Source organism: Pinus tabuliformis, chromosome 7 (assembly GCF_031772625.1).
Source record: "Pinus tabuliformis cultivar Carrire ecotype Pingquan chromosome 7, CPIR1, whole genome shotgun sequence".
NCBI lineage: Eukaryota > Viridiplantae > Streptophyta > Pinopsida > Pinales > Pinaceae > Pinus > Pinus tabuliformis.
The window spans coordinates 681,243,161-681,315,249 of NC_142293.1; positions in this window are offsets into that span (position 1 = coordinate 681,243,161).

Here is a 72,089-nt window from a genome sequence, read left to right on the forward strand (position 1 = left end):
AATAGTGATGAGGATCATTTATGATTAATTAATGGCTATGGAAATTGGTAAAGTCAATGGAAAATGATTTGGAAAGGCATGATGAATTTATTGGCATTTTATCTATGAAAATAATGGAAAATTGGAAAAAAGGGAGGTTAAAGGTCACATGTTGCATGTGAGGAGGAAAATAATGGAAAATTGAAGAAACTAGAGGCCTCATTAATAAAAAGGCTTACGAGGACCAGTTTGTAGATTTTTGTCAGTTCAGTTTTGAAGCTCTCATTTTTCTACTCTCTCTCTCATACTATTGGACACTGAGTTTTCTTGGAGCACTCTTAGAGGAGTGTGACATACTTGGAGTTTTCAAGCAAGAAGGAAAAGGAAAGTAGGAAAGCACAAGAGGACAGTAGGATAAAAAACTACAACGGGTTTTTCTTGTAGGTACCGAGTTGCATGCATGATTTCCTTACTAGTTTTGGTATGCATGGAACATGCATGTGTTTTCTTGGTTATGATCTGTCATTGGCATGGAGGATTGTCTGGATTGACGGTGGATTTGTCTAGCCTTGCCATTTTTGGAATAACCATGGTGTTGTGGGTATCTTTCCTTTTAGTTTTTGGTTGGTTCTCATGTTCTTTTGGCTATGGGTTGAGTTATTAGTTCTTGGAAGCCTTGGTTGGACAAACTCTATGGAAGCCTATTAGGTCCCTATAATACTAGTGATTACTCCGTTACTATTGTAGTTGTATCCCTTATTAATATTGTTGTGCCCCTATTATCCCCATATTGTTATTAATGTTCCCCATAGAATCCCTCTATTGTTATTTTTGTGCCTTTATATTATTATTGTTAGGTCGGATGGGTTATATTGTGACTCCTTAGACTCCTATATATAGAAAGGAGGTTTTGTCATTTGAATCATCAAAGAATCATTCATTTGTGTAATGTAAAAGAGGTTTCCCCCTCGAAGAGGCTGAATTCTAAGGCGTTGATCTATCTTTTCTATCTTTTTGTGAGTTGGTTTCATAACATTTGGTATCAAAGCTTTGGATTCTAGGGTTTTGCTACTCCAAATAAGTCATTGTGGCATTTTTGCTATAACTTTTTTTCTGTGAAGTTTTAGAAGCTAAAAAAAAACATTTGAGATGAGATCACACTAAAGTTCAGGTCTGAATTTTAGAGATTTTCGCACTATATTTGCGGAGATATGATCTGAGGAAGTTGGTCTTTTTGAAGACTCTTGAATTACATTCCAAATAGGTGACCTAGGGAAAATCATCATAACTTTCTCTCTGAGCATCGGATTGAAATTTTGTAAGAAGGTATAGAAAGAGAATGGATTGTAGTTTCTTGTATATATTTTTTAGAGCCAAAGGTCGAAACAGGGACACGTGGCACATCATACAAGTTCGCTCTACTGAACTAGTCTATAATCAGGTCACTGTGGGAGATTTGGCATAACTCTTCCTTGGAGAATCCAATTGGGATCAGACTAGTGGCATTGGAAAGAGGACACAAAGGGATACTACAGGTTACAATTTCAGAACTAGATGATCCGAAATTACAGAGATACATTAGAGGCAATATCGAGCTCCTACAAAGTGAAAAAAGGTGTGTAGAATTTTTTTAAATTTTTGCTTAAGCTTGGTTTGAAAAATCATTTTGAAGGAATTCAAAGGGCATAGTATAGAATTATTATTGGTAACTGATGCCCCAAGGAAAGAAAATGCAAACACCTAGTAAGCAACCTGAGAGCTCTAGCATGACTCATGAAGAAGAGGAAGAAATGCTACATGATATATCAAAATTACAAGACCAAGTACAACAAATTTCACTTTCACAAAAGCTAACAGAAGCTAAGATAGATGGCGTGGAATCTAAGATAAAGGGCGTGGAAGCTAAGATGAATGGCATGGAAGCTAAGATTGACGATTTGAAGATAGATTTGAAGACAGATTTGACAAATTTTCTACAAGAAATACTTACTAATGGTGAAAGGGTAGTAAAGGAAACTCATGATGCGAACAAAAGAAATTTTAATCATGATTTCATAGACTCTGATGTTGGATCGAAGACCCACCATATTCCAAAAATCGATATGAGGAAGTTTGATGGCAAGGATCCCACAACATGGATATTACAGATGGAGCAATTTTTCGATCTCAATAATGTGCAAAACACACAAAAGGTACTTATTGCAACTTTATATTTGGAACCAAATCAGTTTGTATGGTATCAATGGCTTTGCTCTCGTAAACAAATTATCACTTGGGCAATTTTTATGGAAGAATTGATAGCACATTATGAGGATACAAAAAAAGCAACACTTTTTTTAGCCAATTGATAAGTCTCAAACAAAAGGGTTCAATAATGGAGCACATTGAGGAGTTCCAAAAATTGAACATAAGGGTAAAAATATTCCAGATGAGCATAGGATTGATGTGTTAATAGGTACTTTAAAGGATAATATCGAACATGATGTTCGCCTTTTGGAACCTGATTCATTAGAGAAGGCATTCAAGTTAGCAAGAAAAATGGAAAGCAAAATTATGGCAACCAGGAAGCATACTACTCACAACTATAAAGATGGAAGTATTGTTGCCCCTAGTTTTCCACAACCTATAAGGTTGACACCACAACAATTGGAAGAAAAAAGAGCAAAATGGCTTTGTTACAGTTGTGATAGCAAATACACTAAAGGTCATAAGTGTGCTGAGAAGAAATTATTCTACACAGATTGTGAAGAGGAAGAAGAAAAGGAGCAAGAAATGTCAAAAGAAGAGGATATACTCCAGGAGCAAATCCTAGATAAAGAAGAAATGAATCCGACCATATCTTGTAATGCATTGGCTGGAATTACCACTCCTCAAACCATCAAGATAGAACGACAAATCAAGAAGAAAAAGGTAATAGTGTTGATTGATTCAGGTAGTACCCACAATTTTATTCATTGTAAAGTAGCAAAAGAATTGAATTGCTTTCTATATCCAACACCAGAGTGTCAAGTGATGTTTGCAAATGGAGGAACAATTAATTGCTTTGGAAAGTGCCATAATATCAAGCTATCCATGGGATAATATGTATTGACTAGCCCAATGCTTTCCATTCCAATGGGAGGCACTGATGTTGTACTAGGAGTCTAATGGCTACAATCCTTGGGTACAATAACTTTTAATTTTCAATAAATTTTCATGAAATTTTATGTGGAAGGAAAGGAAGTTGAATTAAGGGGTATTGCAGGGAAACCGGGAAAGATAATCAGCTCTAATTGCATGACAAAGCTTCTAAAAGAGGAACAAAGAGGTGTAATTGTGCAATTATGTTCGCTAGATGTTTCCACATCGAAATCATATATTTCTCCAGATCTCCAAAAAGTCTTGGACAATCATTCTAAGGTATTTGAGACTCCCAAAGGTCTCCCACCTATTCGTGATCATGATCATGCTATTCATCTGATTCCAAGAAGTGTTCCTTCAAACATCAGGCTGTACAGATATCCCTATGCCCAAAAGAGTGAAATTCAACGTATGGTTGCAGAAATGCTAGAGGCTGGTATAATTCAACCTAGTAAAAGTTCTTTATCTGCTCTAGTAGTATTGGTGCACAAGAAGGATGGATCATGGCGCATGTGTCTAGATTATAGGGAGCTCAACAAGCTCACTATTAAAGATAAGTTTCCCGTTCCTGTCATTGATGAATTAATGGATGAATTGCATGGATCAATTTACTTCACCAAGTTGGATCTTTGTTCAGGATATCATCAAATTAGAATGAATACTGAAGACATTCCAAAAACAACATTTAGAACTCATGAGGGTCATTATGAATTTATGGTCATGCCTTTTGGCCTTACCAATGCACCCTCTACATTTCAAGGTTTGATGAATTCCATTTTCAAACCCTTCCTTAGAAAATTTGTGTTAGTATTTTTTGATGATATACTAATCTATAGCAAGTCTTGGAAGGATCATGTTGAAAATGTTGACAGGATGCTACAACTATTGGAGGAGAAACAATCATATGCAAAAAGATCCAAATGTTTCTTTGGAGTACAAGAGGTGGAATATCTGGGTCATATTGTATCTCATGAAGGAGTTAAGGTAGACCCTAGAAAAATTAAAGCCATTAAGGAATGGAAAATCCCCACATCCATAAAGCATCTGTGAGGATTTCTCGGGTTGATAGGGTATTATTGCAAGTTTGTTAAGAATTATGGGAGAATACCAGCATCTCTAACAACATTATTGAAGAAAGATGCATTTTCATGGACTCCAGAAGCAACAAAGGCCTTTGAACATCTTAAAGAGGCAATGTGCCAAGCACCGGTCTTAGCTACACCGGACTTCACAAAAACCTTTATTGTGGAATGTGATGCTTTAGGAAATGGAATTGGTGCTGTTTTAATGGAAGATGAAAGACCCAATGCTTTTGAAAGTCGTCCAATCAAGGGAAAGTTTTTACACAAAGCTATTTATGAGAAGGAAATGTTGGCAATACTACATGCACTTAAGCAATGGCGACCCTACCTAATGGGAATACACTTCAAGGTAAAAATGGATCATGATAGCCTTAAATACTTTTTAGAACAAAGATTATCCTTTGAAGAGCAACAAAAGTGGGTCACAAATATGTTGGGTTATGACTTTGAAATCATCTACAAAAAGGGAAGCAAAATGTGGTGGCAGATGCACACTCAAGAAAGGATGAGGATGTGGAAGCATTGTTGTGTGCCATTTCTATTATCCAACCAGATTGGATAAACGAAGCAAAGGAGGAATGGAAGAATGATGAAGAAGTGTGGGCACTATTCGAAAGTTACAACAAGATTCCAGTACATTTAATACATTTAGCTGGAAAAATGATTTGTTATGGTACAAAGATCGCTTATACCTCTGTAAGAATTCCCAACTCAAGCAAAAGATTAAGAGAATTGCACACTTCTCCCTTAGGAGGGCACTCAGGATTTTTAAAAACTTACCACAGGATTAAGAAGGATTTTTTTTGGGATGGCCTTAAATCAAATATTCAAAAGTTTGTGGCGGATTTTTTGCTTTTCCAACAAAATAAAGTTGAAACAATTAAGACCCCGGGTCTATTGCAACCTTTATCCATTCCAAACCAACGTTGGGCGGAGGTTTCAATGGATTTTATCACAGGTTTACCCAAGTCTGAGGGAAAGAGTGTCATGATGGTGGTAATTGACAGACTTACCAAGTATGCACACTTTTGTGCATTATCACATCCATTTAAAGCCAGTACAGTTTCTACTGCATTTATGGAAACAATTCAAAAGCTACATGGAAACCCAAAGATTATTGTAAGTGACAGGGATCCCATTTTCACTGGAAATTTTTGGACATAATTATTTTCTTGTCTCGGTACTTAGTTAGCTCATAGCTCATCTTATGATCCTCAATCTGATGGGCAAACTTAGATAGTAAACAAACGTTTGGAAGGATATCTTTGTTGCTTTGTATCTGATAAACAAACACAATGGGTCAAATGGTTGCCTCTGGCTGAATGGTGGTATAACACTTCCATACAACAACAAAAATGACCCCATTTATGGCACTTTATGGATATCAGCCACCATCCATCACATCTTATTTAAGAGAAAATTCTAAGGTTCAAGCAGTGGAACATCACATCGAGCATCAACAACAAGTCCTCCAACTCTTAAAGGATAACCTCGTGTTGGCGCAGAATAGAATGAAACAACAGGTAGATCAACATCGCAGCGAAAGAAGTTTTGATGTAGGTGATTGTGTATTCCTACGACTACAACCATATAAACAAATGTCCCTCAAGCAAGCTAAGAAGGATAATAAACTATCACCAAAGTATTATGGTCCGTACAAGGTGTCGCTAAAGATTGGTACTATGGAATACAAATTGGAGCTTCCTGTAGCTTCTTGAGTGCACCCAGTTTTCCATGTTTCATGTTTAAAGAAGGTTATAGGCAACAAGCTCCCAGTTCAAACAATATTGCCAAAACTTGACGAGGAAAGAAAATTTATATTGGAACCGGAAGCAGTCACAAAAACAAGAACTCGAAAGCTACGAAATTGATCAATTTCGGAGTATCTCATTAAGTGGAAGAACTTATATGTTGAAGATTCCACATGTGAGGATGAGAATTTTATGCAGAAGCATCCAAAACTACTCAAGCGTTGAGGACAACACTGTTTTGAAGGAGAGGGGCATGTTAGGTCCCTATAATACTAGTGATTACCCCATTACTATTGTAGTTGTATCTCTTATTAATAATGTTGTGCCCCTATTGTCCCCATATTGTTATTACTGTGCCCCATAGAATCCCTCGATTGTTATTTTTGTGCCTTTATATTATTATTGTTAGGTCGGTTGGGTTATATTGTGACTCCTTAGACTCCTATATATAGAAAGGAGGTTCTGTCATTTGAATCATCAAAGAATCATTCATTTGTGTAATGTAAAAGAGGTTGCCCCCTCGAAGAGGCTGAATTCTAAGGAGTTGATCTATCTTTTCTATCTTTTTGTGAGCTAGTTTCATAACAAAGCCCTATAACAACTTGGGTTGAGTTATTAGTCCTAAAAGCCTTGGTTGGAAAAACACTTTGGAAGCCATTGTTGGGTTGAGTTACTAGTCCTGGAAGCCCTGGTTAGACAAACACTTTGGAAGCTCGACAACAACTATGGGTTGAGTTACTAGTCTTGGAAGCCCTGGTTGGAACAAACACTTTGGAGCCCTAGACAACTTGGGTAAAGAAAAATATGGTGATGCTTAGTGATGTCCGGCTGTGAGGTGGAATCACTGGTTGAGGGTTAAGGTGGTTTTTCCTCTGGAAGCCCTGGTTTGGTTTTGTTGGATTTGTTCCATGAGATCCCACATTCATGCTTGGAATATGGCATGGGGATGACTAGCTAAAAGAGAGATTTGGTTCAGCCTAGTCTATGGTTGGGTGGTTCGTGGAAGTCAGACCAGGTTGCATTTCACATATGTTAATAAGATCTTATTTCCTCTTGTATTTGATGGGTAAATATACTTTTCTATATGTGGTTTTTATGACTAATATATTCTTGCTATTTCCTTTGGTTATATGTTTGTTATGGGCATGTTTTATGACAGATTTGATGTATGGCTCTCATCATGTTTCGATTATTAAATGAATGTACAATGAATATATGACCTAATAGATGATAATTCAACTATGGTGATGAGGAATCAATGCTCCTTAGTGATTCCAAAGATAAGTATGAGACCCCTATGCTCAGATAAGTTGATACGACCTATAGATTGCATATTTGTGACATGTTTGATGAAATGCCTATCATGGCTAGTAGGGGTACAATCAAGTCATTGATCAATTATTTAATTTATCAATTATTTGCATTAATATTGTTGTTGTGACATTATTTTTCATTTATGGAAGTTTCATGAATTTATGGGCAGTGGTGTGAGTGCTGCCCTGAAAAGGTCCCCAGTTGTTGGCATGCCCTTGTTGTGGGAGCGACTGGAGGGTCCCAGTTGCATGCATGCCCATGTCATGGGAGTGAATAAGGCTCTAGGTTAGTAAAATGTCAAGTTATGTCAGGGGTTGGTCACCTAGAAGGGCGGGTTGGCTCTAAAGGTTATATAACATTTGTAGAAGGTCAGACTGGTTTTCTTTTGTCTGTTCCACTTCCTTAACTATACATGGGGATTTGAATCAAATTATAGTAGCCTCGCATCATATGTTTACCCCAATGGGCTGGTTAAATTGGGTAAATGTGGGAGGAGGGCGGTTATAGACGGTTTTTATGAAATAGTGCTACCCCCCCCCACACTGACGTCACAAGGGGGGGGGGGGAGGGGGGTTGCACTGTTGCTCAATGACTGTCAATTTATCGAATTAGATCTCTATTGTCCAAGCATTTAATCAAACCTATGCCATGCGTGAGATTGTAATCTATGCTATGGGTATAGGTCTAACACAAGGTGGCCGACGTGTATATGACATACTCCCTCTGGTATCCACCCGAAGTAATGAATCTATTACCAAACCATGAAAATGGAACACGGTCAACATTACCAATCTCCAATATACTCATTTCATCATAACCTAAATGTTTAGAAATGACCAATGTAACCCACCTTCCAACACATTCCAATTACCATAGAAATTATATATATAAACATAACGAGTAAGTTAGTTTTTGGCATTGTGGAACATATAATAACAACATTCCACTATGTTTAGGAAGGCTAGAAAGGCTAGTTGTATATGTTTATTCTACATCCAATTGAACCATGTGATTGCAGAAAAGGATTTGAGCCAATAAACCTAAGGAGGGTCTTTGAAACACAAAACTGTTGCATAATGGAGTAGTAATTTGGGTTATTACATGCATTAGTTTGCCATTGAGAGGGTTTTCAAGATTATGAACAAACAACCCATTGTGTGATTCCAGACTTCTTCAACAACCAATACTTATTAGTTGCACAATTATTTACATTCAACCCCTCAAGAGCACAATTTAGTAGTAATATGTCTATTCTCCACAGTTGTGACTAGAATGGAAGGATGATAACTGTGAATATTAAGGAATATGAGGTCTGAAATTACACTTTTTGTCAAGGATATGATTTATATAATGTGAAACAATGTGAACTCACCCATGTGGATATGCTATCAAATATAGCACATCTAATTATAGTCACCATTGTAATGTGGGTTTAATATGGGATGAAGCCTCCTCTTAGAGCTAAGCTTATTAATGTGATTTAACATGTCACAGAGACCAATAACTGTCTATAGGTAGAATGAAAATTGTACATTCTAGATCCACCTTCCTAGAATATGAAATCTGCCAAGATTAACAAGCCCATATTTTGTTTTCACCACAATGCCAGGAACATGTAGTGGAGTACTTAATAATGAGAAAAAAATTCTCATAGGGTATATAGCACAAATTTAAATGTCATAAGAAGTTCAAGATGATGGAAAGATAAAATCATACGAAATAATCTCATCAAAAACACAAAGAAGCAAGGCTTATTTATGCCTGAGCTTTGAGAAAATAGAAATGCAGACGTTAGAACTTGGGCTTACTTCACTTGAATACTTGGGAAGGAAACCATATGAAGTAAACAACAAATACTAAGGGATTTTTCATGTTGGTTATTGCTAGACAATAACAAATACAACCACACACCACATAAAATATGATTTAGGCTGAACACCAAATATGTATCTAGCTTCTCAGATATAACTCATCACCTCATTTCATTACCTTAAGAACATTGCCAATAACATATCAGTCAGCCATGTAAACAATAAAATTATAGGTCATACTTCATACATCAATAACATCATTTCAGATAAAAAAAATGTAAACATATACTCATATTTATTGAAGAACATAAAAAATACTTATCTCAAAAGCTATTGGGAAACTAAGTTTGGGACGACAAATCTCCACCCAACCATAGACAAGCATAAACCAATTATTACTTGTAGCTATCACCCTGAGCTAGATTCTAGATACCGAGGGGTATTTTCTTAGAGATTAAATTCAACTACTAGTCAAACCAAGGATTCTAATGGTCCCCCCCACCTCCACCCACCTATTTTGCAGCCAATAAAATGCACGGGGAGTCTAGAGACATATTTTTCGCATGCTTCATATTTAAACATTGTGGAATGACCCAAATTGGGGACTCCAAAACCCACAATAAAACCAAATTACAAAAAATAAGTCTCTAGAAATCCTCCAGGATTTTGTAGGAACAATTCCTCCACCCCAACCCTCAAGGAACTTAGAGAAAAACCATATCTTTCCTTTGGCTATTAGGGAATTGAGAGGTAATTAGTTCCTCACATGGAAGTTATTTCCTCTTCACTTTTTTCCAAATGAGAGGTCATCTATCTGCGCCTCCGCCTTCTTTCTTTCTTTCTCTCTGTGTTGCTACCCGTGTTCCTCCCTTTTTCAAAATCTTCCTTTTTTTCTTGCATTTTTCTCTGTTTTTTTTTCCCTCTTTAGATACTCCTTCATTTTCCTTCCATGTTTTTATATGTTCTCTCCCTTTTTCCACTATTTGACTCATCTCCTCTTTTCCCGACTATTCATGTGATCTCCTCCATCCCTATTGCCTAGATCCTAGTTGTTCAAATACCCTTGTGTAGCCTTCAAAAAGTTACCTTTGTCTTCCACAAAATTTTCAACCTTTCCAAGGGTGCCACTTGTCTATATTTCCCCCATATTTATTTTTTGTTGGTTAGCTTTTTGTATTGGGGTGTCTGCACACTCGACGAGCTAGAATTTTTCCCATTCTTTCCTTTTAATTTTTGTCCTTTCTACATTGTAACTTTTCTAAAGTAGCATGGATTCTCGTCCTTCTTTTTAGCTCACTTAATTAAACTAACCAGTCCATTTAAGGCACACCATACAACTTAAATGTCTTTTCAAAAAGAATTCAAATTTTCCTGCAGCAAGGGAAACTTGAACCATCCTAAGAAAGTAACCTCCTCAACCTCTAGAATCTATGTCCCTTGACTCAACCCAATTTTTTCAAACAATTACATGAAATATTTACAATGCATTCACAATTGGAAATATTACCAAGGTTGTCACAAACCCCTCCCCCTAGGGGGGAAGATCATCCTATATGTTGAATGGAACATATACAATTTGAAAAATATTCTTGAAAGACCAATCACAACTGAGATGGATCTTTATATATAGCTCATTTTCAACTTTTACATCACATATTATATGTTCAATGGCTTTCCCAACAACTTGGTAAATCTAATTTATAAATTTAGCCATCTACCAATGGCCTGTCATAATCTTTTAGTGCTTGACATGTTGAATCCAACTTGGATTTGTCCCTTTTTCCTTGTGTTTCCTGCATCCAATGTATGGCGTTGTAATTTTGGCGCTCCTTATTCCTTCAGCAAACAATTCCTGACTCATTATTTCCCATGCACACCTCCAATATGCTTCTAATTTCCAGCTAGCTATGCTAATGACATGTTATCACTCAGAATTTTCCCTTGGTTGTGAAAGGAAACTCACTGAGGTAACCTTCAAACCGCTTTGGACTTGAAAGCTAGCCCTTCAATCTGGAGAGGGATTTCTCAACACTACTACTCAAGGTCACTTTAGCAACAGGTCATTAAGCTCATTGGAAAAATTTAATTGGTATGAAATTTGTTTAGAATGTACAAAAAAATACCATTGGGCATGGACTTTTTGATAGAAAAATATCTAATAGTCACAAGGTACATAAACAACTCTAACAAAGGAAAGATAGGTTATGCTTTCTTATACAATTTATCATCAAGGAATGGAGGAAGACTATAAAAAATGAACCTCAAAATAGAGCATTGAGATTTATGCAATGAAATTTAAGTTGAAAATACAAATAAGCATTGAAAACCCTTCATCTGAGCATTCACTAAGAATTTTAATTCATTCTCCTTTATCCAAATGTTAAAGATCAATCTTCAAAAGGCATAGCTAAATGAGATATTAAACATAGTAGGAAGAACAGACCATAAATCAATAACACATGAATCTCTGAAAAACTTCACATGTAATACTGCATATATCCAATATATTAATATCAAAGTCTACACAAAGACTCTCTTTTTCCAAAAATTCCCAACCCTTAGTTCTCTTTCATGATCTACTTTATAGAATACTTACAAACTATTCAAGATCCAAAAATAATGGATCTCAAACCTCTTCATATATATTTAGCTTACTAAATAAATAAATAATTAAAGAGGAGATAATATCTGATCCCCAAGTGTAATTGATGAGGTGGCTCTCCAAATGAAAGTTGATTAGGCATTTTTCTAAAAGTAGAAAAAATTAATTCTGGTAATTCTTGAAAAATAGTCTTCAAATATCCATTTGAATCTGTCAAACCATGATAGATGTGCAAAAAATGAAAGAGGTTTTTGTTAACGGGTCCATTCCCAATAAAAACCTCTTTTGGTTTCTAAAAATTGTTTCTACCTATTCATAAATTGCACCCAAAGTTACTATCTTTTACAGGGAAAAACAGAGTAAAACAGAGTGCTACCATTTGATTTGTCAGCGTCACCTATCATATGATAATATGCTATGCTACCAACTGATTTATCAGTGCTATCTATCAAATTATGATAGGATAGGTGGCAATATGATTTTCTAGTGCTCTCATTTTAAAATTATCGAACTAGTACTGACAAATTAATTGTCAATGCACTTGAAATTTTTATGAAAAATGTAAAACAACTGTATCAAGTCATTACCTATGAACCATCCATCCTAAAACTAAATATTGATAACAAATGGCTCCAACGGGGATGTTGTCACCTTGAGAGGTAGAAAATAACCCCCGTAGACCAAGTGCCTGATCCATTGGGCGACTCCCAACTTGAAGACTGCAACTTGCTTTGTGACCTGACTTGCAATCGACTTATTCTTCAACCAAATCCACTGAAAAACATATTGTTGTAACCTAAAAACTGAACTAAACCAAATATTGAGAATCAAATTGGAAATTCACATAATTGCTTAAAATCCATTGCTACTGCAATTAAATCCACACTCCACAAAATAAATAAATTCTCAGACAAACTAAGCTTATTTATGTACACTCTTCCTATTCTAATATGCTAAAAAATTGTTGAAATTAGGTAATACAAAAGTACCAGTAAAGCCAATCACGTAGCTGCTTGAGCATATTTCAATAAAGTGAAAAGTGACAAATGTAAAATTTGTGGCAACTCATTTTGAAACTTCAATTCAAAACTTGTAATGGTGAAAAAAATAAAACCCACCTCCTCTGATGATTCAGTAGATTGACAAAAGGATCTTTGAAAACATGGAAAATCACCTTGTCTTGATGATCCAAAGGAAAATAACAAACTTCATTTATAACTGGTCCTTGTTCTATTTTGTTATGCTTAAGATCAACCTCAAAGAAAATGGAAACAACTGGTTTGTCTATAAAAATATCGAAACATTCATTAGCATCTTCAAATATGACATCCATATTATGTGCATTGACACTATCCTCTTGTTCATCAAACGATTTTGATTTGGTCTCATTAAACTTTGGTAACTGTGTTTGAAGACTATCATTTTGATTTTCAAAAGAATGAAGGGAAATAATTCCTAACACCTGATCTTATTGCAAATGTGAAAAAATACCAACATGAACTAGTTCATTGCCTAGAATTTCCATGCAAACAATTTTAGGGGTCTGATTTTCATATACTTCTTCATGAGACAAGATTTCAATGACTAAATGAGATGAAGAAGCCTTTGATTGGCTATCCTTGTATTTTGATCAGAAAAAAGATAACAAAATGGTTGCAGATATTTACCTATCTAAAGAGAAGGAACATCAAGTTGTCGATTCCCTTCATGATTGTTTACAAGACTATGGTTTTGATCTTTTTCACTTTCATGTAAGAGAGAAAATATTGCTTGCTGAAAATGATCATGTGTATCAAGGAAAATAGTCTCTAATTTTTGTTCACGATATTGAAAATAATTTTCTTTTAAAGCCTCTAGTATCTCTTCATCCATGAACTCTTCGTCACCGTAAACACTTTCAACATGTTCAATGAATTTTCAAAATATGCACAACATTCTTTTACCAGTAGCAAGGAAGGATAATGTTTCTTATATTTATGATAAAATGTTGTGTGAAAATATCTAAGAAAATACAAGCTACCAGGTGCCAACCTTTCATACCATGACCTTGCATTTTCCTCCAAAGAGACCATGAACATTTTCATCAAGGAATCCTCATAAAATTTAACCCTAAGTCTACATACATGCATGTGAAATTTAAACAAATGAAGTGCAACATCATCCCCATTCCGATCTCTAAATTTTTGGCAAATATGATTGCCAATATATGCACAAAACGCAATTTGGAAAAAATACTATATGTGCATGGTTCATCGGAGGATGCCTTGTTATCTTGATTAATTAGGTAATTGGATCTGCAATTATGCTCTGGTTTCATAGGACAGTGGAATCACCATTCATGTTTTGAGCTCTGGATCATTTGAAAATGGAGTCACCAGGTGAATGGTACACAACCACTTTGTGTTTGACCTTTTTTCACCATCAGAAGTCAAATCTGATCATTGTCATTCTTCTAGGATATTTTCTTAAATATTTTTCATCCCTGGAAATGATGCTAAGACGTTATCACTCAGAATTTTTCCTTGGTTGTGAAAGGAAACTCACTGAGGCAACCTTCAAACCACTTTGGGATTGAGAGCTGGCCCTTCAATCTCACGGGGGCTTCACTGGGGGAGCAATACTATACCACGTGGGTTCATATTGGGGGATATTTATTGAGGAAAAAATGATATAATATATTGGGGGATATATAGGGGGTAGAGGGTTTTAATATTGACAGGTATAAAAAATGGAGGCCAAAGTTAATGAAAAAATATAAAGGGGTATAAAAAATGTTAATGAAAAAATGGATACCTATAATATCGAGTGAAAGTAGGGGTATTTAAATTGGGAAGGTGTATTGGGTTCGTATTGGCAGGGAGTTAAATAATGTGATTTTTAGAGGTATTTTCCAATATGTAGTCAAATTAAGGGTATTGTTTAATATGCCACGAACGCACGTGATATGTCAGAGGTTCATTGACTGAAGCCCCTGTGTTCAATTTGGAGAGGGATTTATCCTTAACTCTACCACTCAAGGTCAATTTAGGAGCAGGTCATTAAGCTCATTGGCTAGATTTAAGTGGTATGAAATTGGTTTGGAATGTACAAAAAAGGACCATTGGGCATGGACTCTTTGACATAAAATATCTACTACTCACAAGGTACATAAACAACTCTAACAAAGGCAAGATATGTAGGTTATGAATTATTAGATAATTTATCATCAAGGCATGTAGGAAGACTATAGAAAATGAACCTCAACACAGAGCATTGAGATTTCTGCAATGAAATTTAAGTTGAAAATACAAATAAGCATTGAATAAATTGAATCTGAGCATTCACTAAGAATTCTAATTCATTCTTCTTTATCCAAATGTTGAAGATCAATGTTCAAAAGGCATAGCTAAATGAGAAATTAAACAAAATAGGAAGAACAAACTAAAAATCAATCACTCATGAATCTCTAAAAAATTGCAAATTTAATACTACATATAGCCAATATATTAATATCAAAGTCTACACAAAGTCTCTTTTTCCAAAAATTCCCAACCTTTAGTCCTCTTTCATGATCTACTTTATAGAATACTTACAAACGTTTTAAGGTCCAAAAATAATGGATCTTAAACCTCTTCATCTATATTTGGCTTACCAAATAAAAACAATTCAAGGAGGAGATAATATATGATCCCCAAGTCAAATTAATGAGGTGGCTCTACAACAGAAAGTTGATTAGGCATTTTCTAAAAATGGAAAAAATTAATTCTGGAAAATTACTGAAAAATAGGCTTCAAATATCCATTTGAATTTCTCAAACTGTGATAGTTGTGTAAAAAATTAAAGATATTTTTGTTAATGGGTAGGTTTGCAATAAAAACTTCTTTTGGTTTTCAAAAATTTGTTTCTAGCTGTTCAAAAACCGCACCCAAAGTTACTATCTTTTACAGAAAAAAATAGAGTAAAACAGAGTGCAACCATTTAATTTGTTAGCGCCACCTGTCAGATCATAATAGGTTATGCTACCAACTGATTTGTTAGCGTCATATGTCAAATGATGATAGGCTAGGTGGCAATCTGATTTTCCAGTGCTCTCGCTTTAAATTTTCTGAACTAGCGTTGACAAATTAATTGTTAATGCGCTTAAATTTTTTATGAAAAACTTAAAACAATTGTTTGAAGTCATTGCCTCTAAAACATCCATCCTGAAACTAATTTGTGATAACATGTCCAAGAAAAATGATTTATTAGCCTTCTCTTGTAACAACCCTGGTTAAAAATTCATGTAAAAATATATATAAGACCACGGTCATGGGAAACATATTCCAAGCTAAATGGTGTGCCAAACATCCTAGTGGGTGTTCATCTGGTTTATTATGGATTAGGAAATTGGAAAAGGGAATGGAAAAGTCTTTGAAAGGGCATGAGGCATTTACTGGCATTTTACTTATGAAAATAATGGAAATTAGGAGAAAAGGAAGATCACAGGTTGCATGTGAGGAGGGAAATGAAGGAAAATAATGGAGAATGAAGAAAATAGAGGCCTCATTAACAAAAAGGCTTCTGAGGATCAGTGGGCAGTCTTGGTTAGTTTTAAGCTTGGTCAGTTTAGTGTTGGAGCTCTCTCATTATTCTCTCTCTCTCTCATACTCTTGGATACTTAGAGTTTTTTGGAGCACTCTTGGAGGGTGTGGAATACTTGGATTTTTGGAGCAAGGAAGAAAAGGAAGAGTAGGAAAGCATAAGAGGACATTGGGATCGATAGCTATAACAAGATTTTCTTGCAGGTACCAAGTTGCATGTATGTTTTCCTCACTAATTTTAGCATGCATGGCATATGCATGTAGATTTTTGGTCATGATCTGTCACTGGCATGAAGGATTGCATGGGTTGACAGTGGATTCCCTAGCCTTGCCATTTCCTAGATAGCCATGGATATTGTGGGTTTATTTCCTTGTTTTTTTTTGGCTGGTTCTCATGTTTCCTTAGCTTGGGTTGAGTTATTAGTTCTTAGAAGCCCTGGTTGGAAAAACACTCTGGAAGCTCTGTAACAACTTGGGTTGAGTTACTAGTCCTGGAAGCATTGGCTGGACAAACACTTTGGAAGCCCTTGGTGGGTTGAGTTACTGGTCCTAGAACCATTGGTTGGACAAATTCTCTGGAAGCCCTTGGTGGGTTGAGTTACTAGTCCTGGAAGCCTTGGTTGGAACAAATGCCATGGAATCCTGACGATAGATGTGGGTTGAGTTACTAGTCCTAGAAGCCTTGGTTGGAACAAATGATCTGGAAGCCATGGAAGGCTTAGATAGAGACCAATCTGATGTTGGTTTTGTGATGTCTAATCGTGAGGTGGAATCATTGTTTGATGGGTTGAGGTGGATGGGCTCTGGAAGCCGTGGATAGTTTTGGATTAATGTGTTCTATGAGATCCTACATTCATGCTTGGAATATGGCATGAGAGTCAATGGTTGAAGAGAGATTTGGCTCATCAATTCTACGGTCGAGTGGAACATGGAAGTCCCATCCCGGGTTTGGATTTTGCATCATTAAGATGAGGCTATTTCTCCTTGCAATTCTATGAGTATTATACTCGTTATATGTGCTTTACATGGCTGTGATTTCATTGGTATTTTTGATGCTATTATGATGGTTATATATATGATTTATAGCAATAGATATGTATGGCTCTCATCATGTTTGTACTTGTAAATGAATGAACAATATATCTATGACCTAATGGATGAAATAACAATTGATGTGTTGAGGCATCAGTGCTTCTTAGTAATTCTCAACTAAGTATGAGACCCCTATGCTCAAGTTTGTTAGTTACACCTATAGATTACATATTCCTGATATGTTTGATGAAATGTCTGTCATGGCCAGTAGGGGCCCAATCAAGGTCTTATTCAAGTAATTTCTTTTGCACTGTCATTTCCATGTTATCATACTATTCTGAAGTTGTCATTCTATTCTGGGTAGTGACCTGGGCTCTAGGCCTAAAAAAATGGCTCAAATCCTGGGGACGCTAGCACAAAACTATGCAAAAAAGTCCTTGGACACTAGTTTGCAGGCCTGTGAGAGCATCTAGAGGTCCCTGGATGTTGGCATGACCATAGCATGGGAGCGTCCAGAGATCAAGTGGTCCAAAATCTTAGTTGGACCCAAGGGCTAGTTGGAAGAAAGGTTGGATTGGTTCTTCAGGGTCCTAATGTTGATGTTGAATGTTTGTATGATGTGTTTTCGTTGGTTCCACTTACTTAATGTGACTTAGGAGGTTGAATCATATCATAGTGGCCTCTTGTTAAATGTTTACCCCGGCTGGTCGGTTTCTTGGGTAGATGTGGGAGGAGGGTGTTACAGAGTGGTATCAGAGCATGTTTCACCCCTCAAACTAGATGGGTGGTGTGTTGGTCATGCATTCATGTCGGTTGCATATGTGTTGCTTATACTTGTGGTCCATGTGCTTGTTTCATTTGCATGGTGTTGATCATGGTTGTAGTGATTTCGCCATGTGAAGGTTGACGATGTCGTTGTGAGATGTGTCGTCATGCGTGTATGGTTGTATATGCATTGTTATGCATGTTGGTGTCTATATGTTGTTATGCATGCATTGTCATGGTGAAGATTGTTGTGCATGAGGTTATTGTATGCAATTAGGTCATCATGATGATATTGGTATGTTATGATGCTGATATGTTGACTAAGATAGAATAAGAGATGCAGACTATCAAGGTGAAGTTACAACATTGGTCCTCGAGGCAAGAGCATGTCGTCATATAGATTTATATGTTGGGCATGTAGGTATGTAGGTTGAGGATTTTTATATGAATTATGGTTATGTGTATGCCTTTCATTCTATTTATGTTGTGTTTACATACATGATAGATGCTTGCTGATTAGTGTAGTCATATGCACATGTGTCATATAGTCATGAATGATAGTAACATATGGTTGTATGCATTACTATTGTTGCTTTATGTTAGATAAATTGATGATTATGTTATATGTTGTTGATGAATATGTTATAGGTTAACTTGTTGTTGTTATATGATAGTTAGCTTTATTATTAGGTTATATGTCGTCAACATGCATGATATATAACTTGTTGTTGTTATATGCTAGTAACTTGATGATTGGGGTTATTACATGAAGATCTTGATGTTATATGTATCATGCTAAGTTGGATTGGCCTATGCATATGGTTAGGGTTATGGAATTCAGGTATGAGTCGACTTATTTGTGACATTGTGTTGTACTAATCTAGACTAACGGTGCATATGTGATTGTTATGCATGAATGATAATTGTTTATGATTTTATGATGTGAACATGTAAGCTAGTGACTATTATGGATATCAAGATGTTATTTATGTTTGAGTTGATATATCATGAAGTTATATCGTGCTAATCTAGCTTGATTGTGCATACAAGATAACCTTCCCTGAGATATATTAAGGTATAACTTGCTTATGTCATCTACTTTGTGTTTGAATGTTTGATTATGTCGTCTATTTGGTGTCTAAGTGTTTGGTGTCTATTATGTCATCTAGTTGATTTATTTAACATGATACATTTATAGTTTGTTAAATCTCTGATTTATTGCATGATATGAGTATGTGTCGATAAGATTGCATCAAGAAATGATATTGTTTTAATATGGTTGTACTAAGACATATGTGTTGAGACAACTGATATATACTTGAGTGTAAGTAGGTAATAGTTGTAGCATTATGTCTAATGACTATGAGTTGACTATGGATTATGACATAATGGTTAGTCTTGGTAAAGGTTAATTTAAAATTGATATATATGACTATCTTGATATTTGGACCATGTGGTTGACATCTATGAATAGTTGCAGGGAAACATGCTTGGTATTAGCGTGACAAGGTAATAATCTATGTGTTTAAATAATTAATAGTTGGTTGATGTGACAATACATAGTGAGCCTTGATTGCAACGAGGTAAAAAGATAAAAGAAAGGAATTGGACAAGAATTCCTTTTTCTATGTTTGGAAACCCTAATTCCAAACGAATGAGTTCTTTGTATACAACAAGTCTTCTTAACCGTAATCTTGTCTGACATTATGTGGATATGTGCTAGATTTAGGAATATGTAATTGACAAGCATATTATCTGGTCTCTAGTTACAGGTGAATCTTTCAAGGGAGCTGGATCCCTTTGAGAGATGGTGTGGATGTGTTCAGTTGCAAGCAACGTGATTGACATGACAAGGTAGGGTAACCAGTGTATTGTTATGTTTATTTATGCACTAATAATTATGTGTTTATGGAAATATGATGCAGGGGATTGCATGGAAAGGAAACTACTATGAGATTCAGAAGAAGGCTCAGGTTGAGATTTTCCTTGGAAGATCTGGGAACCATGGGGATTGAGTCATGGTGTATGTTGTTAGTCTTGTTCTTTTGGTCTTTTGTGATTTTCTTGCACTTGATTTGCAGGTTTTTTTATGTCTAGTGCATGATCATGCCACTTTGTTTGTGGTGTCGTATTTTTATTGATTTTCATGGTTTTCTTCTTGTTTGTTTCTTGTATTGCCTTTTTATGTTTTGAATCTTGGGAATTGGTTGGGAAAGGTAATAAAGAAAGGTAAGGTGAATGGATTTGAGGCATCATATGCCTTGGCTACGTTGGGAACTATTGTTATCAATGTTGCGCATGTGTTGCACTCATAAATGAAGTTATCTTAACCATGACCTGATGATATCTAATAGTTACATTGTGATCATGATTATGATGACGTCTCTATGTGTATACGTGTATGTATGTATGTATGTAATGTCTGACATGGTCATCATGGATCATGATTATTTTATGCTAATGTTTATATGTACATATGTATGTATGTATGTCGTTGACTGACTAGATCATTATTACTTTATGTTGATGTTTATATGTATGCATGTGTATGTATGCATATTGTTGTCTGACATGATCATTATTGTTTATACTAATGTCTATGTATACATATGTATGCATCCATGTATCTATGTCACTGTCCAACAGGGTCATCAGGGATTGTTCTTGTGGAGGAATGATTACTTATCCAGGTGAATGGCATGATGAGGTTCGTGGTCTTATGGGGAATCAAGTGGGGAGAGTAGTCATGAAAAACCTATGAGTTCAGTATCATGTGGTTATGAATTGATATTATGTGATTATATCATGTTTATGTTATGATAGATAATGTTGAAGGATACACTAGGGGAATGAAAACAATGTGCTTTGTGTCATGCTAGGATAAGCATGGACGACAGAGAGACACTGCAGGCAAGGTTTCTTGGTAGGGACAGTGTGGTTTTAGATGTGTGGTACTAATGTTGTGAATATGTTGTACATGTTGCATCTGTGATGTTGTGCGCATGTGGTGTTGTGCATATATAGTTTGTGTAAATGTTGTTTATGCAATGTTATGTACAGGGTGGTATAGATAGTGTTGTGTGAATATTGCATATCTAGTGTTGGGTATAGATGGTGCTATGTACATGTTGGATATTCGGTGTTGTGTACATGTTGTACTATGCACATGATGGATATGCGGTGTTGTGTGCATATGGTGTTGTGCACATGTTGGATATGAAGTGTTGTATACATAGGGTGCTATGTTCATGTTGTATATGTTGTGCTACGTACATATGGTGTTGTGTGCATGTTATACATATGGTTCTATGTACATATGATGTTGTGTGCATAATTGTACAAGAGGTGTTGTGAGAATGTGGTGTCGTGTACATGTTGTACATGTGGTGCAGTGTGCATGTGGTGTTGTGCACATGTCGTGCATGTGATGCTATGTACATGTGGTGTCATTCATGTGGTACTACATACATGTGGTATTGTGTAAACGTTGTACAGGTGGTACGATGTACATGTGGCGTTGTGTACACATTGTGCAGGTGGTGTCATGTACATGTGATGTTGTGCACATGTTGTGTAGGTGGTGCTTTATACAGGTGGCACTTTGTACGTGTTGTACATATGGTACTAGTGTACATGTTGTGTTGCAAGCATATGGTACTACACATGCACATTTGTGTAGTCGTAGTATTGTGACATGTATACTTGTTGTGTTGTACTCTATGTATTACATGTATTATGTCGTGTTGTATGCGATGTGTAGGTAAATGTATTGTATTGTGTTGTACATCAGGTATAGATGTATGTATTGTGTTTTACGTCCGGTGTAGGTGTATGTATTGTGTGGTGGTGTACACCGAATGTAGGCATATACATTGTCTACACAAGGTGTAGGTGTATGTGTTGTACACTGGGTGTATGTGTATGTGTTGTGTGTTAGGTGTAGGTGCATGTATTGCATGGTGTTGTATTCTGTGTGTGGTTGTATGTGTTTGATGCACACTATGTGCATGTGTAGATGGTTGAGGAGAAGGCACTAGGTGTTTTTCGGGTATGGAAACTATTTTGGCGTGCGTACAAAATAAGGAAAAAGGTAGAAGCTAAGGATCAGCTAAAGGATAAGTATTAGTATTTTATTTCAATTTAATTATGCATGTTACTTATGATTCTGGTCTATGATGATTACATGTGATTTATGATTTTGGTTTATGATGGTTACATGTGAGTTATGATTTTGATCTATGATGGTTGTGTTTCAAGCTAACCTGATGTGATATGTTTATACATGATGATTTGGTCAAAGATTCTAGTTTGACTTGTTGTGACAGGAAATAAACAAGATTACAAGTGTACCTTATTGACGAGCTACCAATGAGGTATGATGGAAATTTATTTCAATTTATTTTAAATATAGTTGAAATTATGTGCTTAGTACAAGAATGCATGAACATGCTCAGTTGGGTGGTTGAAATTTATGACAAGCATTAGCAGGAAAAAAAAAAGGGAATTGGAAGAGGAAGCAGTATACTGGTCAAGAATTCAAGAGCAGGGCCATTGTGGGACACTAGTACCCAATAGTGTCCATTTATTTCCATGAGAATGCTATGAATAGTATGATGGTTTTAAGGAAGGGATATGCCTTGGTTTTTGTATCTTCCAATGTGAGGAAGCCTTGCCAAGGGATGTACTGCTCGGGATGGGGGTGCTAGCGAAACTTGGAAGGGGGTGACCAAATTGCCCGAGGGACTGTGTAGTAGAGAAGGGAAGGTCAGGGATGGATTTTTTTTGGTCACTAGCATTTCCAAATGGAATTGGATGCACATTGGGAGTGCACCCTGGAACAATGAGCCAGTAATTGTTCACTAAGAGGAAAAGTGGCGCAGGATTGTGGCGATGGACAATGGATGCAATTTTGACTTTGGCAGTGGATTCTGGACGTTATGGGAAGGAGGAAAATCTTGGTATTAATTTGAGGGTGGAGGTGCGAGCCTTTGAATTCCCTTGTTGTGGATGCAAGCATCATATCCTTTTATTTGTTGGTTGAGAAAATGTGTGTATGTGTATATTATTGTAACTATTGTATCGAGCTGGATTTATAAAGCTCCATAGACAGTATGGTTATTTGCTAGTTGACGCAAATGTGTATAAGTATATGTGGTTGTTATTGTAAATACCACAATGAGTTGTATTATAAAGGTCCAGTAAATAGTATGTTTGTCATGTTTCAATGGAAATCATTGTAAATACTGCAATGAGTTGTGTTATAAAACTCCGTGGGTAGTATGTTTTGTTTTCAACAGTCTTGTCAGTTATAGGTGTCATTGAACACCGAGGACAGTGTTCCCCCAAGGGGGAGGGTTTTGTAACAACCTTGGTTAAAAATTCATGTAAAAAATATATAAGATCACAGTCATGGGACACATATTCCAAGATGAATGGTGGGAAAAACATCCTAGTGGGTGTTCATTTAGTTTATTATGGCTTAGAAAACTAACAAAGGCAATGGAAAAGGCTTTGGAAAGGAATGAGGAATTTATTGGCATTTTATTTATGAAAATAATAGAAATTAGGAGAAAAGGAAGGTGAAAGGTCACAGGTTGCACGTGAGGATGAAAATGAAGGAAAATAATGGAAAATGAAGAAATTAGAGGCCTCATTAATAAAAGGGCTTTTGAGGATTAGTGGGCAGGCTTGGTCAGTTCAATGTTGGAGCTCTCTCATTATTCTCTCTCTCTCATACTCTTGGATACTTAGAGTTTTATTGGATCAATCTTGGAGGGTGTGGCATACTTGGATTTTTGGAGCAAGAAGGGAAAGGAAGAGCAAGAAATCGCAAGAGGAAATCGATATAAACAACTACAGTGGGATTTTATTGTAGGTATCGAGTTGCATGTATGTTTGATTCACTAGTTTTGGCATGCATGGCATATGCATTTGGATTTTTAGTCATGATCTGTCACTGACATGGAGGATTGCCTGCATTGAAAGTGGATTGCCTAGCCTTTCCATTTCCTGGATATCCATGGAGATTGTGGGTTTATTTCCTTGTTTTATTTCGGTTGGTTATCATGTTTCCTTAACTTGGGTTGAGTTATTAGTTCTTGTAAGCTCTGGTTGGACAAACGCTTTAGAAGCCTTGTAATAGCTTGGGTTGAGTTACTAGTCCTAGAAGTCTTGGTTAGAAAAATGCTCTGGAAGCCCTTGGTGGTTTAAGTTACTAGTCCTGGAAGCCTTGGTTGGAAAATTTCTCTAGAAGCCCAGTGGTAGCTGTGGGTTGAGTTAATAGTCCTGAAAGCATTAGTTAGAACAAAGGCTCTAGAAGCCCTGGAAGGCTTAGATAGAGACCAATTTGATGATGGTTTTGTGATGTTTGATCATGAGGTGGAATCAATGTTTAATGGGTTGAGGTGGATGGCTTCTGGAAGCCCTAGATGGTTTTGGATTGATGTGTTCTATGAGATCCCACATTCATGCTTGGAATATGGTATGGGGGTGAATGGATGAAGAGAGATTTGGCTTAGCCATTCTACGGTTGGGTGGAACGTGGAAGTTCCATCCCAGGATTGGATTTTTCATCATCAATACGAGGTTATTTCTCCTTGTAATTCTATAAGTATTATACTAGTTATATGTGCTTTACATGGCTGTGACTTCATTGGTATTTCTGATGCTATTATGCTAGTTATATATATATTTTATGACAATAGTTATGTATGGATCTCATCATGTTTTTACTTGTAAATGAATGAACAATGTATCTATTACCTAATTGATGAAATGACATATGATGTGTTGAGGAATCAATGCTTCTTAGATTTTCTCAGCTAAGTATGATACCTCTATGCTCAGATATACTATTTACACTTGTAGATTACATATTCGTGATATGTTTGATGAAATTCCTGTCATGGCTAGTAGGGGTCCAATCAAGGTCTTATTCAAGTAATTTCTTTTGCACTATCATTTCCCTGTTATCTTACTATTCTGAAGATGTCATTCTATTCTAGGAAGTGACCTAGGCTCTGGGCCTGAAAATGTGGATCAAATCCCAAGGACACTGGCACAACACCATGAGAGCATCCAAAGATCCCTAAACATTGGCATGCCCATAGCATGAGAGCATCCATAGGTCAAGTGGTCCAAAATATCAGTGGGACCCAGGGGTTGGTTGGTAGAAAGGTTGGATTGGTTCCTGAGGGTCTTAATGCTGATGTTTAATGTCTGTATGGTGAGTTTCTATTGGTTCCACTTCCTTAAATTCACCTAGGAGGTCAAATCATATCATAGTTGCCTCTCATCGCATGTTTACCCAGCTGGTTGGTTGCTTGGGTAGATGTGGGAGGAGGGTGTTACATCTCTTCTCTTCTTCCAAGTCCCTCAAGAAATCTAGACACCCCCTTGCATGAAATCACTCATCTTCCAAGTTCAGGGAATCTCCTTCTCTACTTCCCAGCCCCTCAGGCAATCATTACATTGGAAAGGTTTCCTCGCATCAGAACGGTCTCAAAACTAAGGCATACCCTTGCCTCAAAACTATCATGTCATCCTTTATGGAAATCATTTGAAACCTTTAGTACTAGTGTCCCATAATGGCCCTTTCCCTGATATATTTTTACCAGCATATTGGTGCATGTTCTAATTCTTTTGTTGTTTCTACTATTTCTCTTGCATCCATCTTCAACCACCAAAACCCAACAATTCCATGCCTTCCTACACCATAACACATAAATTTCCATTATACTCATCTTATAAAATTGTAATAGATTTATATCATACATCACTGGTAACTTGTCAATGAGGTTGCATTTGAAATTTTGTTTTGGCTCCTATCACAAAAAGTCAAATTAGATCATAGATCAAATCATCATGAATAGGAATATGACATAATTTTAGATCAAAAAAAAAAAACTATCACAATCATAACATTAAATTATCCCCATAGTTTAGAAACTCATAAATTGAATGAAATACTTATCCTTTTCATGACCATGGGAACTACCAAACTAGGTAGTGTTCCGTTGACAAAAGTATTACCTTTGGGAATCTAGAGGCTATCTTGCTTCCACCCAAAAACATTACATAGCACATGGGTCTAGATAGACCCATATGTGCCTGTCCTAAAAAAGTTACACAACATAACATTCACATAACACAATTACATGTACACATAATGCAATGCACATACATATAGCACATAACAACATATAAATATACACATGTACAATACGTATATATACACATGTACAATACATACATATACACATTAAACATTGTAACATAGACTTCTAGAGACCACACTGTCTTTATATATGTGAACCAGGCCATACTGCCTCTTTTGTTCTTCCGAATTCATAATATTTGCATGGGAAAAGTGTGAGAGTCATGTCCTCATAAATTAGTTGGAGTTTTTTTTTTTTTTGTCAATAGATTATATCCATAAGTGGTAAGCTTTCCATTTGAATGGTGCCTGACACACTATCAAACAAGGTTAGTAATTTCATATCTATATGCAACAACATAATCATGTATTCAATATATAAGCACAAATGCAATGAAGTTAGGGTTAACAAATCTTCCTTTAAATGCCCATCATTTCAATGGACTCAACCATCCTACTTGGATGTCACCTTGTTGTTATGTAAAAAATTTCCAACCACTAGTGTTTTTCAGCGTACTTATTTTCATATTCATACACTATATGTAATTCTAAAAAATATGTGGTTTCTTTTGACCTCAACCCTCTTACTCAATGGCCCCAAGCGTTTGTATTAATGATTAGTTACAAAATCAATAGGCAATGTAAGAGGCAACAATAAGAGAAACATCACAAAAGGAATAAAATTCATAATCACAATCATAGAAGAAAATGCAATTAAAAAACATAGCCATGCATACTCAACAATCATTAAACAACCAGTCACAAGCTTAAAGTTTGAAGGCATAACATAACAAAATCAACAATTAGCCCAAAAATTTACTCCATGTCCTCATTCCAACACTCATGATGTTGTCAATCATCATCAATCATGCATATACATATATAACAAAATTAGTTTCCCTTCCTCTTAAGCCTATGGGGGCAATCTCAGTTTATGTGTTGTCCCCCATAAGACCGACACCGCATAGGTTTTCCTTCCTTATTATTCTCTCAGGGTCTTTTCCTGCCATTACCACTTCCCTTCTCTGAGGGTTGAACCTATTATATTAATTCCTGCAATTGTTCCTGCAATTCCTAGATCTACTCTGTCAATTCGTGCTATTGCCTATCAAGTTTCTTTATCTCTGCCTTGCAGATCCTGAGCTCAATTTCCAATTTCTTGAGTTGAGCCTTCAAGTCTTCTATTCTTCCCACGTGCTGCCACACCCACTCAGCTATTAGTTCATAAATTGGAATAATAATACATATATTAATGGTACTCTTACCAAGTGAATTCAAACATACTTCCCTATACCTGTAAGCTCAACAATTGGCTGGGATACCACATGGTACATTAACATGCATTTATCTTAAATTTTCTCATTCATTAAGAAAAATGCATCACACAACCTGTAGGAATTTTCATGTTAGCAAAAAATAATGTCATCATGCTTTAAATAATATTCACTTTCATCTATAATTAACATGCATATAATCCCTGGAAATAGCATTGTAACTATTACCTATGGTGCATATATTTTGAATCATGTGAGGGTGGTACTTTCTAGTTGTAGATATAATGAACACAACTAAATTTTTTCCCAAAATGATGCAAGGGTTAAACCTGCTTATACATTTAATGGCTTAACAAAACAACCATTGTGTTATCTTAGTACATTCAATTATCCCAAAACTACAACATCACCATTAATAAATTTCAAATTTTTACACAATGAGTTCTCATATGCCTCCTTTATTCTTTATTTTGGAATACTATTATGCTAAAATTTGACTAGACTGAGAAAGCAAACAAAAGTTATGATTTTGAGAGTTCAAGAACATTTTATGACTATGAATATCTTTAGTTCTCATAATCAAAAATTTAGTGGCAGAGGCATATGTCTGCAGTGTTTTCTTGGCACTTTTGCTGTAAAATAAGACAGTAACCTCTGTGGAAATAGACCCAAGACACAAATGAATCCAAATATGGAATAAATCACAACGTTACCAGTGACTATAGTCTCGGTGATGAAAGGAATTAATATAATCAATGTATCAATAGCCTAATGATAATCTAAACAATTAGTGTTATGATAGCCTTATCTCATCAAAACAAAATTAGCCAAATAATCTTCCTGAATGGGAAATTGTGTCCCAAATATTAGAATTGCATGCAATATAGAAAGTAGAGAGAAGGTTTTGTATCAATGAGGGCATCAACTTCATATTCTAGCTCAACAATGTGATTAAAATTAGCCTCCTTATTCAAAGCCAGTAAGAACAAGGCAGTTCATAAAATTGACCATCATACACAATAGTATCTTCAACATCTTCAACCATCTCCTGACTTAGTGAGAGAAATCTCATCATGTGAAATGTTTCCACTGCCTAATGAGTCAAGATGGAATCTAATATCACAGTCCCATTATCTATGCCACATTCTTCAATTACTTTGTCCACTACACTAGAAGAATACCCTGTATAGAAAAAACAAGTACTATTGAAGAGGATGATGAAACATAAGGCTTTGTGATAATTCAAGATAAACTTTAATATTGCAATATCATTCTCTAGAAAATATATAATTCCTTGATATATAAGGTCTATGCAAGACCTTTTCTTTTGAACTCATCCCATTCAAGTATGGAACATGAATGCTCTATCTCATATCAAGATGAAAACCTTTACAAGCTTCAACCATCCATTTTCATGTATTACACCCCATTCCTTAAACAAGGAAGATATTAACCTTGAAGAACAAGCATTCATAACGAAAAACATAACATCAAGATATGAAAAATGATTAACCTCCATTGAGGTTCTTGGCCTCTTACAATGTACAAACCCTGGGATTTCCACATCCCAATCCATCATATAATACTTATGTCTATCATTCAGTGAACCAAGAGGTGTTATGTAGAATACACATCTCACAGGGATTTCCCATAATTCCTCATTTCACATGAATATTCTCATGCACAATCATTCCAAATATGCAAGATCACATCACTCAAACAATAGTGATGGTATGCTGCAAATAACCATACTCACCGCCATGTAGCTAGTTCTACAGATATCAAAGAAATGGCCATCTCCAAGGTCACAACCACCGACTATTTCATCCTTCAAGATGAAAGCTAGAAAGCACATGAATTACCAAGGAATTCATCAAAATACCATGTTGAACATTATTGATTTTAATATGCAATCCAAACCAACGCTATGAGTAGGATACCATCATAATCTTTTTCAGTTGTTACACTCAAATTTTAGCTCCACCCTAGATTCAGAGATCCATGCATTAGTACCCTACCACATACTTAAATTACAAGGTAAGCTTATCAACCATACAAGAAATCAATCAATAACAAACCAACTTTTAACACCTAAATGATTGTCTTATCTATTTTCTAAAAATCAATATGGAACCCCTTTGTAGGAACCTTTTTATTACTTTCGCATGATATAGCCCATCCAGTCCAAGTGTTGGATCTAGATACTCTGATACCACCTGTAGACAAACCACCTTGCCGTAAGGGATGTTCTCACTATACTTACCCAACTTCCCTGGTATAGTTAAACAAATGGGATAATCAAATATTTTTTTTTTACTTTCTTATAAGTTCTCAAAACTCACTTTGGGTTTCTTCATTGTGTTTGTCTTAGTGAGACTTTTCTAATGACATAATTTTTGTCTAATTTGAACTCTGGTATCTTAAGGTCCCTTTAAATTTTATTTGTTTAAATGATTCAAAACTTTCTTTTCTTTGCCACGTGGCATTTTATTATTCCTCATCTTGTGTGACTATTTCTTACCATACCATTAGTTCCATTGCTCTCATATGTCTATATCTTCATACTAATATGTGTGTGTGTGTGTGTGTATGTGTTATTAGTGTATGGAACTTTCAACCCTTGGTGCAAAAACATGTATATATGAATATTCACCTAGGTGGCCCCTGTCCACTTGATGACTCATGTCTACCAAGGTGATCCATGACCATTATCCCATTGTGTCACCCCAAAGGCCATTACACAACCATTCATTTATTTTTATACATTTGTAAAATACATATAACCCTCCACCACATCTAATAGACAGGGTTAATCACGTTAGATTGACAGCGGTGAGAGAAAGTGTTACCACCCCTCGATCAATGATGTCACAGGGGAGATTCCATTATTTTTGTTCAGACTCATGGTTCCATCACTTCTATTCAATGTTCCACCAAAATCGTGTCCATCTGATGGTCTATATGAAATAACACTACCCACCCCTCCCACTAATGTCACAAGGGGACGGGGGGGGAGGGGGGGTTGTGCTATTGCTTAATGACCACCAATCTCTCGAATTAGATCTCCATCATATAATGGTTTAATCAAACCTTCGATGTTTGTGATATCATATTGTATGCTATAGGTATAGAGCTGACTCAGCCAACACATGGTGCACAATGTGTATATGACATACTCCTTTTGGTATCCACCCGAAGTAATGAGTGTATTACTAAACCATGCATATGGAACATGACCAATGTTACCGACCTCCAATACAGTCATTTCATCACAACCTTTATCTTCAAAAGTGACCAATACCAAAATGACCACTGTAACCCACCTTCCAGTGCATTCCAATCACCATAAAATTTATATTTATAAACATAACAAGAAACTCAATGTTTGGAACTTTGGAGCATATAATACCAACATTTTACTATGTTTAGGCTGGATGGAAAGGCTAGTTGTATATGTTTATTCCTAATCCAATGGAACTATGCCATTACAAAAAAGGATTCGAGCCAACAACCCTAAGCAAGGTCTTCGAGACACAAAAGTGTTACATAATGGAGTAGTCATTTGGGTTCATACTTGCATCAGTTTACCTTGATAGGTTTTTCAATGTTATGAATGAACTATCCATTGTGTTATTAAGGACTTCTTCAAAAACCAATACTTATTAGCTGCACAATTATTTACAATCAACTCCTCAAGATCTTAGTTTAGTAGTAATATGTCTAGTCTCCACACTTGTGATGAAAAAGGAAGGATGACAGTAGTGAATATTAAGGAATACAAGGGAGGACATTTCACTTTTTATCAAGGATATGATTTCTATAATGTCAAACAATGCGAACTCACCCATGTGGCTCTACTATCAGATATAGTGCAAGCAACTACAATCTCACCACTATAACCTGGGTTTAATATGGGATGAAGAATCCTCTCAGGACTCAACTTATTAATATGATTTAACATGTCATAGATACCAACATCTATCTATAGGCATAATGAACATTGTACACTCTAGACCCACCTTCCTAGAATATGAAATCTATTAGTATTACCAAGCCCATATTCTATTTTCACCACAACACCAAGAAAATTTAGTGGAGTACTTGGTAAGCCTTGGTATTGCACCAAGAGTGTTGCAACTCCCAGAGGCTCCTCAGCTCTATTTATCAACCTGGGGTTTGTAAAAACTTCGAGGTGACAATTTTATATACATAGTAGATGGAATTCTACTCATGCCACCCTCAACTAGGTCATTTGATAATTATGGCTCCAAGACCATTCTTCTATTGAACTAGGGGAGATTAACTACTGAAAGAACGATTCAAAAGCTAGTCCTAGTGCAAAAGAATTAAATGATGTTCAAATCTAACTTGTAAATGTTGTCAACTTGTAAATTCTACTAAATCAATCCATGAGAGAGCACAAGCATTATGCTAACTACAGAAAGGAAATTTACACTACTTGAAATCAACCATCTAGCTATCAAATTCATTTTAAAGCATAAGATTATTATACGAATTCACAAATCAAGAATTCTTGCATCATTTATCTATTAAGTAATGCCCTAATTTCGAAATCTGTGATAAAGAAACTAATGTTATTTTCTCTTGCAGTAAAGGAAAAGGAATGGAGGGAATGGAATAGGTGGTACCTCTAATAATGGAGTCCAAGCTGGGGGGTTAACCTACTCCTAAAATAAGCTACACTTCCATTACAGATCAAAACAGGCTACTACAGGAAGTTGCTACAAGATTCCTGTATTTCTACACGAAGTCCTGAAATGCTACAGGAAGTTTGTTGAGAGGGTTTGGAGGGTAAGGATGATGGGATAAAGTGGTGGAAAGATGGATGAAGGTTTTGGGAAATGTATGGAAGGTGACCAACACTCCTAGCCAAACCCAACACTTCAGGAAGGCCAACTTTGGGCTAAGAGGGATGCTCATTGTGACCTAAAAACAAAGATCAAGAACATTGGTTGGAATTCATCAAAAGAGAGTGGAGAATTCCTAGATGGAGGTGGTGAAAATATCCCTTGCCTATAGATCCAACAATCCTACAACATCACATGCACCTGTTCTTCTTTTCATTTGCAAAATATTACAATCAATGGTGGAAAAGATGAGTTGAATTTGGAAACTATCTAACTGATGCTAAGAACTTGATCTATGTAATGAATTAAATTATAAGCTACAAAAATAATATATAAATCAAGATAAAAAATGTATACTTTTCCAATAAATCATAAACAATAAATCACACAATGTTTTTTGGCTCTGATGGTGGAGTCCTCTTATCATGCTCCCATGAGAGAGATGAGATAGAGGCCACAGTCACAGACTTTTTGAGGAACTATACTCTACTGAAATGCAACAACTAATAAAAAATTCTAAGCTAAAAGAAGTATAAATACATAATAGGGACCTAAGCTACTCAGGTTGGGCCCAAACCCAAGAGATTCAGCCCTCTAGACTAACTCAGTGATGGATCGAAATGAAACTTCTCATTATCATTCTAGAAATGTCAAATACATCATCAAAAATAGCAGTCGCAAGTGATTGAGCTCAATAGCCTCTTAGCTACAATAAATTTTTGAATCCTAATGATTTCCTTAGCATGTTTATTTATACAAAAGTGTAGCTACCAACAACTCCCTAGAAAATAGATATGTTTGTCTCCCAAACTCGAGAAAGGTGGATCTAGATCTTCCTTGAATTGCATTAGTTTGGCTGTCAATGACCTCGAGTTGTTGAGAGATAAGGTGGTGATATTTGACTAATTGAAGGAGTTAAGGAGGTGGACAATCTCCTATAATCTCTCCTTGTTGTCTACTCTGAGCTCTTGAATTCAAATTATCTCAAAAATTATCCAATTCCTATATTTAAAACATATTTGGTGACCTGACATAGCAAGACATATTTTACTCCTCACACTAAGTATAGTATAAAAGAATTTGTAAATAAATAGAGATGACTTTAAAGCTGGAGGATGGCATTATGACCCTTATGATATACCTATTGATGAACCTCATCATCACCCTCTACTGAAATTGTTGCTCATCCTTTGAGCAACTCAATCATCTATGTCCATGTCTTTCATGGCCCTGGTGGCCTCTCTGACATCCCAAGGTTCTGTAGATGGTGTGCCTTCTTGAGGATAGAACCTTGCATTGTAGTGCCTCCATGGAGAGGCTTGCCATTGTGTCCAGTTGGGTTTCCTTCTCTTTCAATTTATTCCTCAAATATCTATCTCCCTACAACTATTCTCTCATTATGGACTCTTTCTCCATTAACTCACTTAATTCCTTGCCCATTTCAAGGACCTTCTCTTCCATGATGCCCACATCTTCCACATTTTTGTATTTAGCAATCTACATCCACCTGTGGGTTCTTCCTCTTTCTTCTTCAATTTTAAATAGAAGTGGTATTGCAAATTTTTGTGGAACAACTCTCCCTCCAACGAATTTATAATAGGAGCTCAAAATAGGTTGTGGACTACGCTCCTATAGCTCTGGGAAATCCTTCTCAACTTTTTTCTGGGAAGCTTCCCCCTCCTGTTGCTCATTCTGCTCTTCTTGTAGTACCTTCTATTCCTCCTATAGCACACTCTGTTTTTCTTGTAGAACACTATGTTTTTCCTGTAGCTTCCCTTTCCTTTTTGTTGGAGTGTGGTAGGTGTCTTGGGTTGTTTAAAGGAGGTTGATCTAGTGGTGGGACTCCTTACATATGCTATAGGAGTCTTTGATATGGTTTCTAGAGAGGTGACCTCCTCAACTTTCCTTTCAGTGGGCCCTACCTCCTCTTTTTTACTTGGGGACTCTTCAATTGTGATAGGGGCCTTTGTGGGAGTTTGAGGCCTTCCTTGCTTAATCCTAGTGCTTTTCCTAGTTTTAAAATAGAGGGGAGTTTTCCTTTGCCTTTTCTTCTTGGGTTTGACTGGTGTGCTCAAGGTAGCTAAGGTGGAAGCTACCTCTTTTTCACTGGGTCCTGGAGAAAAACTTGTTTTCTATAGGGATACCCTTTCTTCTCTAGATGTGATAGTTTTCTCAAGGCTTGGTTTTCCATGTTGCTTCTATTCTTCTTCATCATCTTGCTCTTTATCTACTTCTTCCTCTAGGTATTCCTTTATTTTCTCTACCTCTGTGTCTCTTTCCTCTTCTTCTTCTTCTTCTTCTTCTTCTTTTCCTTCTCTTCCTCCAACACTAGAGGCTAGGGTCTCCCCTGGTGTGAGGGTTTGAGTGTCAATAAAGGCCTCCCTATCCATATCCATGAATTTGGACCAAAGGACTGGGATCCTTAGTTTATTAAAAGAATCTACCACTATTAGTTTGATGAGGCCATGGTGGCCTAAGTGTTGGTGCTTGCCCTCTCTCACTTTTTGGCTCATGTCCCTAATGGACTATAGGAGGAAATATGGTACACTGAGTCTTTGGGCTTGGGGAAATTTTTCTTGAAACCTTAGTTCATGGAGTAATCTAAAATGGTAGCCATATACTACACTCAACCTTCCTTTATAGTAGATGTATTTTGGATATGGTAAGCCACCTCATCCTAAGGATAGGTAGGCTTTCCCTCCTAACTCCATTTTTTTCTTCAATAGGTTTTTCATTAGCAGTGAAGAAATTATTTTTGGCAATGGCACTGCTAGTCTTATCTTCTCTTCTGCATTGGATCCCTAAGGGAAGGGTTGTCACCCTACTAATTAGCTCAGGACTGATTGAAATAACTAATCCCCTCACCATAGTGGTGGCACTGAATCCTATATGAGAGTTTAGGGCCATTTCAAATTCATATGTAATGTCATCATCATATCCCTTTAGTAGTTCAAAGAATCATAGCCACATATGTCTTTTGAAAATGTCTAATACAAGAGGGTGAACATGAATCCCCCTCCCATCTCTTTCCTATATTTTCAACTAGGTGAAGGAGGGTTTCTTCCTGTAATAGCTTTGATGTATAATTCGGTGGAAGTAGAGGGTTGGAATCATTAGTTGATGAAAATTTTATATATTCCCTCTAATATATAACTAGAAAAATTCTTTCAATTCATAAAATGACTGATATTTCCTCTATAATTCAAGGTGCACCAACATAAAAGCTATGGACAGATGAATGAGAGGGTGCAATTAATTTTTACCACATGGCCTGGGATAAGGATAATTGGAGACCAAATCAGCCATTGGCAGTGTTCTTTCACCATTTTAGGCTTCCTATAGCAATTTCTCAGACTTCCTGTAGAATTTGTAGGCTTCCTGTAGCTTCTTGTCATAGAAGTGGTAGAGCAGGGTTTGACTCTCCTTGATGGCTCCCCAAACTCATCCTCACCTTAAATATTTTTGGAATGAGCATCAATGCAAGAGAATTCGAGCCTCAGTACATTATATTCCACTTTTGGCTAGGGCTCAAAGCACTGCGATGACTTGGTAGAGGCACAAGGTTTCCTATTTTGGACCATTTCCCCCACTTGGAATAATCATTCCCTCGTCCCTTGTAATCACCACCCACTCTCTGTGATAGAATATTGACTAATGTGACACCTCCACATTGCATGAGGGATCATAAATCATTTTTTGTTCACTCACCTCAAGTGGCCAAGTTAACTGGCCACCTCTAGCTTATAAAAATACCTCTTCTTGAAATTCATACATTTTTCATTATTTACACATAGGGAGGAGATGAGAGGTTTCCATACATGTGCCTACCTCATGATTGACTGATGCAAAGGTGTGAATGTTGGAGTGTTGGACCTTTGTACTGTGACCAAGGGAGTTGCCTTTCTTGTTTCTTCTATTCATGTGTGTATCTTCTTTTCTCCCCATGGTATTTGATTGTTGTTTTTTTTATGTGTGCAGGTCCTTTGTTGATGTCCCAAGTGTTGTTGCTGCTGCTAGAGAGTATTGGTTGGAGTGTCAGAGTGCCTCATGAGTTGGTATCACCCCTTCTACTTGATGGATGGAAAAAAAATAGGATTATGGCTTTTCTGTAATGGTTGCACATGCTACTACAGAAGAGTCCTGTAGCAACCCTTTCCATCTCTTCCAAGGTCTTTTAACTGCATGGGAGTGATGAGAAAGGGTGTAGAGGGCTTGGAGGATGATGTTAGGTCTCTGATAGAGTAGTGTACGGTTGTGAAAATGGAGGGAATGTTCTCTATGTTTTTCAAGCAATTTTGAGGATGAGACAGAGTGGAGGGTTAGTTTTGAAAGATATTGGCTTTTCTTGCGAACTTGGATGTATGAATGATGGATATGTGGTGAATGAAGGTATGAGAACCTCATTTACCTTTGGAAAGGTCATGCTTGGCTGTCTTCTTGTTCGGATCCTCTCCTTGTAGTTTTTCGGGATCCTCCTGTAGTGCTACAGGATCTTCCTGTAGCAATTACAGTCTTCCTGTAGCAATCTAGAGAGGGGATGAAATTTGATTTTTGAGCCACTGGGATGATGGAGAGTGGTGAGGACATGGGTTTGGATGGAGGATATGGAGTGGATGGAATCTTGAGGATGATGGCCCTTTAGCTCTTGAATTCGCCACTGTCCTCAACCTTGCAAAATGATAAAAATGATCAACAGACATGTTGTGGATCCATGCCCTAAGATTCTCCTTTGTTTTTCTTTTGTTTTTTTCCTTCTTTTTTGTTTTTGTTTTTGTTTTTGTTTTTGAGAGACACACAAGCTACCTCAGGAGAGGTTTTCAACCTGTATGCCTGCCCTAAGCACCTCAAGGGAGGTTTTCACCCAAGGATCTTTATTTTTTTTTCTTTTTCTTTACTCCTGGGATACCTCAGGGAGGTTTTCAACCTAAGAGTTGGCCTTAGATGCCTCATAAAGGTTTCATCTAGGAATTTAAATGTCTTTTTCTTTTTTCATTTTTCCACAAAAAATAGTATCTAGGAATGTTGTGAGTTGGAAGTTATGACACTTCCAAACAAATTAACCTCTCTGCTGATGGTGTTGATGAATTCTTCCTTGGACATAGGCTTTATGTATACCTTCAATATGTAGCCACTGAAAAGCAAGGGAATCCAATGCTCATCAATGGTATTTATTTGAACAACTCCATTATCATGGAATTTCTTTATCAGGTATGGGCCTAACCATCTTGTCATCAATTTTCCTTTGAAATACTTGAACCTAGAGTCATATAGTAAGGCCCAATCCCCTTCTTGATTTTTTTTCCCTTTGATATGCCTATCATGCCAGACCTTTACAATTGGGTAACCTCGATTTGTAGGAGGTCCTGCATTCTTCTTCTTCCTCTTCCCCAATAGGTTCTTCACAGATCTCAGGATTTTCACCTAAGGGGTCTTCTAAATCCCTTGTAGTAAGAGAGGGAAGTTGACAGTCACCGAAGAAGAGTGAAGGTTGATTATTTGATGTTGTGGGGATGTTTGGCAAGAATTTTCCTAGAGTGTCTCTACTCTTACGAGGCATGAAAGAAATTTTTTTCTTCTTTTATATGATTTTTTCAAAACTAAATTAAAACAAAAAGAAAAGAAGAAATAACATCTACCTAGACACCTCCCCAGAAATGGCGCCAAAAAGTGGTGAGCCTTGGTATTGCACCAAGAGTGCTACAACTCCCAGAGGCTCCTCAACTCTATTTATCAACCCAAGGTTCATACAAACTTTGAGGTGACAGTGCTATATACACAATAGATGGAATTCTACTCATGCCACCCTCAACTAGGTCATTTGATCATTAGGGCTCCAAGACCATTCTTCTACTGAACTAGGGGAGATTAACTATTGAAAGCATGATTCAAAAGCTAGTCTTAGTGTAGAAAAAGTGAATGTTGTTCAAATATAACTTATAAATGTTGTTAGCTTGTAAATGCTACTGAATCAATCAATGATAGAACAAAAGAATTATGCTAACTGTAGAAAGGAAAGCTACACTAATTTCAATCAACCATCTAGATATCAAATTCACTTGAAAACAAAAGATTATTCTACCAATTCACAACTCAATAATTCATGCATCATTTATCTATTTCACACTTGTAGATTAAGTAATGCCCTAATTTCCAAATTTGTGATGAAGGAACTAATGTTATTTTCTCTTGCAATAAAGGAAAAGGAATGGAGGGAATGGCCTAGGTGGTACCTCTAATCATGGAGTCCAATATGGGGGGTTAACCTACTCCTAAACTAAGCTACACTAGCATTACAGGTCAAAACAGGGGCAAAACAAGTTGCTACAGGTGTGCTACAGGAAGTTGCTATAGGATTCCTGTATTGCTACAGGAAGTCCTGAAATGCTACAAGAAGTTTTCCGAGAGGGTTTGGAGGGTAAGGATGATGGGATAAAGTGATGGAAAGATGGATGAAGGTTGTGGGAAATGTATGGAAGGTGACCAACACCCCTAGCCAAACCCAACACTTTAGGAAGGCCATCTTTGGGCTAAGAGGGTTGCTCACAGTGACCTAAAACAGAGATCAAGAACATTGGTTGGCATTCATCAAAAGGGAGTGGAGAATTCCTTGATGGAGGTGGTGAAAAGATCGCTTGCCTGAAAATCCAATAGTCCTGCAACATCACATGGACTTGTTCTTCTTTTCATTTGCAAAATATTACAATCAATGGTGGAAAAGGTGAGTTGAATTGGGAAACTATACAACTGGTGATAAGAACTTGATCTATGCAATGAATTAACTTCTAAGCTACAAAAATCATATGTAAAACAAGATAACAAATGCAAACTTTTCTAAGAAATCATAAACAAGAAATCACACAATGTTTTTGGGTTGTGATGGTAGATTCCACAATCATATATTTTTTGAGGAACTATACTCTACTGAAATTCATCAACTAATCAAACATTCTAAGATAAAATAAGTATAAATACATAAGATGGACCTAAGCTACTGGCGTTGGGCCCAAACCAAAGAGCTTCAGTCCTCTAGACTAACTCAGTGATGGATCGAAATGAAACTTCTCATTATCATTCTAGAAATGTCAAAAACATCATCAAAAATAGCAGTCACAAGTGCCTGAGCTCAATAGCCTCTTAGCTGCAATAAAATTTTGAATCCTAATGAGTTCCTTAGCATTTGTATTTATACAAAAGGGTAGCTACTAACAACTGCCTATAAAATAGATATGTTTTTCTCCCAAACTCGAGAAAGGTGGATCTAGATCTTCCTTGAACTACACTATCTTGGCTTCCAATGAGCTCGATCTGCTTGGCTTCCAATGACTTCGAGTTGATGAGAGATAAGATGGCGTGCTTTCCTAATTGAAGGAGTTAAGGAGGTGGACAATCTCCTAGAATCTCTCCTTGATGTCTACTCCAAGCTCCTGCATTCAAATTATCTCAAAATTGCTCCAATTACTACATTTAAAAAATATTAGGCAACATGACATAGCAACACATCTTTTACTCCTCACACTAAGCATAGTATAACAAAGTTTGTAAATAAATGTGAGAAAGAGATGATTTTAAAGCTGGAGGATGGCATTCTAACCCTTATGATATACCTATTGATGAGACTCATAAGTACTTAATAATGAGAAACCATTTCTTATCAGGTATATAGCATAAATGTAAATGTCACAACAAGTTGATAGTATCATCAACAACATAAATAAGCAAGGCTTATTTATGCCTAAGATTTGAGAAAATAGAAATGCAGACCCAAGAACCTAGGATTACTTCACTGGAAGACTTAGGAATGCAATCATACAAAGTAAATTGAAAATACTAAGGGATTTTTCACGTTGGTTGCTGCTAGACAATAACCAATACAACCACACACCACTTTAAATATGATTTAGGTTGAACACCATAGATGCATCTAACTTCTAAGAGTTAACTCATCACCTCATTTCAATACCTTGAGAACAATGTCAATAACATACCAGTCATCCATGCAAACAAGAAAATTATAGATCATACTTCATACATTAATAACATCATTTTAGATAAAAGAATGTAAACATATACTCATTTTTGTTGAAAAACATAATAAATACTTATCTCAAAAGATATTGGCAAATTGAGTTTGGGACAACAACTCTCCACCTAAACATAAACATGTTGGAGCCAATTATCATTTGCATCTATCACCCCCAAGCCAGATTCTAGATACTGAGGGGTGTTTTCTCATAGATTAAATTCAACTACTAGTCAAATCAAGGATTCTAGAGGTTCTCCCACCTCCACCCACCAACTATTTCTTAGTTAAGAATATGCACAGGGAGTCCAGAGACCTATTTTCCCCATCCTTAATATTTCAACATTGTGGTTCCACCCAAATTGGGGAATCCAAAAACCATTATACAACCAAAGTATAACAAGGAAGTCTCCAGAAATCCTCCAGGAATTTTTAGGAAGAATTCCTCCACCGCAGCCCTTAGGGAACTCAAAGAAAAACCATCTCCTTCCACTGGGTATTAGGGAATCAAGAGGCAATTAGTTCCTCACCTAGAAGTGATTTTCTCTCAACTACTTTCCAACCAATAGGTCATCTCTTTGCTCCTCTTCCTTCTTAAGTTTCCTTTTCTATTTTATTTTTCTCTGTGTTTCTTCTTTTGTTCCTCCCTTTTTCTATATATGCCTTTTTTTTCCTGCATTTTTCTATGCTTCTTTTTTTCCTCTTCATATTTGCCTTTCTCAGCCTTCTGCATTTTTTTTTTCTTCCTCCCTTTTTCCACTATAGTTTTGACTCATCTTCTATTTTCCAAACTATTTGTGTGATCTCCTCCCTCCCTATTGCGTAGCTCCCAATTGTTCCAATACACTTGTGCAAACTTCAAATAGTTACCTATGTCTACCATGGTTTTTTCAGTCTTTCCAAGGGTGCCACCTATCTATATTTCCCCTAGATTCATTTGTTTTTGGTTAGCTTGTTGCAGTGGGATGCCTGCACACCTGGCGAGATGACAATTTGCCCATTCTTTCCTTTTAAATTATTGTCCTTTCTTCCTTGTAACATTTACAAAGTAGCATGGCTTCTCATCCTTCTTTTCAACTCAGTTAATTTTAATAACTTGTCCATTTAAGGCACACCAACCAGATTCAATGGTTGTCCAAAAAATTTCATATTTTCCTACAGCAAGGAGAAACTTAAACCATCCCAAGCAAGTAACCTAATCTGCCTCTAGAATTTGTGTCCCTTGACTTAGCCCAATTTTGTCAAATATTTACAATGCATTCACAAGTGGAAAGATGACCAGGGTTTTCATGGAACTGAACCCTTCATTTGAAATTTTGATTTTATAGCCCTAAAGGTGTAAGGAAACCTCACTTAGTTGGGCTAAGTTGTGGTGATAGACATGGGTCATATCCTTTTCTTCTCTCAAACAAATAGCTAAGTGTGAGTAGTGATTTGAAGTGCCTTCATAAGATATTGACATACTATAAGCTTTCAAAAGTATTCTAGGCAAGTTTTTGGCCCTATCAGAGTGAGTTTTTAACTTTTAGGATTAACCTAAAAAGCATAGTATAATTTTTTGAATTTATGGGATAGGCCCTTTTGAGATTTAGGGATTGAAGTTTTACCCTAAACCCATGGACACATGTGTTATGAAACCAACTCAAAAAAAGATAGAAAAGATAGATCAACGCCATAGAAATAAGCCTCTTCGAGGGGGCAAACTCCTTTACATTACACAAATGAACAATTCTTAGGTAATACAAATGACAAGACCTCCTTTCTATATATAGGAGTCTAAGGGGTCATAATATAATCAGAGTTGACATAACAATAATAATGTAAGGGCACAATAATAATAATAGTGGGCTTCTATGGGGCACAATAATAACAATATGGGGACTACATGGGTACAACAATATAATAATGGGGTTATACTAATAACAATAAGGGGTTGCACTAGTAGTATAGGGGCCTAACATGCCCCTCTCCTTCAAAAAGTGTTGTCCTCAACGGTTGAGTAGTTTTTGATGCTTTTGTATAAAATTCTTGTCCTCCCACGTGGAATCTTTAGCGGGTAAGTTCTTCCACTTGATGAGATACTCTGCAATTGATCAATTTCGTAGGTGTTGGGTTCTTGTTTCTGTGACTGCTCCAGGTTCCAACATGATTTTTCCTTCCTCTTCAAGTTCTAGCAATATTGTTTGAATGGGGATCTTCTGTAACTTTTGAATGAGTGGCCAAACTTCTTTGTATTTCTTCCACTCATCCCTTTCTTCGTTTATCCAATCTGGTTAGATAATAGAAATAGCACAAAACAATGCTTCCACATCCTCATCCTTTCTTGAGAGTGCATCTACAACAAAATTTTTATTCCCTTTTCTGTAGATGATGTCAAAGTCAAAACCCAACATACTTGTGACCCATTTTTTCTGTTCTTCTAAAGATAACATTTGTTCTAAAAAGTATTTAAGACTATCATGATCCATTTTTACCTTGAAGTGTCTTCCCATTGGGTACGGTCGCCTTTTCTTGAGTGCATGTAGTATTGCCAACATTTCCTTCTCATAAATAGCTTACTTGAGATGCAGTCGTAAAAATACCCAATCACCTACATCAAAACTTTTTCCACTGCGATGTTGATCTACCTATTGTTTCATTCGATTCTGCACCAAAGTGGCATTATCCTTTAAAAGTTGGAGAACTTGTTGTTGATGCTCGATGGGATCTTTCACTGCTTGAATCTTTTTCTTCTTGTTATGTCCTTCTATATTGAGAGTTTGAGGAGTGGCAGTTTCTTCAATGCATTACAAGGGATGGTCAGATTCATTTCTTGATGCTCAATGTGATCTTTCACTTCTTGAACATTTTTCTTCTTGATATGTCCTTCTATCTTGATAGTTTGAGGAGTGCTAATTCCGGTCAATGCATTACAAGATATGGTTGGATTCATTTCTTCTTTCTCGATGTGATCTTTCACTTCTTGAACCTTTTTATTCTTGATATGTCCTTCTATCTTCAGAGTTTGAGGAGTGGTAATTCTTACCAATTGTTTACAAGATGTGGTCAGATTCATTTCTTCTTTCTCTGGGGTTGGTTCCTGGTATATATCCTCTTATTTTGACGTTTCTTGATCCTTTTCTTCCTCCTCTTCATAATATATGTAAAATAATTTCTTCTCAGCACACCTATGACCTTTAATGTATTTTTTTATCACAATTGTAACAAATCCCTTTTTCTATTTTTTCTTCCAATTGTTGTGGTGTAACCCTTGTAGTTTGTGGAAGGCTAGGAGAAACAACACTTACATCTTTATAGTGGTGAGTGGTAGACTTCCTTGTTGCCATAATTTTGCTTTGAACTTTGTAACAAAGCCTTTTTCCCTTTTTTGTTCCAATTGTTGTGGTGTTGCTCTTTGTACCCTCATAATGTGCTATCATTTCCTCCATGAAAATTGACCATGTAACAATTTGTTTATGAGAAAAAATCCCTTTATACCATAAAAGTTGATCCATTTCTAAATATGAAGATGCAATACATACCTTTTGTAATAGTGGTACACCATGTAGATCAAAATATTGCTCCATCTGTAGTATCCAATTTACCGGATCTTTGCCATCAAACTTCCTCATATTGCCTTTTCTTGATTTTAGGAGCTCGATCTTGAAATGACTGTAACTATGTAATTTTAGATCTCCAAGTTCTGAAATTTCTTCCTGCAGTATCTCTCTGCATCCTCTTTCCAATGGCACCAGTTTGATCAAATTTGGATTCTCCAAGAAAGAGTTATGCACAATCTCCCAAGATGACTTGATTTTATACCTTTTCAAAAGATCGAACTTGTATGAAGTGCCACATATCATTGTTTTGACCTTCGAATCTATAAAATATACACAGGAAACTACAATCCATCTCCTTTCTGTAACTTTTGACGAAATTTCAATCTGATGCTCAGAGAGAAAGTTATGATGATTTTCCCAAGGTCACCTGTTTAGGATGTAATTCAGCGATCTGCACAAACCCTAACTTCCAGCAAGCCAAGATCTGAAATTCGGACCGGAGGTTCAAACCGATCTCTTGTCAAATGGGTTTTTGTTTTAGCTTCTGAAACTTCGTAGCGAAAACATTATAGAGAAAATTCCACGATGACCCGTTTTAGATGCAATTTTGGAGCTTGCAAAAACCCTAACTTCCTCAGATGATATCTCTAAAAATATAGAGAGAAAAGAGATGACATTTGGACCCAAATTTATAACTATTTCAACTCAAATGATTTTTTGTTTTAGCTTCTGAAACGTCGCAGAAAAATAGTTATAGTGAAAATGGAACGATGACCTGTTTGGAGTAGCGAAACCCTAGAATCCAAAGCTCTGATACCAAATTTTATGAAACCAGCTCACAAAAAGATAGAAAAGATAGATCAATGCCTTAGAAATAAGCCTCTTCGAGGGGAAAACCTCCTTTACATTACACAAATGAACAATTCTTAGATAATACAAATGACAAGACCTCCTTTCTATATATAGGAGTCTAAGGGGTCATAATATAATCAGAGCCGACATAACAATAATAATGTAAGGGCACAATAATAACAATAGTGGGCTTCTATGGGGCACAATAATAACAATATGGGGACTACATGGGTACAACAGTATAATAAGGGGGGTGTACTAATAACAATAAGGGGTTACACTAGTAGTATAGGGGCCTAACAACATGAGTGGGTAGGAACTATGATTTACAGTTTAGTTATTAAGTGGGACTAAGCACAAAGTCCATTAACTAGATCGGCCCTGAGTCTCCTTGGATACTTTCTTAGGTGTCCCAGTGGCCTAGTGGCCTAGTGTTTGGGGACCAAATACATAATTTTATTCACATAATGGTTAAGGTAAAAATAAAGGCTTGGCAGCTCAATGGTCAGTTAAAACTCCATCAATTGACAATGTCCTTTCCATTTATATTAGTTAAGGCTCATTAACAAAACTGACTTTAGATGTTAAAGACCCTTTATTAGAATTCTCGATGGCCTAGTGGCCCAGTGATATATTAAGTAGACTAGAAAAGGGACGGGATTTGGGTTCTATTTGGTGTAGAAAATGGAACTATAATATTCCAAGTGATGACACTAGAGTCTATCAAGGAGTGGAAGTATGGGAATTCAAAAAAAATCATAAAGAGGTATTATTAAAAACATAAATTTGGATGTTGGAAGAACATACCATATGGAACCCACATGGAGTCCATGTGAGCACCCCCAAGCCATATAGGGAGGTGGATATTGATTTGGGTGGTGATGTGTGATGGGACTCCCATATAGGTAAAACATAAGGCCCATATAACCACTCCTAGGCACATAAAGGCTATATTAAACCTTCCTTTTTGCACTTAAAGACACTTTCCTAGCTTAGTGAGTTCTTAGGAGAGTCAAAGAGATTTTTCGTACTTTATGTTCCTAACATGACTATTGTGCATCATATTGAAGGGATTTTGCGAAAATTTCAAGAAGATCCAACTAGAGATATTTGTGGGGATTTCTCCCTATTATAGAATAATCCCAACTCGACTATTTAAGGATAGTAAATGCTCCTTCATGCTGCTGCATGGAGGCCTAGGAAACAAGTTCCATTTTTTTAGGGATTTTGGAGGGAAAGTAGTCCTACCATCAAGTAGGCTATCCCCTACCCATGTTTTATAAATAAGAAGTTTGATTAGCCAAATAGGACCAGAAGAAAAGCATAATAGAGCATGGGAAGATTAGGATAATTTTAGATTTCAATTAAGTTTTGTAACATTGTCATGTGCAAGAAACTTTTTAGTTAATGGAAGTGATATACAATTTTATCTCTTGGCTTGGATTTATTCAAAGGGTTATAAGCTTCCTTGGGTTAGGTACCACCCTAAGTGCTCAAGCTTCCTCTTGTATTATTTCTATTCATGCATTTGTTTAATTTTGGAAAGTATTTCTAAATGTTACTTTCATGCTGTTGAAAATAGCAACAAGAAATGCTAAAAATAGAAATGATATAAATAGCATTTCTATAGATAGCATTTCAGGTACCAGTGTTGAAAATAGCGACAAGGAATGATAAAAATAGAAATGCTAAAAATAACATCGCTATAAATAGCATTTCAGGATATACTCCAATTTTGATTTGTCCTTAAATCAAAATTGAGAATTAAAATTCGAATTTGGTCTCAGCAGCTGTTTAAAAAATAATTAATTAATTCATCTTGAGTTAATTAGTTGGAGAAATTCAAACATGAAGTACTTTTGAAGACATGCAACAGTTATCCCTTTGATTGAGGAATTTATCCCTTAATTAAGGAGATAAGGATGAGTTGTATTTGAGTTTTAATTAGTTAGCTCAGTTAACTAAGTTAAGTCCAGTTAAATTAGTTCCAAACAGTTTGTGGAACTAATTGTGAGTTTAGTCATTTAATGCATGCATGCATGCAACTAGCGTTCTTCATATAACTAAATATTCTCTCATAAATAACTCATGCATGTCAGTTCAGACAGAGACTCAGTTGAGATTAAAGGAATGGACAATGTACTATCAGTTGGAGGAATTTTCCTATAAAGGAAACTCATCCATGCAGAAGGAATTCATTGCTTCAGGATTGCGAAATTATTTCAGAGGTCAAAGCAGTGTGTGAGGTGAGAATCACACAGGTTACAGCTGGAGGACCCAGAGAAACTGCGCAAGGAAATAGGAGGCTTGGAGGACTGAAGGAAGTCATATGTGTTTTCTATTTTGTCTATGAGCAGTAGTGAGGGATTGTACTGAGAGATGGATAGGTTGTGAGCTAAATCTTTGTGTAATCCTGAGATATTTCCACTTGTATGATAATACAGATAGCAGGGTTTTTACAAAGAAGGGAGAAGTTCGAAGTTTGAAGTTCTTGATTGTAGGTACAAAATTGATTTCTTATCACATCTCAAAGTTCATCAATGGCGCTCAATGGCTTGAGACTCGAGTATGCCCTAGATGGAAGCTTGAATTACATAGCATGGAAGGATCACATGGAAGCGGTATTAGAAGACAATGGTTTGAAGGACTTCATTGATCAAGAAGTCCCCAAGGCAGCAACAGCTAATGCCCAAGAATTGGCGAAATGGAAGAAATGTGTGGTGAGAATGAGGAGGATTATTCTAGAGGGAGTTTGAGACCATATTGTCTCGAGTCTCCATGGGAAGGAGACTCCATTTTCAATGTGAAAGACATTGAAGGACCTATATCAGAACAACAATGACTAGAGGAAGCTGGCGTTGAAGGATAAGCTTCGAAAAATCAAGTGTGAAAAGGGCGACACGATCTCTACATATCTGAACAAGCTCACCACCTGCAGAGATGAGCTTGGAAGTGTAGGAATTACGACAACCGATGATGATATGGTGAGTCTTACTCTCCTTGGTCTTCCTAAGAGCTGGCATTGCTACTAGGACTCAATGAATGGAAGAGAGAAACTGCCAGATTGGGAGCGACTGTGATCATATTTGATGCAAGAGGAGATTAGGAGGAGCACTAGAGATGGTTCTTCATCCAAGGAGGATGAAGAAAATTTCACCTTAGCGAGTAAGTCAAGGAGAGGGAAGGAGAAGGATTCTCATCCCAAATCGAGTTCTTCTCATGGAGGGAAGAAGATTGACAAATCTAAAGTGAGATGCTTTAATTTTCATGAGGTGGGCCATTATGCAACTAATTATCCATTGAAGAAGTCCAAGAAGGGATCCTCAGAAGGATCTGAAGGTGAGGCCCTAGCCTCTCAGTTCGAATTGGATTTTACCCTCATCACATGCATGGTTTCATCGATGATGGGTTGTGGTTGGTTTCTTGACAATGGAGCCTCATTCCACATGACTGGCAATAAGAGTTTGTTCAGTACCTTGGAGGAGAAAGACCTATAGATGCACATAGAGATGGGTAATGATGAAAAGTATAATATTTCAGGAATGGGCATGGTTTCTTTTCAGAGGGAGCATGGAGCTCGCATCACCTTCACAGATGTGAAGTATGTGCATGGACTGAAGAAGAACTTGGTATCGATCACGATGTTGGAGGACAAAGGCTATGATGTAGTCTTCAGTAAGGGAAAGGTTTTCCTTAGACACATGATCTGAAAATGGAAGGTACTTGAAAAAGGGTGCAAGGTATCCATTTTCATTTATGTAAATGAGTGAAAAAATACTCCAAGTTTAAATCTGAAAATGTGAGAACTTCTTATTTCTAATACAGAGATAGACTGTAGGGGCATTTACTGGATATGTCACCTCTAAAGAGAGGATGAGATCCAAAAGCTACCTGGACCTCTACAGACTCTACCAAAAGAAATAATAGAAGCAAACACTCAGATTTAATTAAAAACCCTTGCTTGAACTTGACGTTATGCAAAAATTTAGCTTGAAAGAGGTGTATGTATTTTCTTCTGTATATGTGTTTTAAGTTTATTTGTTTTTGCTAAAACTTAACATATATATTAGCAACATAATTCAGCCATATAATATCAAAACACAACAGCAATATAATATAGGAGTTCACCCCAACTATTGGGCTACATCTCCTTTGAGCTTCGTCAACATGACTAGACTCTTTGGGATTAAGGTAATTAAATTCTTTTACAAGCTCCACACTTAACCACAGTGAATTCAAAAATGATTCAAAGGGCTGAGAATACCATTTAAAATCCCTTTAATGGCTGTCCAATTCTTGCAAACAACATAAGGCTTCCATGGACACACATCCTTCTATCGGTGCACTAAGCTTCTCTGAGCTTTTAAATGGAACAAACTCACTCAGATTTCTATTTCTATCACCGAAACCACTAGTGATACATCCAATAATGATTAGACACCAAATATCAATTGATTAATTGCTTACATCAAGCACAACATCCCCAAAAATGGCTCTCCTCCACGGTTTGCCCAGGGCTGCCCACGACTTCACATCAACTTCTCGAGCTATAGAAGTACTAAAAATGATCTAAAACCACTTCCATTGGTTCCAAAATGACTGAAATAGTCAAGATAGAGTTTTTTTCCATTAGAAACGGCCTCCGGCTGCTCCGATTTCGCCTACACACACTATTGGCACTCCTTGGCACTAGGGTCAAGGAAAACCTCTCTGCTGAGTTTTTGACCTGTAAAAGTCTTTAATACTTGATGAAACCTTTGTAAATGGATTTAGAATGATGTTTTCAGTCAAGAATGACCACTGGTTTGCTACAAATGTCCTCTAGCTCCTTTGGCTAGGTCCTACACTGCTGCTGGTCAAATCGGCAAAAATGGCCTCTAGAACTTAAATGAAGCTTTTCGGCTTTCTAATGTTCTTAACAGGCTCTGCAAACCATCTAAATAGATTCAAAAGGTATGAAATAGCTAAGAATGCCTGTTCATTTACCTTAAACAGAGAAACACAGTCCAATACACAACCTTCTCCTTCAAGGCCCTGATGGCTCCTTCATCTTCTTCGTAGCTTAAACCTCTGAAGATGACCTCTGTTAGACTTCAGACCTACTCCATTGAGTCTAGAAGGTCGAAGAGACCCAAAATAAAAAAAATAAAAATCGTCTCAAAGGCCTTTCCTAGCCAAAGTTATGGCACATTTACTCCAACTACCAGTTGCCCCTAAATTAACTCCAGCTAAGTTTAGTTAAGTGCCAGATAGGCCCGCCAAAATGGCCAGACCACCAAAATTGGCGCCACCGCCAAACCTCCTACCATTTTAGTCGTGACCGCTGGATCTAACTGCAGTTACGTGGTCACATGGGCAGTTGGTCTGCCTTGGATTGCATGCCTGACTGTTAACTGGCGTATTCCTGACTTTAACATAAACTTTTTTTTGTTACCATTTATGTTTCGTCCCGTGGCCTAATGGTAAGACTTGGCGCTGTGTTTGGGTAGATTGGATTGGATTGGGTTCCAATCCAATGTCCACCTTGGGACCACGTGGCGACCTCAGAGCTTGACACGTGGCACCCTTTTATTTGCTGCCCTGAATGGAATATTCTGGGAATATTCTAAAAGGAATATTCTCTAGAATATTCTATTTCAATTTTTTTAATAAAAAATTCAAAATTAAAGGTTATTGGGCGATTTTCAAATTGGCATAACTTTTGCATACGGTGTCAGTTTTTCAAACCATTCATGGTGCCAGAATCAAGAAGACGAGACCTATCCAGTTGTTTAAGTTCCAACCCAATCTGAGAACTTTCAAATTTGAGCATTTTTTGATTGGTATCATAGCACTTGGTTTGCTTGATTGACACCACAATAGCTTGATTGTATAGCTTGAAAGGTGTTTAAAGCAGTGTAGAAGATTGACTGCTTTACTATTTTGTAAACTGCATGTTGTTTGAGTTTGTTGAAGTTTGGGGATAGCTACTGATTAGCTAAGTCTTGGAGAAGACATAAGGAATAGAAGATATTTTCCTTACCCCAAAGGACCTCAAAACCACCCCAAGATTTTCACTTGAGTTGGTTTGCTGTTGGCTGCTTGAACAAGATTTTCACTTGATTTGTGTGTTGTTGGTTGCTTGAATATGTGATGGCTGTAAAGACATTTGGGTGGAAAATCTTGGTCATTTTTTTTGAAAATCTTTAAGAACATTGTGAATTTAATTTGTTCATTGACATCATAATGAAAACTTCTACAAGTGAAGTTTTGTCCTTCACAAGGTTCTTCGATGAGGATATGAAGCGTGAATTCCTTATATTGAAGGATATGGTGTAGATCCTATTTGAGGATAGAAGAGAAAGCATAGAGCTTCGTGAGAAATTGTTGGCCATGAAGCAGGAGAAGGAAGAAATTCTTCAAATATTGCATGATATGGAGTTGCAGCTTCATCAAGCCCAAGAGGCTTTGACCAAGAACATGCATGAGAAAGAGGTAATCCATTCTGATTTGTCTTCAGTTTCCTCTTTAGAAAGATGTGTTGGATCTTTTGAAAAGCATACAAGGGGAGTAGGATCCAAGTTAATGATTAAGATGGGTTATGAAGGCAAAGGATTAGGAAAGCATGCACAAGGCATGATTGAACCCCTTTCTGTTGAGGAATGACCCAAGAATCTTGGACTTGGTTATGTGCAATCTAATGGTGAAGACTCAAAAGCCATGAAGGCATGTGAGGCTAATTCAAAGAGAACTTTTGTTCCAAGTTCCATGAGGCAAATATGTCAAATTTGTTTCAAAGATGATTGCCATTGCTTTAAGCCTTTGTTGCAGCAAGAAGATGGTAGACATGCAACTTATGGCAAACATGCAATTCTAGGTAGTTTTCAAGACAAGAATGATGATGTTAGTTTGCAATTGAAAACTGGAGCCTCTACTAGTTCATCTCCTCATGGAGGAAAAAAGGATGAACATGCAAAGCAGCATAAGAGGTATACATCTTCTCATGATCAACTTGATTGTGTTTTTGCAAGGCATGAAAATTTTACATGCTTTAATGGAAGAATTTTTTTTGTACATATTGTGGTCAATTTAACCATCATGTTTCGAGATGCTGGATGAGGAAGAAAGCACACAGGAAAAAGATGAAGCAAAGACTACCTTCAAAGAAGGTGCATAAGATTTGTACTTTTTGCCAAAGGAACGGACATGTTGTCTCTCATTGTTGGACTTTACGTCCAACTCGTCGTCCCACACACATGCAGCAAAAGGACAAGAATATTGGCAAAGGTAGAACCACAGATTCCATTATTGATGTGGAAAGGGAAGTTTCACATGAGGAAAAGTGGCAGCAACAAAAGTCACCATGGAAGTGGCTTGGTGAGAAGTGGATGGATTTCTTGACACAAAAATTTCTGTGTGAGTGCAAGAAAGATAGTTGTGGACAGGAGGACAAGCGCATTCAGGAAGGGAAATGTTAATTTCTTTCCATTTGTGGTTCAAAGTCATTTTCCATGCAAAGCAAATGTTTGAAGGGCTGAAGAGAAGAGGATATTCATTCTCTCATTATCTGTACTATAGTTCAGTTCAACATTTCAGTAAGCTTTTGGGGTCCAAAAGCCTCTCATTTGGGAGGTGTGATCAGGAGCTCAAGACCAAGTGTCGAAAAATGCTCAAATTTGAAAGTGCTTAGATTGGGTTGGAACCTAAACAACTGGATAGGTCTCATCTTCCTGATTCCGATGCTGTGAACGGTTCGAAAAACCGACACCGTATGCAGAAGTTATGCCAATTTGAAAATCGCCCAATAACCTTTAATTTTGAATTTTTTTTATATAAAAAAAATTGAAATAGAAAATTCTAGAGAATATTCCTTTCAAAATATTCCTAGAATATTCCATTCAGGGAAGCCAATAGAAGGGTGCCACGTGGCAAGCCCGGAGGCCGCCACGTGGCCCCAAGGTGGACATTGTATTGGCATGTAAAATATTTTGTTGCGGATTGGTGGGTCGAACCCACAACCTACCCAAACACAACGCCAAGTCTGATCGTTAGGCCAAGGGACAAAATGTAAATGATAAAAAAAAAGTTTATGTTAAAGTCAGGAATACACTAGTTAACAGTTAGGTGCGCAATCTAGGGCAGACCAACCACCCATGTGACCACGTAACTGTAGTTAGATCCAGCGGTCATGGCTAAAATGGTAGGAGGTTTGGCAGTGGCACCAATTTTGGCGGTCCGGCCATTTTGGTGGGCCTATCTGGTAGTTAACTAAACTTAGCGGGAGTCAATTCAGGGCCAACTGGCAGTTGGAGTAAATGTGCCATAACTTTGGCTAGGAAAGGCCTTTTGAGATGAATTTTTTTTTTGATTTTGGGTCTCTTGGACCTTCTGGATTCAATGGAGTAGGTCTGAAGTCTAACTAAGGTCATATTTAGAAGTTTAAGCTACGAAGAAGATGAAGGAGCCATCAGGGCCTTCAAGGAGAAGGCTGTGTATTGGACTGTGTTTCTCTGTTTAAGGTAAATGAATAGGCATTCTTAGCTATTTCATACTTTTGAATCTATTTAGATGGTTTGCAAATCCTGTTAAGAACATTAGAAAGCTGAAAATCTTCATTTAAGTTCTAGAGGCCATTTTTGCCGATTTGACCAACAATAGTGCAGGGCCTAGCTAGGGGAGCTAGAGGACATTTGCAGCGAAACAATGGTCATTCTTGACTGAAAACATCATTATGAATTCATTTGCATAGGTTTCAAGTACATTCCATTTTAAAATCAACACATCACCATGAGACAAGTGAAGTAGATCGGTTCACGAGTCAAGAACCTATATGATCTTGAGGTTCAAGATGCATGCAAAGCCTTGAGGAGCAAGGAAAATGTTGGAGACTTGGTGGTTGAGAGGGAGAGTACATTACTTCTCAACATGCAATGCCAGAAGAAGTCTCAGACAATGGTGGAGGAGCCACAATTGGTGAAGCAAATTTAGGAGGTTTTGGAGTAGTCACGGCTAGAGAAGCCAAGAGGAGACTGAGTGGAGGCATCACTCATGCAGAGACCTCCAGTAGGGGGAAATTTCGAGCCAAGTGGGCAGAGGGATCACATGCAGCCATACCTCCAAGTGTGAGGTGCGGCGATATGAAGTGATAGTCCTAAGAAGGCTAAAATAGGGGTAGGGTCCTTGAGGTACCCAACCTCTTTGATTAGACCTTTCTATGGGAGCCCCGACAAGGAGTAGCAGGACTAGCTAAGTGGGTAGAGAGAGATGCAGATGGAGTGGCAGAGGAAGCTTCAACATCAGAGGGTGTTTCTAGCCCAACAGGGAGGTCAGTTGGGAAATCATTTACTTACTTCTCAGTAACTGAGTTGCAGTGCAGCAGTGGGCAGCACGATGCAACATGATGAGAGGAGGTGTAGTGCGGATGCAGTGCTGGGAGAAAGGACCAGTAGTAGCATGGATGCAGCGGGAGGAATCAGTGTGATTGATGCATTCAGAGATCAAAGTGATAGATGCTAGAGCAGTTAGATACTAAAGGGAACAAAGGTGCAAGTTTTTTAGTCGACAGAGGCAATAGCAATCAAAGACTTTGATGACAGAGGTATCATTCTAATTCAGGTTGTATATATTTTGTTTTTGAGTTGCTCGAGCAACAACATTAGTGATAAGTGTTGCATGTAGAACATTCCAAAGGTTCAGGATTGGGTTCAAGTTGAATGTCTTTCTTGTTGAGAGGGAGTGTTGAAAATAGCAACAAGAAATGCTATAAATAGCATTTCAGGTACCAGTGTTGAAAATAGCAACAAGGAATGATAAAAATAGAAATGCTAAAAATAGCATCGCATAAATATCATTTCAGGATATATTCCAATTTTGATTTGTCCTTGAATCAAAATTGAGAATTAAAATTCGAATTTGGTCTCAGCAGTTGTTTAAAAAATAATTAATTAATTCATCTTGAGTTAATTAGTTGGAGAAATTCAAACATGAAGTCTTTGTGAAGACATGCAATAGTTATCCCTTTGATTGAGGAAGCTATCCCTTAATTAAGGATATAAGGATGAGTTGTATTTGAGTTGTAATTAGTTAGCTCAGTTAACTAAGTTAAGTCCAATTAAATTAGTTCCAAATAGTTTGTGGAACTAATTGTGAGTTCAGTCCGTTAATGCATGCATGCATGCAACTAGTGTTCTCCAGATAACTGAATATTCTCTCATAAATAACTCATGCATGTCAGTTCAGCCAAAGACCCAGTTGAGATTAAAGGAAGGGACAATGTACTATTAGTTGGAGGAATTTTTCTTATAAAGGAAACTCATCCATGCAGAAGGAATTCATTGCTTCAGGATTGCGCAGTTATTTCAGAGGTTAGAGTAGTGCGTGAGGTGAGAATCACACAGGTTACAGCTAGAGGACCTGGAGAAACTGTGCAAGGAAATAGGAGGCTTGGAGGACTGAAGGATGGCATATATGTTGTCTATTATGTCTATGAGAAGCAGTGAGGCATTGTACTAAGAGTTGGATAGGTTGTGAGCTAAAGCTTTGTGTAATCCTGAGATATTTCCACTTGTATGATAATATAGATAGCGGGGTTTTTAGCTGAGGCTTTTCCCAAAGTATTCTTCTGTGTCTCATGTGTGATTGAATTTTCTTCTCTGTTATATGTGTTCTATTTGATCTTTCTCAAAATTGATTAAGCTTCCACAAGTTTGATTGCAGAAGTAGATTAAGTATTTTTCTTTAGTACATTGCATAATCAGTTTTAATATATGGTGAAATTTCTACACATGCATTGTTAATTAGATGTTTTTATGAGAAACCTTTTTATGATAGCATTTGGTGATAACAATTGTAGTAATTACATTAGTTAAATGACATTTTTACTTTACATTTAGTTAATTTATTTGTTTTTCATCATTCATTGTTTGGTGTTTCTGCACTGTACCCTATTTTGCAGCTACATGAAACCCTACAACCTTGCACATTGCTAGATTAACCCCACCATAAGTTGTTGTGATGCCTTGGTGTTGGCTTATTGGGGCCTGACCCAGGCTTGGAGTTAATTAGCCAAACAAATCCCTGTGCTATTGGCCCTTTCTGCAATAGTTTGTGGAACGCGGACTAAGGTCTCACCCGACGTAGTATGGAGGGTGCTAGAACCAAGTTTCCGCACCCTTGAGATGTCTGAGGGTTTGATTCAGTCCAACTGCTCATCCTTGCATGTAGGTTGCTTCGCGCACTTCCCTAGCTTCTGCGCCTTGATATACTTGCCTTCACGCAACCCTAGGGGCTATGGGGCTTCCGCGCTGCTTGGAGCAGCGCTTTGCACTATTTCCCTAAGTCACACCTGAGATCTTACCTATCTTCCACAACCATTTAGTTATCTTTGCATAAATAGAAGCCTTGTGTTATATTTATTTATATAGCACACACATATAATTTCATGCAACAAATAAACAATACACTTGCAATTTATACCCAATAATATATTAAATAGGAAAATATACACATAAATATGGTAAAATTCTCTTTATTAATTCTTCCAACGGTTACAAACTTGACCTGCCTTGTGCACTCAGCTGCAGGGGTATACGCACTGAGCTGCAGGGATCCGTGCACTCAGTGATAAACTACTAGGCCTCTACGCACTCAGTTGTAGAGCCTTCTCCTACTCTACAACCCAAAGACACTATTTACACTTCGACTCCATATCTTAGACTCATCATGCTTCTACTCTTTTCTAGCTACATGCTATCTTCTACACTTAGAGCCTTGCTCCATTTATACAATCCCATGGTCCGCGGACCATAGGTAGGTTTATCAAGATGACTTTACATTACAAAAACAAGGGTAGACAACCCTGTGACTCTATTATGACCTCGCGCTCCACGCCCACAAATCGTGGAGCCTTTATAAAGGATTTGGTCAAAACATGGGCTTTAAGGCCCAAAACATGCCTTCGGGGGGATTCCATGCCCAACAGACCCCCAACACAAACATCATGACTTGCCCTCGAGTCACTCTGTCAGCGTAAAGATCTTCACGTGGAGTCCCTCTAACTCTATCTGAAGCACTACAAGGTCGACAGTGCACTGAGAGTCTCCCTACTAGATTTCCTGTATGCGTTGTTCTGAGACCGCGGTGTTGGAACTACTTCCCTACATCTATTCCTACATCCCCTACATTTGTGCGAACTTGCCTTCAATTTTTGCCGTGATGGTGAAGGCCTCGTTGATCCAAGGTTGAATGCATGCTTGTAGGACTACTTCTTTGTGTCGTGTTGCATCCACCTATTCTTTCAGCACTTTGGTCTGTTGCATCTGTGTGAGCCTCTTGGTGAGGGCCACTATCTGCGCAGTTCCTTTGACGCTGTCATATTGCTGCTGGAGATCACACGCTTCTATCTCTAAGCACTGGATGTTGGCATCCTCCTGCAGATTCATGAGGACCTCAAATGACTCCTCCAACATTTTGGTGCAATCCCTCACTGCACTGCTAATCTCATCCAGTCCTGCTGTAATAGTGCTGGCACACTGTCCCCTTACTTCTGGAGGGGTGGATGGCTACGCCTTCAACCAGAGCTTTGCGATCTAAAGGTTCAGCTCTAATTGAACCTTAGTCATTTCTTCTCGTGCTTCACGCACCCTTGCTGCTAGCATGTGGATGTGTGCCTCTACTGGTGTGTCTACTGGGATGGCCAGCTCAGGGACACCTTGACAGGCTTCTTCCAGTACCTGTACCAGCTATCAATTCTGTGACACTACTTCGTCACACTGCAAACTCAACTGCTCCATGTTGATCTTTTGCTCGCATAGTACTTGCAGCGTGCGGCTCTCCCTAGGCCATAGTTCTGTACTAATCCCATCCTACAGGACGTATAGCATCTCTCGTGGGAGCGTAGCCATGTTGATCTCGATACCCTTCAGTGCACTATTCACAGGCTTGTCGGCCTCATATGTTGTCACCAGTTCCCCTTCCCGTAGCACTATTTTATTGGTCGTCCAAGTGTGCAGCATCTGCTTTGCTACAGTTGTCCCTACTGCGAGGTTGGTCGAAAGGGTACCAGTATGAGGAGTGCGCACCTACAACTCCTGCAGCTATGCTCTGAGGGCCCCCAACATAAGCTGGTTCTCTTGCGCAAAACTCTAGAGGGCCTCGGAGGTGACATTGTGCACCGTCTTGCCGATGTCATGTAGATCACCTTTAGTAAGGGTGATCAGGTCAATAGAAAACTTTGATGCCTTGGCCTTCTTACACGGTCTTGTCCATTCACTCGGGCACTGGCGCTTCAGATGTGTTGACGCAGTTTGTGGGTCCACGACTCCCTCCTCTTCCTTTGCTTCCTGCCCATTCAAAGGTAACTTTTGGCCCTCGCGCGCATTCTCGGCTACCTCCTGCGCTGTTGTGGCATTTTTCTGTTCTGCTGATGTCTATGCAGCGTCCCACACCTCCTACGCTTCTACTTCTGTTGCCTCCTTCCTTCTCTTCTCTGCCAACTGTGCCATGTGCAGTTTGGCCTCCACTTTCTTCCTTTGTGTTGCAGACTTCTCCATTGCCACGATGTCTGGGGCGTGCCACTCTAGTAGCCATGTCTCCAGTACATCAAAAATTACATCGTACATGGCTACAAAGGCGAGCTCGCTCCATTTCTTAGCCGAGTCCTTGCGTGATCTGATGTATATGTTATGGAGGTTCGCTTTAAACTCTACAAAACTTTGCAGGCTGTTGTAGATAGTGGGTGATAATTGTGGCTTGCGGTTAATCCCCATCCTAAGGTTCATTTCCATAAACACCCATAAGATCTTACTGTCGCAGATCCAGTTTGCATCCTTTGTGGCCTAGAGCGAAGTGTACTTCACGGCCTCCTGTAGATACTTGTCAATTTTGGGGAACTGACTATCCTCTGGCAATTCCCTTGCCACAAGCATTATGGACAACAAAAGACGTCCATAGTGGAATGTTTTGCCTTTTTCTTGAGCCTCACGACAATTATCCAAGAATTACTTGCAGAGGAACTCGGACCAGTTAAACTGGTCCCCCTCTGTGCACTCTTTAGCAAGTGCTACCACTGGGTACCTTGTCCGTGCGACACTTGCACATAACCTTGCTTGCCAGTATTTGGGTCGCCACTCTTACTGCTTTGTTGTTGATGCTAGATATGGCGTAGCACCTTTTATTCTTCTCCAGTTTATATTTCTTCTTCATGGCCTCTGCGATGGCGAAGTCACTATTTTTCCCCTCTGATAAATCTACGGGGTCCTCTCTTTTGCATGGAAGTTGGGTAATGCAGTGAATCAAGTGGTTCGTGATGGGGATGGGCTCCTCCAGCCACAAACACCCACCATGCACCAGGTAGAGCAGCTTCCTGATGACAAAAATTGTTATTGGGGCGCAGTGGAAATGCAACACCCAGAGTAGGTTTAATAGCCCTCCCTTTTCTACTCTGCGCAACCACTTTTGCAGCTCTAATTCAGTAATCCCCGCTGTGGTATTCTGCTTAGGCTTCATGAGCTGCATGGTCTCTAGGTGAGGGAACTTCTCATGGTCAGTGAGATCCTAATCTTCAAATTTCAAGCTAGGCACCCATCCCAGGTGAGTTCCCTAAAAAATGATGTCGTCTGGGAGGAGCGGGGTCTAGAGAGAGCTCTTGCTCTCGTCAATATCCTTGGGCACTTTAGCCTTCCCCTTTCGTGGGGGGATATAGGTGGGCAACTTTGTTGGAAGGTGTGCAGGCTCAGTTTCTTCCTCCATGCCTTCGTCCTCATCTTCTTCGATGATAAGGTCCTCCAGGTCTTCCTCCTCCTCGTCAGTTTCTATGTTAACAACTTTCCCTTTCTCCTCCATTGTCAGCTTGGTGCGCAGCAAGTTTCGTGGGGACACAGATATGGGAACCATCACCTATTTGTCTTTCTTTAGTCTTGATGTGCATGGTGATTTAGGGATTTCTACTAGAATCCCGATTCCTTCAGGGACATCCCCCACAGTCAAGGTCTACGTGGCCTCCTCGGTGGTCATCTCTGTAATTTCCATAACTTCCTCAGATGCTGCCATCGTGTCCGACCAGAAATATATCACTCGCATACTCAGGGGCTCAATCAACGTTCTACATAGGTCAGACCAAGGCTTTGCTCAGGCTACGCGGGGTATATAATAACTCAATTCACAAATGACCAAGTGTTGTTTGTTGGGTAGCCCTTTGTAATTTATAGCACCTTTTGAATTTGAATTCGACTGTTCCCCCAAATCTGGTTCATTAATGCTCTCTTGGCAGTAGATTTTCTCAAATATTGCCCATAAATCGCGTCTTAAATGATTGTCGCCTGCTCCATTTGGTCTCAGTTTGAGCATCACATCATGAATAGTGACTTCAATGGTCACTTTTTGGCCAACACGCGTAGCAGCGCGTCTCCCCTTGCGCAGTCGCAAACCTTGTGACTCTTTGCTTCTATGCGCAGCTCCACCATCGTGTAGCTCCCGGGTAGAGTAGTTTATAGTCCCGCACCTCCTTTCAACTGTCAGGAGTGCTAAGACTATACTTCCCATGCATCACTTTTCCTGGAAAGTACCCACCTTTTATTATTACTAGCAGCGTCGCTCAGTTTATCATCTACAGTGCATCATCATGGTTGATTCATTTAGTAATATACGCTCTAAGCCAAGGCATCAGACTCATCAATTCGGCTATAGTCCCCAAACTTGTTAGCATGATCGTGCGCACCCTATTTTATCACCCTAGTCTTCTTAGCGGGAAAATCTTCCTTTATCTCGTCCTTCAGCTTCTTGACTTCCACTTCCACCAGAGCACTTTTTTTACTTAATCACACCCTTTCATTCTCAAGTTCTTGGAGCTTAAAATTACCCTATTGTATTTCTTCCTCAGGTCCCAAGCATTCTGCTTCATTCGACTATGCGATCCCTTCTTTCAAGGCTCCACGAATCGTCGTATCGGCCGGTGCTTCCATGTGCAGACTAGTCATTTCCTGCTCTATGGGGATTACAGTGTTCACTTCATACTCCAACCTCGGAGGTACCTGCGCCGTCAGTTTCTTGCACATGGTCCTATAAGCCCATAGAACCACTGGTATGCGCAAGTCCCAATCAATCCTTTGCACATTGTGGACCTTGTTATTTGCTTCACATACTTCGTTAAAGGCTTCTACGTGGATAACCTTCTGCGCACGTGGTCTTTCCATACTTCGTGGTTCCAACTGGAGGGGTCGTTCATACCACTGCATCACCCATACATGCTTATTGACCATGTCTCCTAATGCGAAGACTTTTTGCATCTGTGTAGGTTTCATACCATATGCCTGTATCCATCTGGACAGGTGGGCACACAGACCGTTTCATCTGGAAATCTCATATGTTAATCGCATCTGAGGCTTCATAAACCATAAGCGCATCATCCTTTTGCATTTTCCCTAGTCCTCAAAACTTCTTTGGTGCGTACCCCATCACCTCGTGGACATAGCACATAGTACCCATTTTAAAGCTTCAAAGCGTTGTTATTTTGACACTTCTCTTTCAAATATGTTTAGGAAGTCATCCACCTCACTTAACCCATCATACATAGGCAGCTCCTTTACCTTCGTTAATATGCAGTGCAATGATCTCGTTATCATGTTACAGTTTAGCATGGTTACCTCGTGTAACCGATTCTGCCTTCGTTCTATCTCTTCATCAGAATCCAATGTGCAGGAGCTTTCGTGCTCCCATGATATTCGTCCATCCACGGTTGCATTCACCCAGTCTTGTTCTCGCACAGTTATCTTGTAGATGCAATCCAAATCGTCATCACTGTCATAGTCACGCACTGGCTCTGTGTAGCGCAATCCTTCTACACGGTCCAAAGGTACAAGTACGTGTAGAGACTTTTTCTAAAAAATCATCTTGCGCTTTTTTAGATTTATCACCCCATTCATGTTGTTGGCCCAATCTATTCCTAATAGCACAGGGTAGGGATTACTGTCATCAACAATCTCTATTACTTCAAAAGCTGCTAGCATGGTTTCTTCTTCGATATCCACTGTGATTCCCTGCAATCTCCCCATAGGTAGGATCTTTTTCTAGTTTGCCATCCACAGTTGGATAGGAGACCATTGGAGCGTAGGCCTTCCCATACGCTCCCATGTCTACTTCGGTAGGATGTTTACGTCTGATCCTAGATCTAGAATCACTTGGTCCATCTCATATTCTCCAATCTGCATGGTCAATCTCATCTCCCTTCCCGTTCGCATTGTGTGCTTTCCGAGCATCTGGACTATGCGTAGTTCTCCTGGCACGGTCCCAACACATCTATTTCTGAGTTCCTGTAGCCCCTTTACAGCCTTGTTGTCGCGCAACAGCTTCATGCATGTTTCTAGGAATGTTGTGAGCATCGATGGGTCCATTTCTAGCTCCAGTCTGTCTTTACTTCTTGAAGTGGAGGCACCAGCGAAGCTCTTCTTGGCTTCCATGAAGGTTTCTTTAGTGCGATCCAAATCAAACTCTGGTTCCTTCATTAGAGCCTTACAAACCCAAGTACTTTCTTTAGGCTACTTGCCTTTGTCATCCCCTATCATAATTCCGCTTTGGAGCACAATATTTACATTAGGGTCTTCCTCACGCGACTCAGACCTCATCATTTGCAGGTTCTGAGTTGGGGGAGGTTGGAGTGCTCCTTTATCGCGCAACCTCACTATCACGGTGGGATAATCCTCCATCTCATGATCAAACAATGTATAATACAAGCATAATGGTCACGTTGGATTTGTACAATCGCGGACATAATGTCCTGGCCCTCTGCAATTGTAACATATCAGCTGTTCGCAACCTCTTCTTGGTCCTCCTCCAACTCGGCCTTGTCCGTGCCCCTGAAATCTGGTTCGTACCATCCCTGTGTTCTGGTTAAGGGCCCACATTTCAGCCTGAACTCTATAGATAGGAGTTCGATCGATCATCAGCTCATAGCTTCTATAGGTGCGCTCATCATGTCCTACTAATCTATAGAAATTATAGAACAACTGTTGTGAATTCTACATGTACTTTTGTAATAAATGGTAGTTATATGTAGCATGCTTTCCTCCTATCTCACAAATCGCGCACCATAATACATGCGCTGCGCTTAGTCCTGCTTGTGCCTCCGGTCTTAATGGCATTGGTCCTCACCCATGAGGTAGTTTGCAAACACCGGCAGTGATCCTTGTCATGTCCCTGACCCTTGCACTTTATGCACCATACCTCCTCGTGCACCTCTGGGTGAGCCGTCCTGTCTTGTTTCAAACTCTACATCTCAAGGCACAAGTTTTTCAACTGAATTTGGATCTTCTGAACTCCCAGGTTGGGATCCTGTATTGGGGTCTCATGCAATCTCATCACGACCTCCAAGGCCTCGGCCTGAGTTGTTAGCCTCTGTTGTGACAGTGCATTCCTTAGATGTGGTGTTAACGATGCTACCAACCATTCGTGGTGTTCTCCATCTGTCAATGTCATGTTAGATTCACGAATTGTGCACTTTAGTCTCTGATCAAACTCCCAAGGGGTCTTGCTTGGTAGCATTGTGATTTCCTTGAATCCAATGATCGACTGTGCCTCTGGATTTGACCTTCTAAATTATTTGTTTAGTGCAATTTGAATATCTACAATCCCCACATTCAGATTGTCATTGGAATGCTTAATGTACCAGTTCAATGTGCGATCCTACAGAGCGTTGACCAGTGTCACTTTCTTTATATTGTCATACATGACTCCCTGCGCTTCCCATACAACTTTTATCATGAACCAAAAATGGTCTGGATCTTCATTCTCTACTCCCTTGAACACTGGCAACTTTATCGTGCTCGCCATATTGATTCACGGTGGTGACAGAGGTGGCATGGGCGAAGATGGGGGTGAAGATGGTGAAACTGGCAGTGGTGTGTGTTAGGACCTAAATCTGCCTTAGGCTGAAGGAAGGAAAAAATTAGGGTAACCACAAACCACGCTTAGTCTGGTAGCTAGCCCTACCAGAGCAGGATAGGGCTCTCTCCAAGTCACGCTCAGGGAATAGATAGGCAGAATGGTCTGAGATGACTTACAATGAAATATTTACCTTCTGCTAGTAAGTGAAAGGGGATATTGGAAAATATTTTTGAAAGTGACCGAGCTTCTGGGATGTATATGGGACTGGTGCTCAGCAAAGAACAGAGAATTGAGAATGAAGGCACAGATTATTCCGTGAGGCAAGGTAGGCGGGAAGCGCAGAAATTTCAACTTAAGGTGATGTGGAATGGAAATATTATCGAAGATAGTGAAAAGGGCATGGTCGCATGAATCCTTTTCAATAGAAGAATAACACTACACATGAAATTTTCCCACAGGCAGAGCAATATAAATTGAATTCTACCTAATCTCACTTAGAAAATTTCACTGAAATGAAACATGAAATGAATTATGAAACATAAAAAGTTACATATGGAACATAAGAACACATTTGCTACACTCACAACCACAAGAATCTCATGAAACAGAGCTACTGCCTTTCATTAACTCTCTGTCAAAAAATACACAGTGCAGAAACAAAGTTTCTTTCCCACAGTCTCCCAGAAGTTACACGCCAGCCAACCCTTTGCAAATAACTTGCTTACAATATATAGAAAGTGTATAGAAGAGATGGAGTTTCCAGGGGTTGGGAAGTTACTCAAATCATTTCGAAAAGGAGATGGAGAGCCAACCATTAGCTACATGTGCAGCACTCTCAAGCATGGCATTTGGCTGTGGTGACCCTTTGCATTCTTTTGCCACTTGGATAGATGCCCACCTGGAGAGAAAATTATTTAAAAGGTGCCCTTGGTGCCAAAAAACCAAAGAGTAGATGACTGGGCCCACTTGGAGAAGTCGCAACCCGAAATTTCGTGAAACGGGAGCAATTTGGCCGTTTTTCCCCTGTGCGCCGCGCCAAATTCCCTGTGCGTCGCGCCACTTTGGCGCCTATTTTGGGGCACTTGTAGGTGTCCAAAATGTGCCCAAGTGCACTTGTTGGAAATCCTGTCTTGTCTACTTTCCAACCTTACTAGAATTTCTTAATTTGAAGCTATTTTGCCCCTCCAAATCTTCATTCTCCCAAGACTGCTTTCTGTGTGTCCAAAAAGTGGCACAGAGGCCATTTTTGGGTGTTTTTTTTACCTTTAGGAGACCCAAAACTTGTCAAAACTTCTAGCCCAGACACCAGTAGACGTATTTTTTGATGATAAATCCAAATATGCAAGCCATTCCTCGATCTGAGTTCTAGATTTTTAGCGTCACGCCAGTGGCGCGGCGCACAGGGAGAAATTTCCTGTTTTGTGCCCAAAAAAATTGCCTGTGACCAAAATTTGCCCAAATTCCTTGAAATTTGGGCTGGAGGTTCCCTATGAAGTGCTTTGCTAGGCCAAGGAAGCCTTAGCCAAGATTCGAAGCTGATCTTGCTCCTTTGCCTCCTTTTCCTCTTTTGTCGCTTTGCTCAATTTTGCCTTTAGGCTCCTGATTCTTGCTTTGGAACTCATGTTTCGGGCCTGGTAGTGATGAGTCATGTGCCTCAGCATGTCTTTCTCCCTGTTTGCTTTGTCCAACTGCTGCTCCAAGTGCATGTTGACCCTCTCAAGGTAGGACTCCCGGTCTTCATTGATTTCTTGCTCCAAAGATGTGAGCGGAACCCTTCTTCTTTGAGCAGCTTGGCGCTGCTCACGGATGCTCTGCAGCTCCATGATCGTCTGTTGGTCTTCAAGTTGTTTGTTTCTCCACTCCAGGTAGTTCATGTTCCACTTGGCCCTTTCTAGATCAATGGTCAAGTCTTCAATCTCTGATTGTTGCTCCTTGATGATCTCTATAAGCTCCTCATTGGTGGGTTCTGCATCTGTCTCATCATCCTGGAGGAGAACAAACTCAGTCTCTTGCTCACCTGATGGCACACTTGAAGGCCCCTCCTCGTGCTTGGGCTTCTTGCCCTTGTCCTGTACCTGTGTCATCGATGTAGGAAGTGAGGCCCCTTCCACCCCGGGTGGAGATAACGCTTGCTTTGCTGCTGCAAACAAAGGTCTGGTGCCTTTCAGATAGCCTCTCTGATATGTGATGTATACTGGCATGGTGGCAGTCTCATGACTCTCAAACTGATGTGAAGGACATCCTATATCATGTTCTACCTCTGATATCACCGGTGGAGTGCTGAAGAAATCACGGGAGATGAAGTCTTCCCAAGAAATACCCTGTAATCCCAGCTGATGGTCCACCAAAATTCGGATGAGAGCAAAGTGATAGACACTGTTTAGCTGCTATCGTGGGGTCTTGCGCTACATGAAGTTTTTCATCTTCTCGATGTTGTTACAGATGAAAAATGGGAGGCTCATCATCTTCACCCTGGTGAAGTGCATGAGCAAGCGGATGTGATAGGCATAGAGGTGAGAAAACCTCCCCTCGCAACTGAAATACTTCATGATCAATCTCATGAGTGGGGCATACTCCTCCCCCAAAAACCTGAATGGAAAAACTCTGGTGAGCTGGCTCAAGCAGCTGTTCTTGATGTAGGGCTCATAATGATGCCTCTCCACTTTCTTCTTCTTATGCCACCACTCCCCAACGTTAGGTATCCCTGTTGCCACTGATATAGCCTCCGGTGTGAAGGTGAAAGTGACCCCAGCTAGGACAGATTGGCCTCCTTGTAGATGAAGTGCAAAAAGGCGGGCCAACTCATGATGTACTCTGACATTTGCCACCCTTTGGCAAAATTCATAACATGCCAAGTGCTGGAAACAAGACATGGCAAGTGGGCATGCCTGTAGCTCTGTGAGGGTGTTGGGCTCGTCTCTAAGATGTTTGCCACTCCGGTGATGTCTCCTATCGGCCCTCTCTCCTGAAGATGTGTCACTGTGTGTACCCCCCTCATAATCTGATGAATTTTCTGATGCCATCACTGCTGCTTGTACCCTGAGTTTAGTGCTGCCCTTTGAATCCAATGACACTGATGAATGCTCTGAGAATCTGTTACCAAAGGGACAATAAAGCAAGGGAGTGTTAGGAGGGGAATGATGAAAAGGGGAATAAGGGTTTAAAGGAGAAATTTATCAGGGATTTGGGAGTGTTTGGGGTATGGTTTTGATGGGGTAGGGTTTGGGATATTCTTAGCTATAAGAATAAAGGGGACAAATAGATATGATTGCAATTTAGCTAGGGTGATGGTGAGTGGAAAATGCTACAGGGAAATTAGCTGATCAAGGTAGGATAGGAGCTCATTTAGCAATTGTATTACTGTAGCAAAACCCTAGCTTTTTTTTGCCATTCTTTGTGCCATTTTGTGTTTGCTTAAAAATTTTTCCTTTCGATTTCATGGTCACCAAAACATGTTTTTCTTTGAGTTAAGGATCAATGGTTAAAAGATCTATGGCCACCTTTGCAATGTTGAGAGCCAATTTACAAAAATTTGGGAGATTTGGTGCTTTTTTAGGCTCACAGGCCTATGCGCCGCGCGCCGTGTATGCGCCGCACCAGTGCAGTGTTAACACTGTGGCCGGGCTCGCAGTGCGCTGCGCGCCCTGAGTGCACCGTGCCACCTTGGGTGTGCGCCGCGCACTATGAATTTCACCCGAATTTGTTTGAAAAACGGGGGGAGGGGCTTAGTGGAGTTTTCTAGGGGGTTTTCTTGGGAGACAAGGAGGAATGGGGGTGAAAATGATGAGGAGTGAGGGGACAAGGGGAGGAAAGTGACCTTGGTGCTAATCATTACCATCTGGCAACCCCATCAACCGTTTTTCTTGTTGCTTTTTCCATGGAAGGCCATTGTGCTTTTGGATACCTTTCAAACATCTTACAAACAGCTAAACATTGACCAAATTGATGGAGAAGAGGTGTCATAAGGCCTACCTCATGATTTGATAGCTTTCACAAAGATTTGAAACAGTTTGGCACTGTTTTTATGCCCCTAGCTGTGTGCGTCGCGCGCCAAGCCCAGTGCGCCGTGCGCCCTGAGTGCGTCGCGCCCTTGTGGATTTTGCACTGTGGGCTGGCTGCCGATGCGTCACGCCCTCCATGTGCGTCGCGCGCCCTGGTGTGTGCACCGTGCCACCTAGCAATCTGCCCTCCTTACTCGAATTCCTCCTCCTTAGCCCTCTTTTCTTCAACAATGCCTCTCTCAAGCTTTTTCATAACACAATGACTTAGTCTTGGGCCAAAACAAATATATATAGGCTTTGAGAGAGTTGGGTTTAATTTTTTCCTCTTTGAAGACCCACTTTCTAATGTTTGAGTTTTGCACTTTTCATTGAATTTTAAAACACTCGGTTTTTCCTTTTTCTTTGAAATTTTGGCTCTCATGATAAAATTTTCGGCATTTCTTTGCGGGGACTGTGTGACTAGGCCTCTGGATTTGAAATCCATGACTGCATCTGAAAATGTCAACTGTCGATTTTTGGAAAATTTTGTCATAGTTGACCTTGTTTGACTTTTCTTCAAAACAGAGTTTTGAAGAAGAGTCGATGTCTCTTGCGGTGATGATGAAGCTTTCTGCACTGTAGGTGTATAAGATCTCCCTCTAGCCTGCATGACTTTGTTCTGGACATGTTTTTCAAAAACCATATTGATGATTTCGTAGACCTAGCAATAAAAAGGACTTTGACCTGTAATATGACCAGACCTTGGCTATCCTGAATTTCAGTGATTGTGGATCAAGACCTGAACCAGCAGGGGCCAGACATGAGGGAAAATGAGTAGCATGACTTTCTCCGTCAGATCATGACATGTCCCTAGAGAAATGCAGCTGAGTGGATGGAGTGGGACACCTAAATTTGAAATGCACAAAGAGCTTTGATCTCTGACGGAGGGCTAACCAGACCGACTCTAACATTGGCTCCAATGGGGGATGGTAGCTCCTTGAAGGTGCCAAGAACAACAGATCTCTGGAGGAGCTAGACAGTGCCTCTTTGTCCATTGGGCTATGGAGTTGTCATTTTGATAAACAACACAAGACTCTGACTTATTTACAAAACTAAAGTAACCAAGAAATTGACGCAAACTTGACAATTGGAATAACTCAAAAACTGACTGTACATACTGAAACCAAACTGAAATAAAAATGGTATTTACAATGACAGTGGAAGCAGTGTTAATAGATAAACAATGATACCGCTTGAGCAGCCGACCATTGATTGGCCCTCCAGACAGTCTTCCCCATTCATTTCTTTAAGAAGAAAGGCATTTTGACCCCTGTATGCTGCGATCTTGAAAGGACCTTTCCATAGATTTTCAAACTTTCCATGCTTGCCTTTCTCCTCATTTCTTGCATCCCACTTCAGCACCACATCATCCAACTGAAACTTATCCACTTTAGCTTTTCTATCATAGATTTTCTTTATCTTCTCCTGCAACTTGGACATCTTTTTGAAAACTTCTTCTCTTGTTTGCCGCAAGTGGATCATTTGATTCAACCTTCTCTGCATGGGATCTTCCTCACTGCCGGCCTCCTGAAGAAGTTTGACCACCGGGGTAGCAAGAGAAGCGGGAAATACTGTGTCCACTCCATAAACCAGCTCAAATGGTGACATACCAATAGACTTTTTCTGACTGATTCGATTTGCCCAAAGTGCATGAACCAACCTCTTGTTCCAGCTCTTATTATTAATTTCCAGCAGCTTCTTGATGATGTTGACCAAAGATTTATTCGAAGAATCCGCCAATCCATTGCCTTGCGGATGATAGGCAGTTGAATGACCCAAAATTATGTGATATTTGTGACAAAATTCTACCATCCTTTTCGATTTAAAAGCTGCTTCATTATCAGTGATTATTTTGTTTGGACAACCAAAGTGAGACAAGATGTTATTTTCGAGGAATGAGATGATTACCGTGTCCATCGCTTGTCTGGTAGGTGCTGCCCCAATCCATTTTGTGAAGGAGTTCGTCGTTGTAAGGATCCACCTATGCTGTCCGGAAGAGGCGGGATGAATTTCCCCAATGAAATCCAACCCCCACTGCTGGAATGGAGCGCTCACTTCGATTGGCTTGAGTGGCAAAGGCTGTAGTTTCTGTTTTCCTTCAAAAATTTGACATTTATGACAATTCTTTACCATCTTATGCACATCAGCAAACAAAGTAGGCCAGTAGTACCCCGCTCTCAAGATTTTGTTTGCTGTTGACTTACAAAAAATATGTCCACCACACTCTCCTCTGTGGAAGTCCTCCATGACTTTCTTTGCCTCCTCTTCCACCAGACAATTTAAAAAAATACCACCAGGATCTTTCCAATACAGTGCAGAATTCAAGACACAAAACTTGGCAGCCTTCAATTTAAGTGTTCTCACTTTGTTTCTAACCATGCTGGGTAGTGGTGATAGATTTTTCAGCACATAGATTATATCAGAATACCATGGGGACAAAGAAAACATTTCGGATACCTGAACTGAAGTTCCTTCATCACTCTCATCGGACATGGCAGCGATCAGATTTATGTCCAATGCATGCAAATTTGACTCAGCCATTAGCTTCGCCAATCCCTATCCTTTGACCAACATTGTAGGCTTTATCTCCACATTGTATTCAAGCAAGGCTGCGATCCATTTTTCCCTTCTCCCTTTCGGATCGGTCTGCACTAAAACATCTTTCACAACAGTATTAGGAACATAGGCCAGAATGTGAGAATGTAAGATATACACCCGGAAATCCTTCAGTGCCTTCACCAATGCCAGGGCTTGCTTCTCAATGATGTTGTACTTCAAAGCTGCATCCCTTATAGCCCTACTAAAGAATTCAATGGGTCTTTCATGATCATCCCTTTTTTGCAACAATACCACTGCCATAGTGTGCTCAGAAGCAAATGAAAACAATATGAAATCTTGAGTGTAATCCGGGCTGACTAGAACTGGAGCTGAGGAGAGGGCCAATTTGACCAAGTTGAAAGATTTTACAGCCTCATCCGTCCATTTCACCTGGCTGTCCTTCTTAAGCATGTTGGTCATTTCTTTCAAGTGTTCCGCAAGATTAGGCACAAAGCGATGCAGAAAATTCATCGTACCATTGAATGACTGTATCTCCTTTTTGTTCATAGGCAGATCGATTTGCTGAATTGCTTTTACACGTGCTAGGTCTATGCGGATGCCATCTTTTGAGATGATATGCCCAAGTAATTTTCCTTCCTCCATGGTGAACAAGCTCTTCTTAGGATTCAAAGATAGGCCATATTTCCTACATTTTTGGAAGACAATTTTTAGGTGATGCATATGCTCTTCATCAGATTTTGAAAACACTATCAGGTCATCCAAGTACACCACCAAAAACATATCATTCTCATTTGCAAACGCCAAGTGCATTGCACGCTGAAATGTGGCACCTACATTCTTCAAACCGAATGGCATCTTGGCATAGTGAAATGTTCCCCATGGAGTTGTGAATGCTGTCTTATCCCTATCATCTTCATGGACTGAAATTTGGTTATATCCTGAATAACCATCAAGCAGGGACATACGAGATGCCCCCACTACTCTCTGAAGTATATGGTCCATCTTGGGCAGTGGGTAGTTGTCCTTCAATGAGACCTTGTTTAGATTTTTGAAATCAATGCATAGGCGGATCTCACCGGTCTTCTTTCGTACATGCACTAAGTTAGATATCCAATCTGAAAATCTGATAGGCACAATGATACCTGACTTGTACAACCTATTTACCTCTTTTTCGATGGATGGCAGCAACTTTGGATTGATCCTTCTCAGCTTTTGTCTAAATGGTTTCTGATTGGGCTTGATAGGTATGGTGTGTTGAATGATGTTCGTATCATAGGTCTTTAAATCTGAATAATCCCAAGCAAATACATCTGCAAATGAAGCCATCAAACTGATATATTTGTCCTTGATCTTTGGCGGTAGTGTCTTGGACAATTTTACCAATTTTGGATTTGCTGTTGTACCGATGTTGACTTCTTCTACACCTTTCTCCGTGGGCTGCAAAGTTGGCTTGCGGGCTACATCATCCTGATCGAAAAGTTCTTCTAGGGGTATCAAGCCTTTAGGAATGATGTTGTTCTTTAGCTGCAATACGTCCATTTGATTGATTTGTACTTCTTCTGTACCATTCCCTTTGTTCTCGTCGTTTTCCACATCGATTAAGGTTTCTTTGAACTTGCCTTTGTTGAGCAGAAAATCCTTAATCTCCTCATCATATTGGAACACTTTCTAATGTCGTTGATTGTCTGGAATGGTTCAACGATGCTTGACATGGATTTCAAATTTATTGCTGGAGTTCATGGGGATCTTCAAGCTGCTCGCTGCCTTGGCAAGAGCATCAGCAGTACTATTTTGTATTCGTGGCACACATGTCAAGGTGTATTCGGAAAATAGCTTCAAGATGTCCAAAACTGCATTACGCCTGCATCCTAGGATGTTTTGCATGGTACTCACCTTTGACCTGTTTTATCAC